Source organism: Takifugu rubripes, chromosome 9 (assembly GCF_901000725.2).
Source record: "Takifugu rubripes chromosome 9, fTakRub1.2, whole genome shotgun sequence".
Lineage (NCBI taxonomy): Eukaryota > Metazoa > Chordata > Actinopteri > Tetraodontiformes > Tetraodontidae > Takifugu > Takifugu rubripes.
This window is the reverse complement of record NC_042293.1, coordinates 128744-197597: the sequence shown is the minus strand read 5'-3', so window position 1 is coordinate 197597 and position 68854 is coordinate 128744. Positions and strand designations below refer to the sequence as shown.

At 46.7% G+C, this 68854-nt stretch overlaps 4 protein-coding genes across 12 annotated transcripts in view; 1 reads left to right on the top strand and 3 right to left on the bottom strand.

Annotated features, from left to right (window-relative positions):
- Positions 1–35319: 35319 nt before the first annotated feature.
- Positions 35320–37604, bottom strand: tmem170a (transmembrane protein 170A). The gene is made up of 3 exons (XM_003976697.3): positions 37365–37604; positions 36793–36963; positions 35320–36622 (listed from the first exon to the last, which is right to left on the bottom strand). The coding sequence occupies exons 1-3, from the start codon at positions 37477–37479 to the stop codon at positions 36492–36494; spliced, it is 417 nt and encodes a 138-aa protein (XP_003976746.1). The 5' UTR covers positions 37480–37604; the 3' UTR covers positions 35320–36491.
- A 721-nt stretch (positions 37605–38325) lies between these two features.
- Positions 38326–52184, bottom strand: ppp6r3 (protein phosphatase 6, regulatory subunit 3). 4 transcript variants are annotated; one of them, XM_029841449.1, is made up of 26 exons: positions 51963–52184; positions 50570–50692; positions 50216–50449; positions 49877–50063; positions 49472–49609; positions 49301–49366; positions 48189–48301; positions 47982–48095; positions 47760–47886; positions 47427–47579; positions 46513–46662; positions 46367–46431; positions 46163–46278; positions 45929–46014; positions 45759–45845; positions 44926–45005; positions 44064–44118; positions 43723–43853; positions 43410–43525; positions 43089–43272; positions 42928–43025; positions 42646–42841; positions 42315–42332; positions 41358–41465; positions 39747–39815; positions 38326–39643 (listed from the first exon to the last, which is right to left on the bottom strand). In XM_029841449.1, the coding sequence occupies exons 3-26, from the start codon at positions 50440–50442 to the stop codon at positions 39592–39594; spliced, it is 2736 nt and encodes a 911-aa protein (XP_029697309.1). In that variant the 5' UTR covers positions 50443–50449; positions 50570–50692; positions 51963–52184; the 3' UTR covers positions 38326–39591. The 4 variants fall into 4 exon arrangements, with proteins under 4 accessions (XP_029697309.1, XP_029697310.1, XP_029697307.1 ...); XM_029841450.1 differs by having other exon boundaries at positions 44926–44972; XM_029841447.1 differs by having other exon boundaries at positions 44926–45023; positions 51963–52183.
- Positions 52185–53302: 1118 nt separating this feature from the next.
- On the top strand, positions 53303–59800 carry ric8a (RIC8 guanine nucleotide exchange factor A). Of its 3 annotated transcripts, none has more exons than XM_029841857.1 (14): positions 53327–53483; positions 54263–54310; positions 54680–54836; positions 55183–55298; positions 55379–55459; positions 55732–55831; positions 55974–56161; positions 56334–56428; positions 56498–56648; positions 57485–57580; positions 57712–57856; positions 58189–58333; positions 58445–58564; positions 59421–59800. In XM_029841857.1, exons 1-14 carry the CDS (start codon positions 53400–53402, stop codon positions 59572–59574), a joined length of 1680 nt encoding a protein of 559 aa, XP_029697717.1. In that variant the 5' UTR covers positions 53327–53399; the 3' UTR covers positions 59575–59800. The 3 variants fall into 3 exon arrangements, with proteins under 3 accessions (XP_029697718.1, XP_029697717.1, XP_029697716.1); XM_029841856.1 differs by having other exon boundaries at positions 53329–53483; positions 54680–54884; XM_029841858.1 differs by lacking the exons at positions 58445–58564; positions 59421–59800 and having other exon boundaries at positions 53303–53483; positions 54680–54884; positions 57712–57953; positions 58189–58283.
- A 2247-nt stretch (positions 59801–62047) lies between these two features.
- Positions 62048–68854, bottom strand: part of carmil2 (capping protein regulator and myosin 1 linker 2) — a 19950-nt gene continuing 13143 nt past the window's right edge. For 2 of the 4 annotated variants that reach the window (XM_029842119.1, XM_029842121.1), the window contains 10 exons: positions 68274–68371; positions 65223–66063; positions 64732–64839; positions 64595–64631; positions 63996–64064; positions 63471–63643; positions 63260–63395; positions 63076–63168; positions 62907–63011; positions 62048–62830 (listed from right to left, as the gene is read on the bottom strand). In XM_029842119.1, the coding sequence (XP_029697979.1) occupies positions 62400–62830; positions 62907–63011; positions 63076–63168; positions 63260–63395; positions 63471–63643; positions 63996–64064; positions 64595–64631; positions 64732–64839; positions 65223–66063; positions 68274–68371 (2091 nt within the window). In that variant the 3' untranslated portion in view covers positions 62048–62399. Of the gene's footprint in view, positions 62831–62906; positions 63012–63075; positions 63169–63259; positions 63396–63470; positions 63644–63995; positions 64065–64594; positions 64632–64731; positions 64840–65222; positions 66064–68273; positions 68372–68854 lie in introns of those variants that run through there. The other 2 variants (XM_029842120.1, XM_029842122.1) reach the window with 2 other exon arrangements.

Genomic DNA, 68854 nt, shown 5'->3' with positions numbered 1-68854 from the left:
TATAGGCGATGCTTTGTTTCCTGGATTTAAAAGTACCTTCAGAAGAAATTTAATGACATAAAATGAGTAGACTGCAGGTTATCACCGTCCAAATATAAACACGAGTAAAGCAGATATCACCTTTCAAAATAATATCTATATTAATTATTAAGTAGTGATGAGACTATTCTTAAAAATAAAATAAAATAAAATAACGCCCGTAGTTGTAGTTCACCACAGGGAGGCGACAAAATGCGACACTACAAAGTAAAACTACTGATCGCCCTTTCAGGCATTCTGATAGATAACACGATTTTACATTCCTTTAAATTACAAAAAATAAAGTTGGCCGAAAATATTTCTTCTCTTTAGGGTTGAAAACGTGTCTTGAAAACCTAAAATGTAAAAAAATAATCTTTTTTTTATGGAACGCCCGTGTCTGTTTCTTTTTAAAGTGATTTGAGCAGCATTTATATTGATTTTGAGTATTTCAGAGACTTAAATGTGGCTGAGATTCAATTAATCTCCATAATCACCCCCTCAGAGTGAAAAGTACCCCTTGAAACCAGGTGCTGGGGCTAAAAACAGCGCTGCCCCAGCTGACCTGGGGGGCAACATCTGGAAATGCAGCTTTACGCTGCCGGACCTCTGGGTTATGTTCCTGAAAAGAACCAAGGGGACAAGTAGTTCTGGAGATAACTGCACGTCTCAAAGGACGCAACAACAACTTTATCTCCTTTGCTCTTCGTCGGGAGGTGCAGCTGCTTTGGACTTGTTCTTTGTTGTTTGGAACTTGCAGATATAGTGTTGGAATTTTCCGTTTTACACATAAAGCCGCACAACAGGTGATCCTTTATGTAGGTGCACAAAACTTTTATTTGGTTTCAAAGCAAATTTTACCCAAAGTTTTAAATCTGTTACTAACAGTAAAAAAAAATGTAGGGAGCTCGGATTAAAGAGGAAGACCAGCTAGAAAGGATAAACAGAAATTCAAGAACTGCTTTCAAGAACTTAAGTTCCTACAAACATCTAAAGCAAGAAGTGATCATATATGTGCTGCTACAGTTTCCTTTGTTGGGTCCAAACGGAAACATCATTTTTGACGGGGACCACAGAATTGGCGGGAAATGTCTCCCTCTAGGGGAAATACAGGTTACTGTCGTTAGCGCATCTGGATTTCAGTTTGGAGTGCGGTGATTCAAAAGCATCTCAGGTGAGTGACTCCATCCACAACTGTGATCCCCGACGTATCCAAGGTTCAGCTCTGGAGGAACGAGAGCATTTTGTTGAACAGCCGATGCTGATGTGGTTCTTACGGTGGCCGTGAGGTGCAAAACACTTTTACAAAGCTGGAACCAAGCCGGATAATTCCAAACAAAGTAAGTGCAGCATTGCCATGGCGATCTGAAGTACGTGAATCAATGTGAAGGGTGCTATTGGTAAACGGCTGCTAACTTTCTATAAACTTGGCGTTGCAGAGAAACTTTGCTCATCATACGAACAATTCCTGGTGTACAGACGTTCCAAGTCTAAGGAGCGTCAGTCTTTTAACTTCGGTCCAAGAGGAAGACACCGGGCTAAAGACTAAAACACGTCCACGAAGGCTGTCTGACTCGGCATGTAGCACTCCTGCTATGACAAATACTTGATAAACTTGTGTTTCCTGTCAGGTTTTTGAACCACAAAACCAAAAACCCACCTGAAGATGAAAGGTCGGTACATTTCTGGCATCCAGTCTTTGCAAAAGAGGGATACGAGCGTGTGAAGCTGCTATCAAAGAAGGGCTCCAATGTTGGACTGTAACGAGCCGTCAAGATGTTTAACATTCAATTTAATACCTAAGGGTTCCATCGCTACCGCAGAAGAATCGTAGCAAAATATTTGCGTAATAATTTGGGACACGGTGATTTAAAATCGCAATATTTAATCATTTCCATGACAAAATATACAGTAAGTCATATAAGCAGCAATTTAACCCACTCTACATTTTTGGCTTTGATGCAAAGCACAGCGTTTATAACACTTAAGGGAGATTATTTTTGCGAGATCAAAACAGATAAAACTCTATTTTGGGTTGTGAGTCACAATAGGTGACTTTGACTCAAAGCCGTTGAGCTTTGATAATCTTATAACAAAAAACTTAATAGTTAAGTATCACATACATTAATCGTTAAGGTTAAGCCACTATTACACGAAGACAACTCATCTCTCTCCAGTTGAGTCAATTTTTGATCCAGAATTAAGAACTGCGCCTCATTCTTCGATCCCTCCAGACGATGGGGTGCTGCTTTAGCGTGAAGAAGACTTCTGGCCAGCGGAGTGACAGCAGCAGCCCGTCACGCTCCCCGCCCTGCGGTAGACGGAGCAAGGTGACGGCGGAGCTCAGGCAGCGCACCTCTGCAAGAACCCAGCATGAGGAAACTGAGGTTTTTAGGAACCCAAAACACGGTGTCGATCCCACCCTTGAATCAGATCCTCGTATGGCGCTGCCCAGACTGATCGCAGGCGGAGAGCAAACCGCTCCAGATGGGTCCAAACCGGTCCGGTCAACTCTCGTTGGGCCACCGTCCGTTGCCTTCGTGGTGAATGAGGCGTCGGGTGACCAGCAGAGGCCAAAGGTCGATCCAGAACCGCAACGCGACGTTAAGGAAGTAGAGGAGGTGCGTGTTGTAAAGAGGGCTCGGTACCAGGCGTTACAGACAAAGACCCACAGCTGCTGCAGCATGTGTTCCTTTGATGACCTTGGCCAAGGGCAGAACCAGTGTGGAGCAACAGATGAGCCTGGTCCATCTGCCCTGCTGCAAACCAGTGTGGTCTCAACACCTCCTAAACCAGATGCTGGTTTATTACAATGCCTCCTCGTGGACCAGATGCTGGTTTTTTACACCTCCTCCTTGACCAGCTGCTGGTTTATTACCATACCTCCTCCTGGACCAGACGATGGTTTATTACCAACACCTCCTGGACCAGACTATAGTCTATTACCACCTCCTCCTGGACCAGACTATGGTTTATTACCACCTCCTCCTGGACCAGACTATTGTTTATTACCAACACTTCCTGGACCAGACTATGGTATATTACTACCTCCTCCTGGACCAGACTATGGTTTATTACCAACACTTCCTGGACCAGACTATTGTTTCTTACCAACACTTCCTGGACCAGACTATGGTTTATTACTACTTCCTCCTGGACCAGACTATGGTTTATTGCCACCTCCCCCTAGACCAGATGCTGATTTATTACAATACCTCCTTGTGGACCAGATGCTGGTTTATTACAATACCTCCTCCTGTACCAGCTGCTGGTTTATTACAATACCTCCTCCTGGACTAGACGATGGTTTATTACCAACACCTCCTGGACCAGACTATAGTTTATTACAAACACTTCCTGGACCAGACTATGATTTATCACCACCTCCTCCTGGACCAGATTATGATTTCCTACCACCTCCTACTGGACCAGATGCTGGAATATTACAATACCTCCTTGTGGACCAGATGCCGGTTTATTACAATACCTCCTTGTGGACCAGCTGCTGGTTTATGACAATACCTCCTTGTGGACCAGACTATGCTTTATTACCACCTCCACCTGGGCCAGACTATGCTTTATTACCACCTCCTCCTGGACCATACTATGATTTATTACCACCTCCGCCTGGACCACACTATGATTTCCAACCACCTCCTCCTGGACCAGAGGCTGATTTCCAACCACCTCCTCCTGGACCAGACTATGGTTTATTACCAACACCTCCTGGACCAGACTATGGTTTATTACCAACACCTCTTGGACCAGATTCTGGTTTATTACAATACCTCCTCGTGGACCAGATGCTGGTTTTTTACACCTCCTCCTGGACCAGGTGCTGGTTTAATATAATACCTCCTCCGGGACCAGAATATGGTTTCTTACCACCTCCTCCGGGACCAGACTATGGTTTCGTACCACCTCCTCCGGGACCAGACTATGGTTTCTTACCACCTCCTCCGGGACCAGACTATGGTTCCATACCAATTCCTCTGGGACCAGACTATGGTTTCTTACCACCTCCTCCTGGACCAGACTCTGATTTATTACCACCTCCTCCTGGACCAGAGTTAGACGTGTGTCATAATGAGACGAGCGATGGTCCCACTCGCTTAACTGACGCACCTGAAGACCTCGGCACTCTGAGAACCGGCCCTCAGGACATGGGTACTCAAACTTTGCCCCCTGGTGCTTGTAGAGATGCTTGCTGTCCATCATACTTGGTTCACTCCAGCCGTCTCGAGCAGCCCGTGATGGCTGAAGGGGGCGACAGCAGGGGAAAGATGAAGGAAGTGGTGTCAGAGCTGCGGGGAGATGTTGCCGACCTCCCCCTCCCTGAGCCCCGTATCAAACTGGGTCCGAGGAGCAGACGGGCCTGTGCCCGGGGCACGCTCTGGGCTGGGTTCCCACAGACATCATGTTCCACATTGTGTCAGCGACCCGGTGCGTCTTCCAGCCCCAACCAGAAACCTGCAGTGTGCAGCAATCCAGATGTTGGTCTGAATAGCTGTCACCTTCCCAACAAGGAGCCCCAGCAGCTGCGGAACCGATTCTCTGGCCATTATTTGCCATGTTGTGGATTTGTAGGACGCCTCCCTGTGTCCCAGCTGGAGAACGCGGGGGTCAATAATTCATCCAGTTTGGTTGTAGGGACGGAAACCAGGTCTGCTGTATTCTGGTGGACTTTAAACACAACTTTAAGACTTCTCTTTTTTTAAAGCATCGAAGAGCCTGTGAGTTGTTGTTCTCTAGTTTGGTTTATTTCTGTTTTTAATTTGACCTCCACGATCACAGGGTGACCTGTGTCTGTTTAAATGTGCTGCAGCACAGACCTAAAGCTCCTCTCTGAAGTGTGTTTCTTTTAACACAGCAGCGTAATTGATGGTTTTAATTCTGCTTTCTTCTATTAAAAAGCACTGAGTAATATGTCTGTTTGCCTTTTTTTTAATCTCATGTTGATACTGAGTTTGTTAGGCTTTTATTTGAGTTAATCAGGAGTGCTTTGGATGTTGATGTACCTCATTCACATTCTGTCCAGTGTGAAATCACAGAATCTGAAAACACTGACTTTGATGAGTGTTTAAACACCATTTTAAACATGAATGTGTGCAGAATGTCCCGGTACAGGTGTGTTACTGATGCATGTATATATGACTGAACAGTACTAAAGTGTATTCTGCAGTTTTTCTCTTGTCGTAGCAGACAGGCTATAGCCTATGCTAAGCTATTTAGTTCCTTACTTTTGGTAACCAATACAATGTCAAACTGAAACAGACTTTCGGCTCTCGGTAGTTTAACCGAAGGGGGGAATGTGGGCGTGGTCAGAAGAGGAAGCCCGCGGGAGCTGATTCAAACCGACCAATAGAAGCTCTCTCTCATCCCTCAACCTAGGCCCCGCCCACATCATGCAGCACAACAGCCAAGGAAACGTTTAAAGTTGCGAGACTTTATAAAGACTTAAAACTTATAAGGTTTATCAGGAAAGCGATCGTGTTTTTACTCATTTTTAAGTTGACAAACTACACTGATGACCATGTTGCCTCGTGCGTATCACGAGCTTTTTGCTTGTGGATTCGCGTGATCGGTGACCCACGCACGCGGAAACGCTACAAACCTTTTTTTTTTTAAACAAATGTTGTTTAGTTAAAAATAAACCGCGCAACAGGTTATCCTTTATATAGGTGCACAAAACTTTTATTTGGTTTCAAAGCAAATTTTACCCCCCAAAAAATGTAGGGAGCTCGGATTAAAGAAGAAGACCAGCTAGAAAGGATAAACAGAAATTCAAGAACTGTTTACAAGAACTTAAGTTCCTACAAACATCTAAATCAAGAAGTGATCATATATGTGCTGCTACAGTTTCCTTTGTTGGGTCCAAACGCAAACATCATTTTTGATGGGGACCACAGAATTGGCGGGAAATGTCTCCCTCTAGGGGAAATACAGGTTACTGTCGTTAGCGCATCTAGATTACAGTTTGGAGTGCGGTGATTCAAAAGCATCTCAGGTGAGTGACTCCATCCACGACTGTGTTCCCCCGACGTCTCCAAGTTTCAGTTCTGGTGGAACGAGAGCATTTTGTTGAACAGCCGATGCTGATGTGGTTCTTACGGTGGTCAAGAGGTGCAAAACACTTTTACAAAGCTGGAAACAAGCCTGATAATTCCAAACAAAGTAAGTGTAGCATCACCATGGCGATCTGAAGTACGTGAATCAATGTGAAGGGTGCTATTGGTAAACGGCTGCTAACTTTCTATAAACTTGGCATTGCAGAGAAACTTTGCTCATCATACGAACAATTCCTGGAGTACAGATGTTCCAAGTCTAAGGAGCGTCAGTCTTTTAACTTCGGTCCAAGAGGAAGACACCGGGCTAAAGACTAAAACACGTCCACGAAGGCTGTCTGACTCGGCATGTAGCACTCCGGCTATGACAAATACTTGATAAACTTGTGTTTCCTGTCAGGTTTTTGAACCACAAAACCAAAAACCCACCTGAAGATGAAAGGTCGGTACATTTTTGGCATCCAGTCTTTGCAAAAGAGGGATACGAGCGTTGTGAAGCTGCTATCAAAGAAGGGCTCCAATGTTGGACTGTAACGAGCCGTCAAGATGTTTAACATTCAATTTAATACCTAAGGGTTCCATCGCCATCGCAGAAGAATCGTAGCAAAATATTTGCGTAATAATTTGGGACACGGTGATTTAAAATCGCAAAATGTAATCATTTCCATGACAAAATATACAGTAAGTCATATATGCAGCAATTTAACCCACTCTACATTTTTGGCTTTGATGCAAAGCACAGCGTTTATAACACTTAAGGAAGATTATTTTTGCGAGATCAAAACAGATAAAACTCTATTTTGGGTTGTGAGTCACAATAGGTGACTTTGACTCAAAGCCGTTGAGCTTTGATAATCTTATAACAAAAAACTTAATAGTTAAGTATCACATACATTAATCGTTAAGGTTAAGCCACTATTACACGAAGACAACTCATCTCTCTCCAGTTGAGTCGATTTTTGATCCAGAATTAAGAACTGCGCCTCATTCTTCGATCCCTCCAGACGATGGGGTGCTGCTTTAGCGTGAAGAAGACTTCTGGCCAGCGGAGTGACAGCAGCAGCCCGTCACGCTCCCCGCCCTGCGGTAGACGGAGCAAGGTGACGGCGGAGCTCAGGCAGCGCACCTCCGCAAGAACCCAGCATGAGGAAACTGAGGTTTTTAGGAACCCAAAACACGGTGTCGATCCCACCCTTGAATCAGATCCTCGTGTGGCACTGCCCAGACTGTTCGCAGGCGGAGAGCAAAACGCTCCAGATGGGTCCAAACCGGTCCGGTCAACGCTCGTTGGGCCACCGTCCGTTGCCTTCATGGTGAATGAGGCATCGGGTGACCAGCAGAGGTCTAAGGTCGATCCAGAACCGAAACGCGACGTTAAGAAAGTAGAGGAGGTGCGTGTTGTAAAGAGGGCTCGGTACCAGGCGTTACAGACAAAGACCCACAGCTGCTGCAGCATGTGTTCCTTTGATGACCTTGGCCAAGGGCAGAACCAGTGTGGAGCAACAGATGAGCCTGGTCCATCCGCTCTGCTGCAAACCAGCGTGGTCTCAACACCTCCTCCTAAACCAGATGCTGGTTTATTACAATGCCTCCTCGTGGACCAAATGCTGGTTTTTTACACCTCCTCCTTGACCAACTGCTGGTTTATTACCATACCTCCTCCTGGACCAGACGATGGTTTATTACCAACACCTCCTGGACCAGACTATAGTTTATTACCACCTCCTCCTGGACCAGACTATAGTTTAATACCAACACCTCCTGGCCCAGACTATAGTATATTACCACCTCCTCCTGGACCAGACTATAGTTTAATACCAACACCTCCTGGACCAGACTATGGTTTATTACTACCTCCTCCTGGACCGGATGCTGATTTATTACAATACCTCCTTGTAGACCAGATGCTGGTTTATTACAATACCTCCTCCTGTACCAGCTGCTGGTTTATTACAATACCTCCTCCTGGACTAGACGATGGTTTAATACCAATACCTCCTGGACCAGACTATAGTTTATTACAAACACTTCCTGGACCGGACTATGATTTATTACCACCTCCGCCTGGACCAGGCTATGATTTATTACCACCTCCGCCTGGACCAGACTATGATTTATTACCACCTCCTCCTGGACCAGATTATGATTTCCTACCACCTCCTCCTGGACCAGATGCTGGTTTTTTACAGTACCTCCTTGTGGACCAGATGCCGGTTTATTACAATACCTCCTTGTGGACCAGATGCCGGTTTATTACAATACCTCCTGGACCAGACTGTGTTTTATTACCACCTGCTCCTGGACCAGACTATGATTTCTTATCAACTCCTCCTGGACCAGACTCTGATTTATTACCACCTCCTCCTGGACCAGAGGCTGGTTTATTACCACCTTCTCCTGGAGCAGAGGCTGGTTTATTACCACCTCCTCCTGGACCAGAGGCTGATTTATTACCACCTCCTCCTGGACCAGAGTTAGACGTGTGTCATAATGAGACAAGCGATGGTCCCACTCGCTTAACTGATGCACCTGAAGACCTCGGCACCTTGAGAACTGGCCGTCAGGACGTCGGTACTCAAACTTTGCCCCCTGGTGCTTGTAGAGATGCTTGCTGTCCATCATACTTGGTTCACTCCAGCCGTCTCGAGCAGCCCGTGATGGCTGAAGGGGGCGACAGCAGGGGAAAGATGAAGGAAGTGGTGTCAGAGCTGCGGGGAGATGTTGCCGACCTCCCCCTCCCTGAGCCCCGTATCAAACTGGGTCCGAGGAGCAGACGGGCCTGTGCCCGGGGCACGCTCTGGGCTGGGTTCCCACAGACATCATGTTCCACATTGTGTCAGCGACCCGGTGCGTCTTCCAGCCCCAACCAGAAACCTGCAGTGTGCAGCAATCCAGATGTTGGTCTGAATAGCTGTCACCTTCCCAACAAGGAGCCCCAGCAGCTGCGGAACCGATTCTCTGGCCATTATTTGCCATGTTGTGGATTTGTAGGACGCCTCCCTGTGTCCCAGCTGGAGAACGCGGGGGTCAATAATTCATCCAGTTTGGTTGTAGGGATGGAAACCAGGTCTACTGTATTCTGGTGGACTTTAAACACAACTTTAAGACTTCTCTTTTTTAAAGCATGGAATAGTCTGTGAGTTGTTGCTCTCTAGTTTGGTTTATTTCTGTTTTTAATTTGACCTCCATGATCACAGGGTGACCTGTGTCTGTTTAAATGTGCTGCAGCACAGACCTAAAGCTCCTCTCTGAAGTGTGTTTCTTTTAACACAGCTGCGTAATTGATGGTTTTAATTCTGCTTTCTTCTATTAAAAAGCACTGAGTAATATGTTTGTTTGCATCTTTTTTTTTAATCTAATGTTAATACTGAGTTTGTTAGGCTTTTATTTGAGTTAATCAGCAGTGCTTTGGATGTTGATGTACCTCATTCACATTCTGTCCAGTGTGAAATCACAGAATCTGAAAACACTGACTTTGATGAGTGTTTAAACACCATTTTAAACATGAATGTGTGCAGAATGTCCCGGTACAGGTGTGTCACTGATGCATGTATATATGACTGAACAGTACGAAAGTGTATTCTGCAGTTTTTCTCTTGTCATAACGTCTTCCAACCAGCAGGGGGCAGAATGTCCGTAAGGTTTATTGCTCTTTTTCGTCGCCACGCACTTGTTTACAATGACGATGATTTCATTCCTGAGGGCCATAATGAATAAGATGAATAATCCTAATGAAATAATGTGCGTTAGCTGGAGAGCTGATGCACACTTTGGTGTCACTGCCACATCAGTATAGTTCAGCCATCACAGATCTGTTTAAAAACCATTTGACCTTTAATTTTACATTATTCTGCCTAAATAATTTCAGCATCCAGGAGAACAGCGACAGAAACCAGATCAGACTTAATGGCTGTAGGTGCTCCGCCAAGCCTCTGAAACTGAAGTGAATGTATATTTAAATAACTTTTACAAACATTTTAAATACTACACCTGTTTCCACCTACTATTAACACTATTAACTATTTATTCTTTTCTGTTAAATGGGGAACTTTCAAAAAGGGTTTTATCCACAGCTATAAAGATAAACTTTAATGGGAAGGTGAACATTGTCTTGAAGGTGTGTGCAAATTATTATATGTGAAATATATAACAAAGTCCATCCATGACTAAATTTATGTCTTCAAGGATTATCCACATTAATCCGGTAAAAACAAGATGGTGGTGTTTGAATCCGTCATACTTCAGGTATCCGCAAGCATGAGATCCACTAACACCACCTTTAAAATGGTGCTCAAGGCAAATGAAAAAGGTGATCCTGCAATAGGGTCTCCCAAGTTTCTTTACACATAAAACAGGTGATCCTTTATGTCGGTGCACAAAACTTTTATTTGGTTTCAAAGCAAATTTTACCCAAAGTTTTAAATCTGTTACTTCAGGGGTGTCCAAACTTTTTTCACCGAGGGCCAAATACATAAAAATATAGGAGGGGCTGGGCCACTTACTAGAAATTAGATATATAGCCTTAACTTTAGTGTATTAAAGTTAGAAAAATCAATTAAAAGTGGTCAAATATGTTATATTGTTGAATATAATTAAAGACAAAACTGCCTTCATCACAGCTTTCCATGAATGGATCTTTATTGAGTTATTCAGAAAAAGCTTTGGTAGCTCATTCCCAGAACAGCAGCCTCAGATTTCTTCTTAGAAGATTTACAATACAGAGAAAAAACAATAAAGGGGAAAATGGAACTGGTAGATTTCAAGCTTGTTATTTAAGTTATTAGGCTTAGGAGCACACCTAATAACATTCACTTGAAATGGTTATCAACATTAACAGACTGAACTGGACATGCGTATAAATTTAGTAAATTATTCTGGTGAGTATCAGCTGGGTATGTAAATCGGGCCATCAAGCTGTGGTCCTGATCTGACGCCACTCGTGCCAAAAATCCGGACAAATGTCACTTGATCAAGGAGCAAATCTGCATCAGATGAGATGAGCTGCTTTTGTGTGTGAAGTGTGTGCGCTGTCCACAGCAGTGTGTACACTGTGTGTTAACCAGAAAAACGCATATTACAAAGCAGGGTTTTCCTTTTTGGTGGAGTAACTGCTCTGATGCCAACAGTAGCTTCCCCTGGTGTTACAACTAAGAAGTCCAATACACTCAAGCAAAAGTTGAAGTACAGCCCATATTCTATTCTATTTATAAAATGTCTTGCCGGCCAATTAAAAATAGACGAAGGGCCACAGTTGGCCCGCGGGCCATAGTTTGGACACCCCTGTGTTACTTGCAGTTAAAAAAAATGTAGGGAGCTTGGATTAAAGAGGAAGATCAGCTAGAAAGGATAAACAGAAATTCAAGAACTGTTTACGAGAACTTAAGTTCCTACAAACATCTAAAGCAAGAAGTGATCATATATGTGCTGCTACAGTTTCCTTTGTTGGGTCCAAACGGAAACATCATTTTTGAAGGGGACCACAGAATTGGTGGGAAATGTCTCCCTCTAGGGGAAATACAGGTTACTGTCGTTAGCGCATCTAGATTACAGTTTGGAGTGCGGTGATGCAAAAGCATCTCAGGTGAGTGAGTCCATCCACAACTGTGATCCCCGACGTCTCCAAGGTTCAGCTCTGGAGGAACGAGAGCATTTTGTTGAACAGCCGATGCTGATGCGGTTCTTACGGTGGCCGAGAGGTGCAAAACACTTTTACAAAGCTGGAACCAAGCCGGATAATTCCAAACAAAGTAAGTGCAGCATTGCCATGGCGATCTGAAGTACGTGAATCAATGTGAAGGGTGCTATTGGTAAACGGCTGCTAACTTTCTATAAACTTGGCGTTGCAGAGAAACTTTGCTCATCATACGAACAATTCCTGGTGTACAGACTTTCCAAGTCTAAGGAGCGTCAGTCTTTTAACTTCGGTCCAAGAGGAAGACACCGGGCTAAAGACTAAAACACGTCCACGAAGGCTGTCTGACTCGGCATGTAGCACTCCTGCTATGACAAATACTTGATAAACTTGTGTTTCCTGTCAGGTTTTTGAACCACAAAACCAAAAACCCACCTGAAGATGAAAGGTCGGTACATTTTTGGCATCCAGTCTTTGCAAAAGAGGGATACGAGCGTTGTGAAGCTGCTATCAAAGAAGGGCTCCAATGTTGGACTGTAACGAGCCGTCAAGATGTTTAACATTCAATTTAATACCTAAGGGTTCCATCGCTACCGCAGAAGAATCGTAGCAAAATATTTGCGTAATAATTTGGGACACGGTGATTTAAAATCGCAATATTTAATCATTTCCATGACAAAATATACAGTAAGTCATATAAGCAGCAATTTAACCCACTCTACATTTTTGGCTTTGATGCAAAGCACAGCGTTTATAACACTTAAGGGAGATTATTTTTGCGAGATCAAAACAGATAAAACTCTATTTTGGGTTGTGAGTCACAATAGGTGACTTTGACTCAAAGCCGTTGAGCTTTGATAATCTTATAACAAAAAACTTAATAGTTAAGTATCACATACATTAATCGTTAAGGTTAAGCCACTATTACACGAAGACAACTCATCTCTCTCCAGTTGAGTCAATTTTTGATCCAGAATTAAGAACTGCGCCTCATTCTTCGATCCCTCCAGACGATGGGGTGCTGCTTTAGCGTGAAGAAGACTTCTGGCCAGCGGAGTGACAGCAGCAGCCCGTCACGCTCCCCGCCCTGCGGTAGACGGAGCAAGGTGACGGCGGAGCTCAGGCAGCGCACCTCCGCAAGAACCCAGCATGAGGAAACTGAGGTTTTTAGGAACCCAAAACACGGTGTCGATCCCACCCTTGAATCAGATCCTCGTGTGGCACTGCCCAGACTGTTCGCAGGCGGAGAGCAAAACGCTCCAGATGGGTCCAAACCGGTCCGGTCAACGCTCGTTGGGCCACCGTCCGTTGCCTTCATGGTGAATGAGGCATCGGGTGACCAGCAGAGGTCTAAGGTCGATCCAGAACCGAAACGCGACGTTAAGAAAGTAGAGGAGGTGCGTGTTGTAAAGAGGGCTCGGTACCAGGCGTTACAGACAAAGACCCACAGCTGCTGCAGCATGTGTTCCTTTGATGACCTTGGCCAAGGGCAGAACCAGTGTGGAGCAACAGATGAGCCTGGTCCATCCGCTCTGCTGCAAACCAGTGTGGTCTCAACACCTCCTAAACCAGATGCTGGTTTATTACAATGCCTCCTCGTGGACCAGATGCTGGTTTTTTACACCTCCTCCTTGACCAGCTGCTGGTTTATTACCATACCTCCTCCTGGACCAGACGATGGTTTATTACCAACACCTCCTGGCCCAGACTATAGTCTATTACCACCTCCTCCTGGACCAGACTATAGTTTAATACCAACACCTCCTGGACCAGACTATGGTTTATTACTACCTCCTCCTGGACCGGATGCTGATTTATTACAATACCTCCTTGTAGACCAGATGCTGGTTTATTACAATACCTCCTCCTGTACCAGCTGCTGGTTTATTACAATACCTCCTCCTGGACTAGACGATGGTTTAATACCAATACCTCCTGGACCAGACTATAGTTTATTACAAACACTTCCTGGACCGGACTATGATTTATTACCACCTCCGCCTGGACCAGGCTATGATTTATTACCACCTCCGCCTGGACCAGACTATGATTTATTACCACCTCCTCCTGGACCAGATTATGATTTCCTACCACCTCCTCCTGGACCAGATGCTGGTTTTTTACAGTACCTCCTTGTGGACCAGATGCCGGTTTATTACAATACCTCCTTGTGGACCAGATGCCGGTTTATTACAATACCTCCTGGACCAGACTGTGTTTTATTACCACCTGCTCCTGGACCAGACTATGATTTCTTATCAACTCCTCCTGGACCAGACTCTGATTTATTACCACCTCCTCCTGGACCAGAGGCTGGTTTATTACCACCTTCTCCTGGAGCAGAGGCTGGTTTATTACCACCTCCTCCTGGACCAGAGGCTGATTTATTACCACCTCCTCCTGGACCAGAGTTAGACGTGTGTCATAATGAGACAAGCGATGGTCCCACTCGCTTAACTGATGCACCTGAAGACCTCGGCACCTTGAGAACTGGCCGTCAGGACGTCGGTACTCAAACTTTGCCCCCTGGTGCTTGTAGAGATGCTTGCTGTCCATCATACTTGGTTCACTCCAGCCGTCTCGAGCAGCCCGTGATGGCTGAAGGGGGCGACAGCAGGGGAAAGATGAAGGAAGTGGTGTCAGAGCTGCGGGGAGATGTTGCCGACCTCCCCCTCCCTGAGCCCCGTATCAAACTGGGTCCGAGGAGCAGACGGGCCTGTGCCCGGGGCACGCTCTGGGCTGGGTTCCCACAGACATCATGTTCCACATTGTGTCAGCGACCCGGTGCGTCTTCCAGCCCCAACCAGAAACCTGCAGTGTGCAGCAATCCAGATGTTGGTCTGAATAGCTGTCACCTTCCCAACAAGGAGCCCCAGCAGCTGCGGAACCGATTCTCTGGCCATTATTTGCCATGTTGTGGATTTGTAGGACGCCTCCCTGTGTCCCAGCTGGAGAACGCGGGGGTCAATAATTCATCCAGTTTGGTTGTAGGGATGGAAACCAGGTCTACTGTATTCTGGTGGACTTTAAACACAACTTTAAGACTTCTCTTTTTTTAAAGCATGGAATAGTCTGTGAGTTGTTGCTCTCTAGTTTGGTTTATTTCTGTTTTTAATTTGACCTCCATGATCACAGGGTGACCTGTGTCTGTTTAAATGTGCTGCAGCACAGACCTAAAGCTCCTCTCTGAAGTGTGTTTCTTTTAACACAGCTGCGTAATTGATGGTTTTAATTCTGCTTTCTTCTATTAAAAAGCACTGAGTAATATGTTTGTTTGCATCTTTTTTTTATCTAATGTTAATACTGAGTTTGTTAGGCTTTTATTTGAGTTAATCAGCAGTGCTTTGGATGTTGATGTACCTCATTCACATTCTGTCCAGTGTGAAATCACAGAATCTGAAAACACTGACTTTGATGAGTGTTTAAACACCATTTTAAACATGAATGTGTGCAGAATGTCCCGGTACAGGTGTGTCACTGATGCATGTATATATGACTGAACAGTACGAAAGTGTATTCTGCAGTTTTTCTCTTGTCATAACGTCTTCCACCCAGCAGGGGGCAGAATGTCCGTAAGGTTTATTGCTCTTTTTCGTCGCCACGCACTTGTTTACAATGAGGATGATTTCATTCCTGAGGGCCATAATGAATAAGATGAATAATCCTAATGAAATAATGTGCGTTAGCTGGAGAGCTGATGCACACTTTGGTGTCACTGCCACATCAGTATAGTTCAGCCATCACAGATCTGTTTAAAAACCATTTGACCTTTAATTTTACATTATTCTGCCTAAATAATTTCAGCATCCAGGAGAACAGCGACAGAAACCAGATCAGACTTAATGGCTGTAGGTGCTCCGCCAAGCCTCTGAAACTGAAGTGAATGTATATTTAAATAACTTTTACAAACATTTTAAATACTACACCTGTTTCCACCTACTATTAACACTATTAACTATTTATTCTTTTCTGTTAAATGGGGAACTTTCAAAAAGGGTTTTATCCACAGCTATAAAGATAAACTTTAATGGGAAGGTGAACATTGTCTTGAAGGTGTGTGCAAATTATTATATGTGAAATATATAACAAAGTCCATCCATGACTAAATTTATGTCTTCAAGGATTATCCACATTAATCCGGTAAAAACAAGATGGTGGTGTTTGAATCCGTCATACTTCAGGTATCCGCAAGCATGAGATCCACTAACACCACCTTTAAAATGGTGCTCAAGGCAAATGAAAAAGGTGATCCTGCAATAGGGTCTCCCAAGTTTCTTTACACATAAAACAGGTGATCCTTTATGTCGGTGCACAAAACTTTTATTTGGTTTCAAAGCAAATTTTACCCAAAGTTTTAAATCTGTTACTTCAGGGGTGTCCAAACTTTTTTCACCGAGGGCCAAATACATAAAAATATAGGAGGGGCTGGGCCACTTACTAGAAATTAGATATATAGCCTTAACTTTAGTGTATTAAAGTTAGAAAAATCAATTAAAAGTGGTCAAATATGTTATATTGTTGAATATAATTAAAGACAAAACTGCCTTCATCACAGCTTTCCATGAATGGATCTTTATTGAGTTATTCAGAAAAAGCTTTGGTAGCTCATTCCCAGAACAGCAGCCTCAGATTTCTTCTTAGAAGATTTACAATACAGAGAAAAAACAATAAAGGGGAAAATGGAACTGGTAGATTTCAAGCTTGTTATTTAAGTTATTAGGCTTAGGAGCACACCTAATAACATTCACTTGAAATGGTTATCAACATTAACAGACTGAACTGGACATGCGTATGAATTTAGTAAATTATTCTGGTGAGTATCAGCTGGGTATGTAAATCGGGCCATCAAGCTGTGGTCCTGATCTGACGCCACTCGTGCCAAAAATCCGGACAAATGTCACTTGATCAAGGAGCAAATCTGCATCAGATGAGATGAGCTGCTTTTGTGTGTGAAGTGTGTGCGCTGTCCACAGCAGTGTGTACACTGTGTGTTAACCAGAAAAACGCATATTACAAAGCAGGGTTTTCCTTTTTGGTGGAGTAACTGCTCTGATGCCAACAGTAGCTTCCCCTGGTGTTACAACTAAGAAGTCCAATACACTCAAGCAAAAGTTGAAGTACAGCCCATATTCTATTCTATTTATAAAATGTCTTGCCGGCCAATTAAAAATAGACGAAGGGCCACAGTTGGCCCGCGGGCCATAGTTTGGACACCCCTGTGTTACTTGCAGTTAAAAAAAATGTAGGGAGCTCGGATTAAAGAGGAAGATCAGCTAGAAAGGATAAACAGAAATTCAAGAACTGTTTACGAGAACTTAAGTTCCTACAAACATCTAAAGCAAGAAGTGATCATATATGTGCTGCTACAGTTTCCTTTGTTGGGTCCAAACGGAAACATCATTTTTGAAGGGGACCACAGAATTGGTGGGAAATGTCTCCCTCTAGGGGAAATACAGGTTACTGTCGTTAGCGCATCTAGATTACAGTTTGGAGTGCGGTGATGCAAAAGCATCTCAGGTGAGTGACTCCATCCACAACTGTGATCCCCGACGTCTCCAAGGTTCAGTTCTGAAAGAACGAGAGCATTTTGTTGAACAGCCGATGCTGATGTGGTTCTTACGGTGGCCAAGAGGTGCAAAACATCAATGTGAAGGGTGCTATTGGTAAACGGCTGCTAACTTTCTAGAAACTTGGCGTTGCAGAGAAACTTTGCTCATCATACGAACAATTCCTGGTGTACAGACGTTCCAAGTCTAAGGAGCGTCAGTCTTTTAACTTCGGTCCAAGAGGAAGACACCGGGCTAAAGACTAAAACACGTCCACGAAGGCTGTCTGACTCGGCATGTAGCACTCCGGCTATGACAAATACTTGATAAACTTGTGTTTCCTGTCAGGTTTTTGAACCACAAAACCAAAAACCCACCTGAAGATGAAAGGTCGGTACATTTTTGGCATCCAGTCTTTGCAAAAGAGGGATACGAGCGTTGTGAAGCTGCTATCAAAGAAGGGCTCCAATGTTGGACTGTAACGAGCCGTCAAGATGTTTAACATTCAATTTAATACCTAAGGGTTCCATCGCTACCGCAGAAGAATCGTAGCAAAATATTTGCGTAATAATTTGGGACACGGTGATTTAAAATCGCAATATTTAATCATTTCCATGACAAAATATACAGTAAGTCATATAAGCAGCAATTTAACCCACTCTACATTTTTGGCTTTGATGCAAAGCACAGCGTTTATAACACTTAAGGGAGATTATTTTTGCGAGATCAAAACAGATAAAACTCCATTTTGGGTTGTGAGTCACAATAGGTGACTTTGACTCAAAGCCGTTGAGCTTTGATAATCTTATAACAAAAAACTTAATAGTTAAGTATCACATACATTAATCGTTAAGGTTAAGCCACTATTACACGAAGACAACTCATCTCTCTCCAGTTGAGTCGATTTTTGATCCAGAATTAAGAACTGCGCCTCATTCTTCGATCCCTCCAGACGATGGGGTGCTGCTTTAGCGTGAAGAAGACTTCTGGCCAGCGGAGTGACAGCAGCAGCCCGTCACGCTCCCCGCCCTGCGGTAGACGGAGCAAGGTGACGGCGGAGCTCAGGCAGCGCACCTCCGCAAGAACCCAGCATGAGGAAACTGAGGTTTTTAGGAACCCAAAACACGGTGTCGATCCCACCCTTGAGTCAGATCCTCGTGTGGCGCTGCCCAGACTGATCGCAGGCGGAGAGCAAACCGCTCCAGATGGGTCCAAACCGGTCCGGTCAACGCTCGTTGGGCCACCGTCCGTTGCCTTCGTGGTGAATGAGGCATCGGGTGACCAGCAGAGGTCTAAGGTCGATCCAGAACCGAAACGCGACGTTAAGAAAGTAGAGGAGGTGCGTGTTGTAAAGAGGGCTCGGTACCAGGCGTTACAGACAAAGACCCACAGCTGCTGCAGCATGTGTTCCTTTGATGACCTTGGCCAAGGGCAGAACCAGTGTGGAGCAACAGATGAGCCTGGTCCATCCGCTCTGCTGCAAACCAGCGTGGTCTCAACACCTCCTCCTAAACCAGATGCTGGTTTATTACAATGCCTCCTCGTGGACCAAATGCTGGTTTTTTACACCTCCTCCTTGACCAACTGCTGGTTTATTACCATACCTCCTCCTGGACCAGACGATGGTTTATTACCAACACCTCCTGGACCAGACTATAGTTTATTACCACCTCCTCCTGGACCAGACTATAGTTTAATACCAACACCTCCTGGACCAGACTATAGTATATTACCACCTCCTCCTGGACCAGACTATAGTTTAATACCAACACCTCCTGGACCAGACTATGGTTTATTACTACCTCCTCCTGGACCGGATGCTGATTTATTACAATACCTCCTTGTAGACCAGATGCTGGTTTATTACAATACCTCCTCCTGTACCAGCTGCTGGTTTATTACAATACCTCCTCCTGGACTAGACGATGGTTTAATACCAATATCTCCTGGACCAGACTATAGTTTATTACAAACACTTCCTGGACCGGACTATGATTTATTACCACCTCTGCCTGGACCAGGCTATGATTTATTACCACCTCCGCCTGGACCAGACTATGATTTATTACCACCTCCTCCTGGACCAGATTATGATTTCCTACCACCTCCTCCTGGACCAGATGCTGGTTTTTTACAGTACCTCCTTGTGGACCAGATGCCGGTTTATTACAATACCTCCTTGTGGACCAGATGCCGGTTTATTACAATACCTCCTGGACCAGACTATGTTTTATTACCACCTGCTCCTGGACCAGACTATGATTTCTTATCAACTCCTCCTGGACCAGACTCTGATTTATTACCACCTCCTCCTGGACCAGAGGCTGGTTTATTACCACCTTCTCCTGGAGCAGAGGCTGGTTTATTACCACCTCCTCCTGGACCAGAGGCTGATTTATTACCACCTCCTCCTGGACCAGAGTTAGACGTGTGTCATAATGAGACAAGCGATGGTCCCACTCGCTTAACTGATGCACCTGAAGACCTCGGCACCTTGAGAACTGGCCGTCAGGACGTCGGTACTCAAACTTTGCCCCCTGGTGCTTGTAGAGATGCTTGCTGTCCATCATACTTGGTTCACTCCAGCCGTCTCGAGCAGCCCGTGATGGCTGAAGGGGGCGACAGCAGGGGAAAGATGAAGGAAGTGGTGTCAGAGCTGCGGGGAGATGTTGCCGACCTCCCCCTCCCTGAGCCCCGTATCAAACTGGGTCCGAGGAGCAGACGGGCCTGTGCCCGGGGCACGCTCTGGGCTGGGTTCCCACAGACATCATGTTCCACATTGTGTCAGCGACCCGGTGCGTCTTCCAGCCCCAACCAGAAACCTGCAGTGTGCAGCAATCCAGATGTTGGTCTGAATAGCTGTCACCTTCCCAACAAGGAGCCCCAGCAGCTGCGGAACCGATTCTCTGGCCATTATTTGCCATGTTGTGGATTTGTAGGACGCCTCCCTGTGTCCCAGCTGGAGAACGCGGGGGTCAATAATTCATCCAGTTTGGTTGTAGGGACGGAAACCAGGTCTGCTGTATTCTGGTGGACTTTAAACACAACTTTAAGACTTCTCTTTTTTTAAAGCATCGAAGAGCCTGTGAGTTGTTGTTCTCTAGTTTGGTTTATTTCTGTTTTTAATTTGACCTCCACGATCACAGGGTGACCTGTGTCTGTTTAAATGTGCTGCAGCACAGACCTAAAGCTCCTCTCTGAAGTGTGTTTCTTTTAACACAGCAGCGTAATTGATGGTTTTAATTCTGCTTTCTTCTATTAAAAAGCACTGAGTAATATGTCTGTTTGCCTTTTTTTTAATCTCATGTTGATACTGAGTTTGTTAGGCTTTTATTTGAGTTAATCAGGAGTGCTTTGGATGTTGATGTACCTCATTCACATTCTGTCCAGTGTGAAATCACAGAATCTGAAAACACTGACTTTGATGAGTGTTTAAACACCATTTTAAACATGAATGTGTGCAGAATGTCCCAGTACAGGTGTGTTACTGATGCATGTATATATGACTGAACAGTACTAAAGTGTATTCTGCAGTTTTTCTCTTGTCGTAGCAGACAGGCTATAGCCTATGCTAAGCTATTTAGTCCCTTACTTTTGGTAACCAATACAATGTCAAACTGAAACAGACTTTCGGCTCTCGGTAGTTTAACCGAAGGGGGGAATGTGGGCGTGGTCAGAAGAGGAAGCCCGCGGGAGCTGATTCAAACCGACCAATAGAAGCTCTCTCTCATCCCTCAACCTAGGCCCCGCCCACATCATGCAGCACAACAGCCAAGGAAACGTTTAAAGTTGCGAGACTTTATAAAGACTTAAAACTTATAAGGTTTATCAGGAAAGCGATCGTGTTTTTACTCATTTTTAAGTTGACAAACTACACTGATGACCATGTTGCCTCGTGCGTATCACGAGCTTTTTGCTTGTGGATTCGCGTGATCGGTGACCCACGCACGCGGAAACGCTACAAACCTTTTTTTTTTTAAACAAATGTTGTTTAGTTAAAAATAAACCGCGCAACAGGTTATCCTTTATATAGGTGCACAAAACTTTTATTTGGTTTCAAAGCAAATTTTACCCCCCAAAAAAATGTAGGGAGCTCGGATTAAAGAAGAAGACCAGCTAGAAAGGATAAACAGAAATTCAAGAACTGTTTACAAGAACTTAAGTTCCTACAAACATCTAAATCAAGAAGTGATCATAGATGTGCTGCTACAGTTTCCTTTGTTGGGTCCAAACGCAAACATCATTTTTGATGGGGACCACAGAATTGGCGGGAAATGTCTCCCTCTAGGGGAAATACAGGTTACTGTCGTTAGCGCATCTAGATTACAGTTTGGAGTGCGGTGATTCAAAAGCATCTCAGGTGAGTGACTCCATCCACGACTGTGTTCCCCGACGTCTCCAAGTTTCAGTTCTGGTGGAACGAGAGCATTTTGTTGAACAGCCGATGCTGATGTGGTTCTTACGGTGGTCAAGAGGTGCAAAACACTTTTACAAAGCTGGAAACAAGCCTGATAATTCCAAACAAAGTAAGTGTAGCATCACCATGGCGATCTGAAGTACGTGAATCAATGTGAAGGGTGCTATTGGTAAACGGCTGCTAACTTTCTATAAACTTGGCATTGCAGAGAAACTTTGCTCATCATACGAACAATTCCTGGAGTACAGACGTTCCAAGTCTAAGGAGCGTCAGTCTTTTAACTTCGGTCCAAGAGGAAGACACCGGGCTAAAGACTAAAACACGTCCACGAAGGCTGTCTGACTCGGCATGTAGCACTCCTGCTATGACAAATACTTGATAAACTTGTGTTTCCTGTCAGGTTTTTGAACCACAAAACCAAAAACCCACCTGAAGATGAAAGGTCGGTACATTTTTGGCATCCAGTCTTTGCAAAAGAGGGATACGAGCGTTGTGAAGCTGCTATCAAAGAAGGGCTCCAATGTTGGACTGTAACGAGCCGTCAAGATGTTTAACATTCAATTTAATACCTAAGGGTTCCATCGCCATCGCAGAAGAATCGTAGCAAAATATTTGCGTAATAATTTGGGACACGGTGATTTAAAATCGCAAAATGTAATCATTTCCATGACAAAATATACAGTAAGTCATATAAGCAGCAATTTAACCCACTCTACATTTTTGGCTTTGATGCAAAGCACAGCGTTTATAACACTTAAGGGAGATTATTTTTGCGAGATCAAAACAGATAAAACTCCATTTTGGGTTGTGAGTCACAATAGGTGACTTTGACTCAAAGCCGTTGAGCTTTGATAATCTTATAACAAAAAACTTAATAGTTAAGTATCACATACATTAATCGTTAAGGTTAAGCCACTATTACACGAAGACAACTCATCTCTCTCCAGTTGAGTCGATTTTTGATCCAGAATTAAGAACTGCGCCTCATTCTTCGATCCCTCCAGACGATGGGGTGCTGCTTTAGCGTGAAGAAGACTTCTGGCCAGCGGAGTGACAGCAGCAGCCCGTCACGCTCCCCGCCCTGCGGTAGACGGAGCAAGGTGACGGCGGAGCTCAGGCAGCGCACCTCCGCAAGAACCCAGCATGAGGAAACTGAGGTTTTTAGGAACCCAAAACACGGTGTCGATCCCACCCTTGAGTCAGATCCTCGTGTGGCGCTGCCCAGACTGATCGCAGGCGGAGAGCAAAACGCTCCAGATGGGTCCAAACCGGTCCGGTCAACGCTCGTTGGGCCACCGTCCGTTGCCTTCATGGTGAATGAGGCATCGGGTGACCAGCAGAGGTCTAAGGTCGATCCAGAACCGAAACGCGACGTTAAGAAAGTAGAGGAGGTGCGTGTTGTAAAGAGGGCTCGGTACCAGGCGTTACAGACAAAGACCCACAGCTGCTGCAGCATGTGTTCCTTTGATGACCTTGGCCAAGGGCAGAACCAGTGTGGAGCAACAGATGAGCCTGGTCCATCCGCTCTGCTGCAAACCAGCGTGGTCTCAACACCTCCTCCTAAACCAGATGCTGGTTTATTACAATGCCTCCTCGTGGACCAAATGCTGGTTTTTTACACCTCCTCCTTGACCAACTGCTGGTTTATTACCATACCTCCTCCTGGACCAGACGATGGTTTATTACCAACACCTCCTGGACCAGACTATAGTTTATTACCACCTCCTCCTGGACCAGACTATAGTTTAATACCAACACCTCCTGGACCAGACTATAGTATATTACCACCTCCTCCTGGACCAGACTATAGTTTAATACCAACACCTCCTGGACCAGACTATGGTTTATTACTACCTCCTCCTGGACCGGATGCTGATTTATTACAATACCTCCTTGTAGACCAGATGCTGGTTTATTACAATACCTCCTCCTGTACCAGCTGCTGGTTTATTACAATACCTCCTCCTGGACTAGACGATGGTTTAATACCAATACCTCCTGGACCAGACTATAGTTTATTACAAACACTTCCTGGACCGGACTATGATTTATTACCACCTCCGCCTGGACCAGGCTATGATTTATTACCACCTCCGCATGGACCAGACTATGATTTATTACCACCTCCTCCTGGACCAGATTATGATTTCCTACCACCTCCTCCTGGACCAGATGCTGGTTTTTTACAGTACCTCCTTATGGACCAGATGCCGGTTTATTACAATACCTCCTTGTGGACCAGATGCCGGTTTATTACAATACCTCCTGGACCAGACTATGTTTTATTACCACCTGCTCCTGGACCAGACTATGATTTCTTATCAACTCCTCCTGGACCAGACTCTGATTTATTACCACCTCCTCCTGGACCAGAGGCTGGTTTATTACCACCTTCTCCTGGAGCAGAGGCTGGTTTATTACCACCTCCTCCTGGACCAGAGGCTGATTTATTACCACCTCCTCCTGGACCAGAGTTAGACGTGTGTCATAATGAGACAAGCGATGGTCCCACTCGCTTAACTGATGCACCTGAAGACCTCGGCACCTTGAGAACTGGCCGTCAGGACGTCGGTACTCAAACTTTGCCCCCTGGTGCTTGTAGAGATGCTTGCAGTCCATCATACTTGGTTCACTCCAGCCGTCTCGAGCAGCCCGTGATGGCTGAAGGGGGCGACAGCAGGGGAAAGATGAAGGAAGTGGTGTCAGAGCTGCGGGGAGATGTTGCCGACCTCCCCCTCCCTGAGCCCCGTATCAAACTGGGTCCGAGGAGCAGACGGGCCTGTGCCCGGGGCACGCTCTGGGCTGGGTTCCCACAGACATCATGTTCCACATTGTGTCAGCGACCCGGTGCGTCTTCCAGCCCCAACCAGAAACCTGCAGTGTGCAGCAATCCAGATGTTGGTCTGAATAGCTGTCACCTTCCCAACAAGGAGCCCCAGCAGCTGCGGAACCGATTCTCTGGTCATTATTTGCCATGTTGTGGATTTGTAGGGCGCCTCCCTGTGTCCCAGCTGGAGAACGCGGGGGTCAATAATTCATCCAGTTTGGTTGTAGGGACGGAAACCAGGTCTACTGTATTCTGGTGGACTTTAAACACAACTTTAAGACTTCTCTTTTTTTAAAGCATGGAATAGTCTGTGAGTTGTTGCTCTCTAGTTTGGTTTATTTCTGTTTTTAATTTGACCTCCATGATCACAGGGTGACCTGTGTCTGTTTAAATGTGCTGCAGCACAGACCTAAAGCTCCTCTCTGAAGTGCGTTTCTTTTAACACAGCTGCGTAATTGATGGTTTTAATTCTGCTTTCTTCTATTAAAAAGCACTGAGTAATATGTTTGTTTGCATCTTTTTTTTATCTAATGTTAATACTGAGTTTGTTAGGCTTTTATTTGAGTTAATCAGCAGTGCTTTGGATGTTGATGTACCTCATTCACATTCTGTCCAGTGTGAAATCACAGAATCTGAAAACACTGACTTTGATGAGTGTTTAAACACCATTTTAAACATGAATGTGTGCAGAATGTCCCGGTACAGGTGTGTCACTGATGCATGTATATATGACTGAACAGTACGAAAGTGTATTCTGCAGTTTTTCTCTTGTCATAACGTCTTCCACCCAGCAGGGGGCAGAATGTCCGTAAGGTTTATTGCTCTTTTTCGTCCCCACGCACTTGTTTACAATGAGGATGATTTCATTCCTGAGGGCCATAATGAATAAGATGAATAATCCTAATGAAATAATGTGCGTTAGCTGGAGAGCTGATGCACACTTTGGTGTCACTGCCACATCAGTATAGTTCAGCCATCACAGATCTGTTTAAAAACCATTTGACCTTTAATTTTACATTATTCTGCCTAAATAATTTCAGCATCCAGGAGAACAGCGACAGAAACCAGATCAGACTTAATGGCTGTAGGTGCTCCGCCAAGCCTCTGAAACTGAAGTGAATGTATATTTAAATAACTTTTACAAACATTTTAAATACTACACCTGTTTCCACCTACTATTAACACTATTAACTATTTATTCTTTTCTGTTAAATGGGGAACTTTCAAAAAGGGTTTTATCCACAGCTATAAAGATAAACTTTAATGGGAAGGTGAACATTGTCTTGAAGGTGTGTGCAAATTATTATATGTGAAATATATAACAAAGTCCATCCATGACTAAACTTATGTCTTCAAGGATTATCCACATTAATCCGGTAAAAACAAGATGGTGGTGTTTGAATCCGTCATACTTCAGGTATCCGCAAGCATGAGATCCACTAACACCACCTTTAAAATGGTGCTCAAGGCAAATGAAAAAGGTGATCCTGCAATAGGGTCTCCCAAGTTTCTTTACACATAAAACAGGTGATCCTTTATGTCGGTGCACAAAACTTTTATTTGGTTTCAAAGCAAATTTTACCCAAAGTTTTAAATCTGTTACTTCAGGGGTGTCCAAACTTTTTTCACCGAGGGCCAAATACATAAAAATATAGGAGGGGCTGGGCCACTTACTAGAAATTAGATATATAGCCTTAACTTTAGTGTATTAAAGTTAGAAAAATCAATTAAAAGTGGTCAAATATGTTATATTGTTGAATATAATTAAAGACAAAACTGCCTTCATCACAGCTTTCCATAAATGGATCTTTATTGAGTTATTCAGAAAAAGCTTTGGTAGCTCATTCCCAGAACAGCAGCCTCAGATTTCTTCTTAGAAGATTTACAATACAGAGAAAAAACAATAAAGGGGAAAATGGAACTGGTAGATTTCAAGCTTGTTATTTAAGTTATTAGGCTTAGGAGCACACCTAATAACATTCACTTGAAATGGTTATCAACATTAACAGACTGAACTGGACATGCGTATAAATTTAGTAAATTATTCTGGTGAGTATCAGCTGGGTATGTAAATCGGGCCATCAAGCTGTGGTCCTGATCTGACGCCACTCGTGCCAAAAATCCGGACAAATGTCACTTGATCAAGGAGCAAATCTGCATCAGATGAGATGAGCTGCTTTTGTGTGTGAAGTGTGTGCGCTCTCCACAGCAGTGTGTACACTGTGTGTTAACCAGAAAAACGCTTATTACAAAGCAGGGTTTTCCTTTTTGGTGGAGTAACTGCTCTGATGCCAACAGTAGCTTCCCCTGGTGTTACAACTAAGAAGTCCAATACACTCAAGCAAAAGTTGAAGTACAGCCCATATTCTATTCTATTTATAAAATGTCTTGCCGGCCAATTAAAAATAGACGAAGGGCCACAGTTGGCCCGCGGGCCATAGTTTGGACACCCCTGTGTTACTTGCAGTTAAAAAAAATGTAGGGAGCTCGGATTAAAGAGGAAGATCAGCTAGAAAGGATAAACAGAAATTCAAGAACTGTTTACGAGAACTTAAGTTCCTACAAACATCTAAAGCAAGAAGTGATCATATATGTGCTGCTACAGTTTCCTTTGTTGGGTCCAAACGGAAACATCATTTTTGAAGGGGACCACAGAATTGGTGGGAAATGTCTCCCTCTAGGGGAAATACAGGTTACTGTCGTTAGCGCATCTAGATTACAGTTTGGAGTGCGGTGATGCAAAAGCATCTCAGGTGAGTGACTCCATCCACAACTGTGATCCCCGACGTCTCCAAGGTTCAGTTCTGAAAGAACGAGAGCATTTTGTTGAACAGCCGATGCTGATGTGGTTCTTACGGTGGCCGAGAGGTGCAAAACATCAATGTGAAGGGTGCTATTGGTAAACGGCTGCTAACTTTCTATAAACTTGGCGTTGCAGAGAAACTTTGCTCATCATACGAACAATTCCTGGTGTACAGACGTTCCAAGTCTAAGGAGCGTCAGTCTTTTAACTTCAGTCCAAGAGGAAGACACCGGGCTAAAGACTAAAACACGTCCACGAAGGCTGTCTGACTCGGCATGTAGCACTCCTGCTATGACAAATACTTGATAAACTTGTGTTTCCTGTCAGGTTTTTGAACCACAAAACCAAAAACCCACCTGAAGATGAAAGGTCGGTACATTTTTGGCATCCAGTCTTTGCAAAAGAGGGATACGAGCGTTGTGAAGCTGCTATCAAAGAAGGGCTCCAATGTTGGACTGTAACGAGCCGTCAAGATGTTTAACATTCAATTTAATACCTAAGGGTTCCATCGCCATCGCAGAAGAATCGTAGCAAAATATTTGCGTAATAATTTGGGACACGGTGATTTAAAATCGCAAAATGTAATCATTTCCATGACAAAATATACAGTAAGTCATATAAGCAGCAATTTAACCCACTCTACATTTTTGGCTTTGATGCAAAGCACAGCGTTTATAACACTTAAGGGAGATTATTTTTGCGAGATCAAAACAGATAAAACTCCATTTTGGGTTGTGAGTCACAATAGGTGACTTTGACTCAAAGCCGTTGAGCTTTGATAATCTTATAACAAAAAACTTAATAGTTAAGTATCACATACATTAATCGTTAAGGTTAAGCCACTATTACACGAAGACAACTCATCTCTCTCCAGTTGAGTCGATTTTTGATCCAGAATTAAGAACTGCGCCTCATTCTTCGATCCCTCCAGACGATGGGGTGCTGCTTTAGCGTGAAGAAGACTTCTGGCCAGCGGAGTGACAGCAGCAGCCCGTCACGCTCCCCGCCCTGCGGTAGACGGAGCAAGGTGACGGCGGAGCTCAGGCAGCGCACCTCCGCAAGAACCCAGCATGAGGAAACTGAGGTTTTTAGGAACCCAAAACACGGTGTCGATCCCACCCTTGAGTCAGATCCTCGTGTGGCGCTGCCCAGACTGATAGCAGGCGGAGAGCAAACCGCTCCAGATGGGTCCAAACCGGTCCGGTCAACGCTCGTTGGGCCACCGTCCGTTGCCTTCATGGTGAATGAGGCATCGGGTGACCAGCAGAGGCCTAAGGTCGATCCAGAACCGAAACGCGACGTTAAGAAAGTAGAGGAGGTGCGTGTTGTAAAGAGGGCTCGGTACCAGGCGTTACAGACAAAGACCCACAGCTGCTGCAGCATGTGTTCCTTTCATGACCTTGGCCAAGGGCAGAACCAGTGGGGAGCAACAGATGAGCCTGGTCCATCTGCCCTGCTGCAAACCAGCGTGGTCTCAACACCTCCTCCTAAACCAGATGCTGGTTTATTACAATGCCTCCTCGTGGACCAGATGCTGGTTTTTTACACCTCCTCCTTGACCAGCTTCTGGTTTATTACCATACCTCCTCCTGGACCAGACGATGGTTTATTACCAACACCTCCTGGACCAGACTATAGTCTATTACCACCTCCTCCTGGACCAGACTATGCTTTATTAACACCTCCTCATGGACCAGACTATGATTTATTACCACCTCCGTCTGGACCAGACTATGGTTTATTACCACCTCCTCCTGGACCAGACTATAGTTTATTACCACCTCCTCCTGGACCACACTATTGTTTATTACCAACACTTTCTGGACTAGACTATAGTTTATTACCAACACTTCCTGGACCAGACTATGGTTTATTACCAACACTTCCTGGACCAGACTATGGTTTATTACTACCTCCTCCTGGACCAGACTATGGTTTATTACTACCTCCTCCTGGACCAGATGCTGATTTATTACAATACCTCCTTGTGGACCAGATGCTGGTTTATTACAATACCTCCTCCTGTACCAGCTGCTGGTTTAATACAATACCTCCTCCTGGACTAGACGATGGTTTATTACCAACACCTCCTGGACCAGACTATAGTTTATTACAAACACTTCCTGGACCAGACTATGATTTATTACCACCTCCGCCTGGACCAGACTGTGATTTATTTACACCTCCTGGACCAGGCTATGATTTATTACTACCTCCTCCTGGACCAGACTATAGTTTATTACCACCTCCTCCTGGACCAGACTATAGTTTAATACCAACACCTCCTGGACCAGACTATGATTTATTACCACCTCCTCCTGGACCAGACTATGGTTTATTACCACCTCCTCCTGGACCAGACTATTATTTATTACCAACACTTCCTGGACCAGACTATGGTTTATTACTACCTCCTCCTGGACCAGACTATAGTTTATTACCAACACTTACTGGACCAGACTATGGTTTATTACTACCTCCTCCTGGACCAGATGGTGATTTATTACAATACCTCCTTGTGGACCAGATGCTGGTTTATTACAATACCTCCTCCTGTACCAGCTGCTGGTTTATTACAATACCTCCTCCTGGACTAGACGATGGTTTATTACCAACACCTCCTGGACCAGACTATAGTTTATTAAAAACACTTCCTGGACCAGACTATGATTTATTACCACCTCCTCCTGGACCAGACTGTGATTTATTTACACCTCCTCCTGGACCAGATTATGATTTCCTACCACCTCCTCCTGGACCAGATGCTGGTTTTTTACAGTACCTCCTTGTGGACCAGATGCCGGTTTATTACAATACCTCCTCGTGGACCAGATGCCGGTTTATTACAATACCTCCTGGACCAGACTATGTTTTATTACCACCTGCTCCTGGACCAGACTATGATTTCTTATCAACTCCTCCTGGACCAGACTCTGATTTATTACCACCTCCTCCTGGACCAGAGGCTGGTTTATTACCACCTTCTCCTGGAGCAGAGGCTGGTTTATTACCACCTCCTCCTGGACCAGAGGCTGATTTATTACCACCTCCTGGACCAGAGTTAGACGTGTGTCATAATGAGACGAGCGATGGTCCCACTCGCTTAACCTGAAGACCTCGGCACCCTGAGAACTGGCCGTCAGGACGTCGGTACTCAAACTTTGCCCCCTGATACTTGTAGAGATGCTTGCAGTCCATCATACTTGGTTCACTCCAGCCGTCTCGAGCAGCCCGTGATGGCTGAAGGGGCGACAGCAGGGGAAAGATGAAGGAAGTGGTGTCAGAGCTGCGGGGAGATGTTGCCGACCTCCCCCTCCCTGAGCCCCGTATCAAACTGGGTCCGAGGAGCAGACGGGCCTGTGCCCGGGGCACGCTCTGGGCTGGGTTCCCACAGACATCATGTTCCACATTGTGTCAGCGACCCGGTGCGTCTTCCAGCCCCAACCAGAAACCTGCAGTGTGCAGCAATCCAGATGTTGGTCTGAATAGCTGTAACCTTCCCAACAAGGAGCCCCAGCAGCTGCGGAACCGATTCTCTGGTCATTATTTGCCATGTTGTGGATTTGTAGGACGCCTCCCTGTGTCCCAGCTGGAGAACGCGGCGGTCAATAATTCATCCAGTTTGGTTGTACGGACGGAAACCAGGTCTGCTGTATTCTGGTGGACTTTAAACACAACAAGACTTCTTTTTTTTAAATGCATGGAATAGTCTGTGAGTTGTTGCTCTCTAGTTCGGTTTATTTCTGTTTTTAATTTGACCTCCATGATCACAGGGTGACCTGTGTCTGTTTAAATGTGCTGCAGCACAGACCTAAAGCTCCTCTCTGAAGTGTGTTTCTTTTAACACAGCTGCGTAATTGATGGTTTTAATTCTGCTTTCTTCTATTAAAAAGCACTGAGTAATATGTCTGTTTACATCTTTTTTTTTATCTAATGTTAATACTGAGTTTGTCAGGCTTTTATTTGAGTTAATCAGCAGTGCTTTGGATGTTGATGTACCTCATTCAGTGTTTAAACACCATTTTAAACATGAATGTGTGCAGAATGTCCCGGTACAAGTGTGTCACTGATGCATGTATATATGACTGAACAGTACTAAAGTGTATTCTGCAGTTTTTCTCTTGTCGTAGCAGACAGGCTATAGCCTATGCTAAGCTATTTAGTTCCTTTTCCTTACTTTGGGGAACCAATACAACGTCAAACTGTAACAGACTTTCGGCTCTCGGTAGTTTAACCGAAGGGGGGAATGTGGGCGTGGTCAGAAGAGGAAGCCCGCGGGAGCTGATTCAAACCGACCAATAGAAGCTCTCTCCCATCCCTCAACCTAGGCCCCGCCCACATCATGCATCACAACAGCCAAGGAAACGTTTAAAGTTGCGAGACTTTATAAGGACTTTAAACGTATAAGGTTTATAAGGAAAGCGATCGTGTTTTTACTCATTTTTAAGTTGACAAACTACACTGATGACCGTGTTGCCTCGTGCGTATCACGAGCTTTTTGCTTGTAGATTCGCGTGATCGGTGACCCACGCATGCGGAAACGCTACAAACTTTTTTTTTAAACAAATGTCGTTTAGTTAAAAATGGATAAAGCAATATCTACAACTGTGGTTTAATTATTTACAAACACATTTATTGTAAAAACCAGCACGCAGATTACAAATTCGTGATATGTATTTGTGGACAGCAAAACTCGTGTGTAAATCTATGAAGAGCTGTAATCAGCTCTGAACATTTACAGTTATTGTTGAGACAAATTTAACCCAACACACATGTGGGGTTGCTAATGTGTGCTTTCAATTTTAGGAGTTGCTAATGTGTTCCCAGTCGGTCGTCCCACATCCGCCTGCTTTGTAGTTATTGACTTATTTGACATTGAAAACAGAATTATCGGTAGTCTTTTTTAAAATTTATTTATGTCTCCATATCCATGTTTTTGGAAGCATCCAGAACTTTGATGCAAAGCACAGCGGCTTTAAACACTTAAGGGAGATTATTTTTGCGAGATCAAAACAGATAAAAGGCCATTTGGGGTTGTGAGTCACAATAGGTGACTTTGACTCAAAGCCGTTGAACTTTGATCATCTTCAAGCAAAACTCTTGATAGTAAAGTATCACATACATTAATCGTTGAAGGTTAAGCCACTGTTACATGAAGACAACTCATCTCTCTCCAGTTGCATAGATTATTGATCCAGAATTAAGAACTGCGCCTCATTCTTCGATCCCTCCAGACGATGGGGTGCTGCTTTAGCGTGAAGAAGACTTCTGGCCAGCGGAGTGACAGCAGCAGCCCGTCACGCTCCCCGCCCTGCGGTAGACGGAGCAAGGTGACGGCGGAGCTCAGGCAGCGCACCTCCGCAAGAACCCAGCATGAGGAAACTGAGGTTTTTAGGAACCCAAAACACGGTGTCGATCCCACCCTTGAGTCAGATCCTCGTGTGGCGCTGCCCAGACTGATCGCAGGCGGAGAGCAAAACGCTCCAGATGGGTCCAAACTGGTCCGGTCAACTCTCGTTGGGCCACCGTCCGTTGCCTTCGTGGTGAATGAGGCGTCGGGTGACCAGCAGAGGCCGAAGGTCGATCCAGAACCGCAACGCGACGTTAAGGACGGCGAGGAGGTGCGTGTTGTAAAGAGGGCTCGGTACCAGGCGTTACAGACAAAGACCCACAGCTGCTGCAGCATGTGTTCCTTTGATGACCTTGGCCAAGGGCAGAACCAGTGTGGAGCAACAGATGAGCCTGGTCCATCCGCTCTGCTGCAAACCAGCGTGGTCTCAACACCTCCTCCTAAACCAGATGCTGGTTTATTACAATGCCTCCTCGTGGACCAGATGCTGGTTTTTTACACCTCCTCCTTGACCAGCTGCTGGTTTATTACCATACCTCCTCCTGGACCAGACGATGGTTTATTACCAACACCTCCTGGACCAGACTTTGATTTCCTACCACCTCCTCCTGGACCAGACTATGGATTATTACCAACACCTCCTGGACCAGATGCTCGTCTATTACAATACCTCCTCGTGGACCAGATGCTGGTTTTTTACACCTCCTCCTGGACCAGGTGCTGGTTTAATATAATACCTCCTCCCGGACCAGACTATGATTTCTTATCACCTCCTCCTGGACCAGACTATGGATTATTACCACCTCCGCCTGGACCAGACTTTGATTTCCTACCACCTCCTCCTGGACCAGACTCTGATTTATTACCACCTCCTCCTGGACCAGAGGCTGGTTTATTACCACCTTCTCCTGGAGCAGAGGCTGGTTTATTACCACCTCCTCCTGGACCAGAGGCTGGTTTATTACCACCTTCTCCTGGAGCAGAGGCTGGTTTATTACCACCTCCTCCTGGACCAGAGGCTGATTTATTACCACCTCCTCCTGGACCAGAGTTAGACGTGTGTCATAATGAGACAAGCGATGGTCCCACTCGCTTAACTGACGCACCTGAAGACCTCGGCACCCTGAGAACTGGCCGTCAGGACGTCGGTACTCAAACTTTGCCCCCTGGTGCTTGTAGAGATGCTTGCAGTCCATCATACTTGGTTCACTCCAGCCGTCTCGAGCAGCCCGTGATGGCTGAAGGGGGCGACAGCAGGGGAAAGATGAAGGAAGTGGTGTCAGAGCTGCGGGGAGATGTTGCCGACCTCCCCCTCCCTGAGCCCCGTATCAAACTGGGTCCGATTAGCAGACGGGCCTGGGCCCGGGGCACGCTCTGGGCTGGGTTTCCAAAGACATCATGTTCCACATTGTGTCAGCGACCCGGTGCGTCTTCCAGCCCCAACCAGAAACCTGCAGTGTGCAGCAATCCAGATGTTGGTCTGAATAGCTGTCACCTTCCCAACAAGGAGCCCCAGCAGCTGCGGAACCGATTCTCTGGCCATTATTTGCCATGTTGTGGATTTGTAGGACGCCTCCCTGTGTCCCAGCTGGAGAACGCGGCGGTCAATAATTCATCCAGTTTGGTTGTAGGGACGGAAACCAGGTCTACTGTATTCTGGTGGACTTTAAACACAACTTTAAGACTTCTCTTTTTTTAAAGCATTGAAGAGCCTGTGAGTTGTTGTTCTCTAGTTTGGTTTATTTCTGTTTTTAATTTGACCTCCATGATCACAGGGTGACCTGTGTCTGTTTAAATGTGCTGCAGCACAGACCTAAAGCTCCTCTCTGAAGTGTGTTTCTTTTAACACAGCTGCGTAATTGATGGTTTTAATTCTGCTTTCTTCTATTAAAAAGCACTGAGTAATATGTCTGTTTGCCTTTTTTTTAATCTCATGTTGATACTGAGTTTGTTAGGCTTTTATTTGAGTTAATCAGGAGTGCTTTGGATGTTGATGTACCTCATTCACATTCTGTCCAGTGTGAAATCACAGAATCTGAAAACACTGACTTTGATGAGTGTTTAAACACCATTTTAAACATGAATGTGTGCAGAATGTCCCGGTACAGGTGTGTCACTGATGCATGTATATATGACTGAACAGTATTAAAGTGTATTCTGCAGTTTTTCTCTTGTCATAGCAGACAGGCTATAGCCTATGCTAAGCTATTTAGTTCCTTTTCCTTACTTTGGGGAACCAATACAATGTCAAACTGTAACAGACTTTCGGCTCTCGGTAGTTTAACCGAAGGGGGGAATGTGGGCGTGGCCAGAGGAGGAAGCCCGCGGAAGCTGATTCAAACCGACCAATAGAAGCTCTCTCTCATCCCTCAACCCAGGCCCCGCCCACATCATGCATCACAACAGCCAAGGAAACGTTTAAAGTTGCGAGACTTTATAAGGACTTTAAACGTATAAGGTTTATAAGGAAAGCGATCGTGTTTTTACTCATTTTTAAGTTGACAAACTACACTGATGACCGTGTTGCCTCGTGCGTATCACGAGCTTTTTGCTTGTGGATTCGCGTGATCGGTGACCCACGCACGCGGAAACGCTACAAAACATTTTTTATAACAAATGTCGTTTAGTTAAAAATGGATAAAGCAATATCTACAACTGTGGTTTAATTATTTACAAACACATTTATTGTAAAAACCAGCACGCAGATTACAAATTCGTTATTTGTATTTGTGGACAGCAAAACTCGTGTGTAAATCTATGAAGAGCTGTAATCAGCTCTGAACATTTACAGTTATTGTTGAGACAAATTTAACCCAACACACATGTGGGGTTGCTAATTTGTGCTTTCAATTTTATTAGTTGCTAATGTGTTCCCAGTCGGTCGTCCCACATCCGCCTGCTTTGTAGTTATTAACTTATTTGACATCCATCCATCAGAATTAGTCTTTTTTAAAATTTATTTATGTCTCCATATTCATATTTTTGGAAGCATCCAGAATTGATTGGACATTTGAACTTGATCAAAATGTGGAAATCCGGAAAACGACAACGTGTCCGTGGTTACAGACGCCAGTTTAGACAGAAGTTAAACACAAAGTACCCGACTGTCTCCACATTTATATTCCAACAGAATTACTGAACCACCCGAAGGCCCAAAACAAAGGAATCATGAATGACGAGTCCAGAAAGGTGTCGTGATGTTTCCCCTTCAGATTCAGACCAAGAACAAAACCCAGCGGGGCGGCCATGGAGATAAACAGCCAGTCAGATGAGAGAAGTTAAGGCCTCAGGAAACATCTTTGATATTGTCTCAGCGGCATCAGCAGTGCAGCAGCCCAGTTTGTTGATTTGAGGGAGTTGATCTCCATCCGTCCTCCTCCACCCCTGAGAGAAGCTAGGCTCTGCCTGCCTGGATCCTCTGCACAGAGATCACCCTGGACGCGCGGTCTCGTCCGCGCTTCTGCACGTGACGAGCGTCCGTGTGCTGGTGTGGTTCTGCCAGTTTGTAATTCTTTGTGCGCTGCAGCCAACAAAGGCCGCTCATGGAGGTTCGTTCCTGTGACGTCTCACAGCTTCTGTGGAGCTGAAGACTTGTGCTTGGAGACTCAGAGCTTCGGTCTGTCCAGGAAGGGACAGAAACCCGTAGGAGCAAACACGACCCTGGCAAACAATCGCCACGGTCGTCACACTTCTGGGATGATTTCAAAGCAACGTTGAACAACAGAGACCACTGACGAGAGCAGGTCCATCAGGAGTAAATCATCTCCAGGTCAGGAAAAGGTGCGCTGGTGCAGGAGAGGCAGCATCATGGTGAACGTGGAGCCTCTTCCCTGCTAAAGTGTAGCAAGAACCCTGAGGAAGGAGATGACAAGAACACAAAAGGACTGTCCCACTCCAAAAACAAGAGCCTCCAAGGATATCATCCTCTTCCCTGCAGCCTTGTACACTCCTGCGATGGCAGCACCTTCACACACAGCAAAACACAAGAAATGATGAGGAAAACTGACTCTCTCTTACTAACTTGCTCTTAGATCTTGCTCTAAATCAAGAGACCTGATTTAGGTTCCTTCCTATGACAGAAATATTTAACAGGACTATGTCATCAAGGAGTCCATGTGTGTCAGAGGCTCTTACTGGTGAGGACTCCCCCACAGAGCGGCCCCACAATGCCCATTAGGAAAATGGCAATGGGCATGAAGCGGGCTATCTTGTGCTGGCGCAGTGTGGCGAGGGCCAGAAGAGCTGCAGGCAGGTGGAAGACCAGGGAGGAGACCACGGCCCAGAGGAACACGCCATACCACATCTCTGGAACACCAAAGGTCAGATTCACATGGAGAGCCAACATCCAGATGTAATACACACATACATACAGCATAAATACTTCCTTGCCAAGAGGATACAATGTGTTGTCTCTTAAAGTGGATTCTACACTTTAATACTTATTGAAATTAAAGCAGTTTGTGGGCAGCTGCTTACCTGCAACTTTGTGGTATAAATAGGGGTAAAGTTAGCAACAACAACCATCCTTCTCTTTCGATCTTAAATACACCGCAGACACTTAACCAGCATCTCACTACGTGATCTTTACATTACTTCGCATTCCACAGTTCCTTTATTACATGTCAGAGCAAAATGATTTAAATCTGTTTTCCAACTATGCGGCTTAAGAGTCACGTAGCCAACAAGCTACCAAACATTAGCATTACCTGAGAAATCACTGAGAGACGTGTCGTTTCCTCGGAATGTGCCATTTTTCCTTGGCACCAGGTTCAAACCGAGAATTTGCTGGACAAATCCGATGTCGTTGTATCTGTCCTGCATGTTTACTTTGGATTTTGAGGCCGTACATGAACGAAAAGTGGCCTTAAAGTGAAGAGCGTTTAAAGGCTCTGAGACTGTTTCTTCTTCTGCGGCTGTAAAGCAGCATCGTGGCTCACTGTCGCCCCCTGCTGGCGGAAGTGGGAAGAACCAGTGGTAGATGGTGGTTGCAGTACAGGCGGAACATAGTTTGAAAATAGTTTGTTGCTTTGAATCATCATCGCTCCCTTTATTCTATACTTTACCTTAAAGTAAAATTACCGGTGAACACACAGCTTGTTTGTACAGACACACACAAACACACAGTCAATTAATGTGTTTAGTTACTCACATCATTACAGTTGGAGTAGGTCAGGTTCCTGCCCCTGGATTTGACTTCATTTATGTCACAATGCTCCTTATTCTGGCAGCAATTGATTCAAATGTTGCTGCCAGGCACAAAGGGAGGAGACCACATCACACTGGTGATGCTGCCTTTCACTGGCTGCAATTTTAGGATTTTACTACTTGTTCTCAGAGCGCTTAATAGTCAAGCCCAGACTTGTGTGAGGTGCCATCTCTGATTCTGAGATTCTCCAGCAGGTTTAATCTCAGGCGCTTCTGTGGACCCTCCGTGGAGATCGGAGGCAGGATGACTGTGGCCTCTTTCCAGTCTCCAACTAAAACTCACTTTAATCATCCTGCAGCCTCTTAACTGTCTGAAATGTTATTGCTCCGATATTTTATCCCACTGTTTTCATTCTGTACTTTTAACTTGGTTTTCAAAGGCGCTACATAAATTTATTTGGATCTGTTAATCTGCTCGACAAAAACACATTTAAATAAATCATCTGCAAAGACAACCAAGAGTCAAAATTGATGAAATTTAATTTAGAACTGGACACGGGTGAATTAACGTGGCTCAAATCATCTGGAAAGTAAGCGTTCGACCTCTAGACAACCTTCGAGTTACAAATGCACCTCCTCCTTTGCAGCTGGTCAACAACACAATTCTGAGGCCAGAAATCCAGATGTGAAACAAACGACTGGAACTTGTACCGGCAGTCGCAGCTGCAGCGGGAAGGATGAAAGACACACGTGACGACAATTCAACAGCAGACGCGACGCCGGGAGATATTCAGCAGGTGATGAGGTGGAGAAACGACCAGACCAAAGAGGCGTGAAGACGGCCAGAGGCACCAAAATGGCTGCCGCCATCACCTCGTTCTGTCCGTCTGGGTGGGTTTTTGCCAACAAACAAGGGGCTGAACATTTGTTCCGACAGACAACTGCAAGAAACCCAGCTCGTGTTGTGGAGCCCGGGGCAACACTGGAGCTCTTTATGTGCAAACTGGAATCTGGAAATGTGTAATCGGATTATCTGGACTGGAAAAGGCTCTTACCTGTGTGGGGGCGTCGGGCTGAACAGCTGAAGGAAACAAGTGTGCACTCAGAAGTTTGGATCTCAGCTGTTCCATTTTTAAAATAAAAAAAAAAAAAAAGAGTTCTGACCGAGCGCTGAAGACTTGATCTCTGTGAGGAGATCAGGTGTGGTCAGGTGAGTGAGGGTGTTTCATGTGCTGGCTGGTTGCCGCCGAGCTACCTGACAAACACCAGAATCAAGAAAACTGATCCACCGATGTGGCAACAGCGTAAAAAGGGAACATTTACAAAGAAACCCGACAGCAAAATGGGTCCCGACCTGAACTCTTAAGTGTGTGGTGTCGCACAGCCGAGACCTAAAACAGCAACAGTTGCATGAACGTCTGAGGAACCAGTCAACGCTTCCCGTGGTCACTAATTTATCTTTCTGCATCTGCTTCTTGGTTTTTTTTTTATAAAATATTTTATTCATACAATCATTTCTGTAACTATAGCAACATTACGATTTAATTCTGAGTGGCAGGTTATCAGTCGCACGTCACCTCATAAGAACATTATATAAACAAATGTTGAAAAAATGAATCTGTATATATTTGAAGTTCATCTCGGTCTCTACACCCGTCTGCCTGTCTGACTGTCTGTGGTAAGCTGATGGAGTACTGCTGGTCCTGGTGGGGGTTCTGGTGCTGCTCTGAACAGCGTGTTCCACTCATCAGCCAACAGGTCGACCCGCTGGCTGCCATCGCCGCTCCCTCATGCTGGTCCGTTCACAGCTGGCTCTGCCGACACCACGCTCTGGTCCAGTCTGAGGACAGGAGATGGGACAACGGTAGTGAGTACCAGCTGGGCTGGGCCGGGCCGGGCCGGGCCGGGCCGGACTGCAGCCTGGTAGCGCCGCTCAGACTCACTTTGGCTGCTCTGTGGCTTCTTCCACTCCGGGACCATTGGGGAGCTCCGCAGAGGGACGACACTTGTCACTGAAAGGAGACCAACGAGGTCACGCTGTCACATGCAGCTGAGCACATTCAGATGTTGCCATGGTTGCACATCACGAGGCAGAGGTGAAAGTGCCCGGGGTTTATGGTCTGTCCACGCCTCTCGCAGCGCCCAGCAACAGGAGCTGAAACGCTCGACTCTCCACAGAACTAGAGACTGGCCAAGAGAGTTCGGAGCAATCGCCTGGAAAAAAGCTCATCGCCTAAGGAGCGATCAATACACGGGGGGGGAGTGATCGATACGGGGGGTGAGTGATCGATACGGGGGGGGTGAGCGATCGATACACGGGGGGGGGGGGGGAGTGATCGATACACGGGGGGGGAGTGATCGATACACGGGGGGGGGAGTGATCGATACGGGGGGGGTGAGTGATCGATACGGGGGGGGGCAGTGATCGATACGGGGGGGGGTGAGTGATCGATACGGGGGGGGTGAGTGATCGATACACAGGGGTGATCGATACACGGGGAGTGATCGATACACGGGGGGGGGGGTGATCGATACACGGGGGCGATCGATACACGGGGGGGGGGGGGTGATCGATACACGGGGAACGATCGATACACGGGGGCGATCGATACACGGGGGGGAGTGATCGATACACGGGGGTGATCGATACACGGGGGCGATCGATACACGGGGGGGGTGATCGATACACGGGGCGGGTGATCGATACACGGGGGCGATCGATACACGGGGGGGGGGCGATCGACACACGGGGGGGGGGGGATCGATACACAGGGGCGATCGATACACGGGGGGGGGGGGGAGTGATCGATACACGGGAGCGATCGATACACGGGAGCGATCAATACACGGGGGGGAGTGATCGATACACGGGAGTGATCGATACACGGGGGGGAGTGATCGATACACGGGAGCGATCGATACACGGGGGTGATCGATACACGGGGGGGGGGGGGAGTGATCGATACACGGGAGCGATCAATACACGGGAGCGATCGATACACGGGAGCGATCGATACACGGGGGGGAGCGATCGATACACGGGAGCGATCGATACACGGGGGCGATCGATACACGGGGGGGAGTGATCGATACACGGGGGGGGGGGGGGGAGTGATCGATACACGGGGGCGATCGATACACGGGGGCGATCGGTGGATGGGTATCAGCATGGCAATAAACAGACGTCAGCCTATCACCCGTCCCGTCTCTTGATTGATCTCCAGGGCAACCAGTCACATGACATCTGAATTTTGTTGACACTTTGGTCGCTGCACCAGCAGCAAAGCTAACAACTCGTCAGCTTGTTACCGCTAATTTTTCGCCGTCATTTTTGGCTCTTAAACTCAAGAGAAGCTCTAAAAATGAGTAAGAAGAATAAAGCAACAATAGAGCAACGTATGCGCTTATGCAACGTACGTCAACATAAATTATCAGAACCCTCGATAGTTTTCTAAATAAATATAACAGGTCGACCATTTTGGGCCTAAAGAGCGTGTGCGGAGGGCGGCGTGTTGCCTAGGCGACGTGTGACGTGTTGTGTTCGGCGGTCTGACCCTTTTCTAGAGCAGCAGGTCACGGCTGGGCTGCTGAACCCCGGCGTCTCCGCGTCCACGCCCTCCCCTCCTGAGTAGTCCTCTGAAGCAGCGCTCTTGTCTTCATCACTGGAAGACACACACACACACACATTAATGCACGTCAGAGAGGGGAGAAGCCACACACACACACACACACACACACACGCACGCACACACACACGCACACACACACACACAACGGTGAGATGTGAAGAGTGAAACATGCTGAACAACTGGAAACTGTAAAAACAAGGATGAGTGTGTTGAGGGACGAACTATGCAGAAGAAGCAAATTAAGGAGATTAACGGTCTGAATGCTCGACGGGCCCAGTCTGAACCAAAGCTAGCAGCAGCCGTCCAGCTAGCTTGGACTCGTAGACGCACCGGTCGTTTTGCCCCCCCCCCCCAGAACCTCAGGGAAGGCTTTAATGCAGCAAAGCATCGGACCTGTAACCCGATTTAGGAGCCTCGAGGTGAGAGAAAATCTGGTTTTGGTCGCTTGTACTGTTGCAACAGTCAGAAACAATCAGATGTGGGCGTTACGGAGACAACACAGGGGACGTTAGTGGCAGGGTGAATGTGACCTTTGACCTTAGAGGCTGGTCAGAGCACATAGGTCGTGCACTCCATCCATCCCAGGCTCCAAACATGGACATTAAGGGTGTGTGATGTTAGTAGATGAATCCATTAACTACTCAAGTCGTGTTATTTTTTGTGTTTTTTTTAAAAATGGATTCATCGGAACTGATTTTCTATCAACTCATCAAACAAATAAACTTAAAATAAGACACCTTTGGTAGAAACATGCAGAATGGATTCAATGAAATAAACAGGAGCTGAAAGCAAAGACCAAAACTGGGAAAGAAAAGTTGGTGTCTGAGGTGGCGACAAGACTACGTTACGGCTGCAGGCTGGTCTCTGATTGGCTGTACATACCGATAAGATTTCAACACTCTGAAGAAGACCACACCCACAACGCACAGCAAGAGAGAGAGGAGGGGAAGCTCAGTGTCGCAGTGGTTATTCAGTCACACAAACACAGTAATCAGCATCGAGCATCGACACGCCGACAGACGGGCGCCGCCAGACGGGCGCCGCCAGACGGGCGCCGCCCGCCGTCTGGGCCGACCCTGAAGGGAGCCGGCCGGTTCCTTTATGGATCTACGGTCACCTCAAGCTCAGCCCACTACTCAAGGTGCCGCCCGCACCCACTACCACCGCCGGTTCGTGGCTGGGCGCCGTTTTTGAGGAGGCGTGTTTGGCGAACCTCTTGAAGACGGCGGTCTCGGTCTTGGCGTCGACGGTCAAGCTGACCGTTTCCTTCATGGAGCCGTTGGTGACGGTCTCTGTGATGCTGCGCTGCTCGCAACAGGCTGCGTCCTCCTCCGGTTTGGAGGCCGCGGCGTCGCTGTGAGCGTCCGAGGGGGGGGGCGACGCACCGGTCTGCAGCCAGCCGTCGCAGTCTGGGCGGCACGAAAGAGGGACAAAGGTCAACATGGCTCCGAGGACTAAAAGAAGCCCCGCCCCCACAGTACAACAGAAACGTCACCTTCATGCTGCATTGAGGCGTTGACTCCCAGAGGGTCCACCGTCTCTGCACTGGTTTCCATAGCGACCGGAGAATTGCACCTCAGAGGGTCTTTGGGGCTGGAGGGGGAGGAAACGCGGGTTAGAACCGTCCCAGACGGCGTCGCCGAGACGTGGATCTACCTGACGGGGGTGAAGCTGGAGAAGTCCGCCCAGCCCGTCTCAGAGTTGGAGTTGGCAGCAGCAGAGGAGCTCCAGCCCGATTCAGCAGGAGGAGGGGATGGAGGAGACGGCGCCGCCGCGCTGGCCGCCGTGGACGTACCGGTGTCCATGGGGATGTCATCAAAATTAGCTGTCCACACGGGCCCTTGGGGAGGGAAAAACATCCCGTTAAACCTCTGGAAAACCTCTCAGAGGCGCCTGTATGGAGCAGGAAGCCCCAACCGTGGTTCTTCTGGACCTCAGGCTCTACTTAAGAGTCAAAAAGAGAGGACAGTGTCCAACCTGTGTCCACTTCCATTCTGTCGTCAGTGTTGGGGTTGGCAGCTTCAAATGGGTCCCTCTTCACATCCTCTTCCTCAGAGTCTGTGCTCTCCTCACTGTCTGTGCTGCCTGAGCTCCTGCGAGAGAACCAGAGGAGGCACCGTTCATACGGGGGGGGGGGGGACCCAAGTTCTGAAGCGCTCGCTACCCAAACGGACCCCGAGAGCACGGCGCCGGGCCGTTTCCTCCACATCAGCCACGCTGCTCTGACTTCAGAACGGGTCCCCGTTCATGGACACACAAAAGGCAAAGGCGAGCGTGTGCGTGGGCTCACCTGGGACGTCTCTGTGACTCGGGGGCAAAGGTCACATCTTTCTCATCCCAGATATCCTCCTCATCGGATCCAGCATCCTCAAACTGACGGATTTTCTCCTTACAGCGCGCCTCAAACAGAGCTATATTTGCCTGTGAAGACAAAACACAGGCTATTAAAGGCTAAAACGGCGAGATTAACACTCCAAACACAGTGTTTCACGTTGTTTGTTAGCATACTGGCGCTCTGGGACGCTACGCTAACTGTTGCTAACTCAATTCATTTTGACTCACTACATTTGTCTCATACTTTCACCTCTGCTCAAAATATCTGAAAAAAAAGGGAAGAATTTAAGTACTTACACTTTCATTTGTATTGAGAGAAAAATTGATGTCTGAAATTCTATCAAAGGGAATACTGCAATGTTAAAGAGAACAGAGTTTAGTTGGTCAGTCAGGATCATCGGACACAGCAGCACAAAGACACGCGCTCCCACGTGCACTGGAGCGAGGCTCCGCAACACAACAGGCTCCACTGCACAAAGTCACAAGGAAAAACGATTCAAGACAAACGTTGTTGTTCACCAACAGCCCAAAGAGTTTCAAATGATCCAGATGTTACGTGTTACTGCCACACATCACAGCTCAATGTTGCCAAACGGGATTGGCCAATTGTGAGGCAACGCTCGCTTCCTGTCAGGTTACCAGCAGCTCGCACTCAAACGTGACCGGCGTTAACGTGCACGTCTGCAACTTTTCCATTTTAACTTTGCACAGCTGAGATCTGAGTGGCGCTGCGGTGGGAGAGCTCAGCATCTGGGGAGGAGAAGCCTCTCCCGCCTCTTTACGTCTGGGTCTTTAGACTTTTGGGTTCTCACTCTGCATCAAGGCTTTGAACGCCACGACAACAATCACCTAATCACTCCAGTTTGCTTTAACTGTATATTTCTATACATATATAGGTGTGTGAGCATATATATACACACATACAGTATATACACACGTATATTTAGAGCATATCTATACACACGTTGGCAAATGGTTCAAGTTGATTATACATCCTGCAGAGGCTCCCTTTTCTCATATTTATCCCAAGATAATTTAGTGGTTACATGAAATACAATTGAAAATAAAAGAATGTAGACATTTTCTTCTGTGCAGCGACACATTGAAACGTGCTAATCGACTACATTTGAAAGCAAATCAAGTCGGGTTGAGTACTCACTCCACAACATCGTCCTGATCAGCAAACTCTTCATCGTTGAAGCCGAACTGCTCAATAAAATTGGACGTCATTTGTTGCATCTGATAATCAGAAAAGGCCTGGCAAAACCCAGGACCAACGATAATGATATAGTCTTGGATCTGCACAAAACTGCGTCATTGTGTGCCGTACAATCAAGCGCTTGAAACGTACTTCACATTGTTAAAACAGACAACTTATCAACTCAACAGAAACGTGCAAGGGGCTCGATGCTTTAGCATTAGTTTCATCTCAGCACGACGATGCTTAAAGTGACATTAGTGGTTAAGGCCGCCGTAAATAACGTGGTAATTGGTCACAGCTCCACGGCTGAACTGATGGAAAATACTTCCCCTTTGGACAAAATCAACTTTAATGGTTAAATCACGTTCCACCGTGATTAAAAGATCAATTACTGATCTTTCGAGCAAGAATTTCAGACAGCTTTGAGATTAAAATGGCGTTTACGACGCTGATTCCAAACACAATGGTTCCCTGTGAATGCAGCTGCCTGTTCCGATGCTGGAAGGTCGTCTCCTATGGGCAGAGACACCGGCGAGAGCCGAGGTAATGCTCAGCGCCGCTCAGTTAAATGTCTGATCTTGCACGGAGGCGTGGCTAACCGGACGCTAACATCAAGCTACCAGAGCAAGTGTCATACTTTACAACAACAGGTCACTTCAGGATAAAGAAGAGCGGAGCTGTCGCCACGTTCTGGTCTGATTACGCTACCGATGTGGACCTTTGTTTGGAATCAGGGTTGTACGGGTGAATGAAAAGGATGTTGCTCTGTTGGGGGGGTAACGTGTCCTTACTTGTTGCAGAGAGGAGTCCTGATGGAAGCCACTGTCCTTGAAGTCCACCTCGTCATCACTGGCAGATTGGATGTGGTGAGTGTTCACCTACAGCAAATATCATCAATGTTTTACCAAAGAGGTGAAGAGCAGCGCAGAGGTGCGGGAGCTGGTCCGACAGCGTCACTCACCAAGTCCACCGTGTTCCTCTTGTTCGTATCAGCCAGCTGCCCTGAAATAAAAGCCTCCCAGTTCTCTCGATCTGCAGCAGCAAGGTCTGCGAGACACAAGCAGACACGCGTTCACTGACCATGTGCTGTTCTGCCCATTTTAATAAAGACGTTTAGCGAACCGAAGCCTGTTTCGGCCCGTAAAGACGTACGTCGGACCACACACGCGTATGATACGCTGACATGAGGATTTACCAGAGACGGCCCGTTGTATCTGCGTTCCGTTCGGACCCTTGTCACAGTTATGAACTATAGAGTTGGCTATCCTGGTCAGGTGACCCATGTAGCCTCGTCGCCGACCACCTTCTGCCCTACACACACACACACACACACACACACAAGGGTTGTCAGGACGGAGCAGCACGGTACAACAGTCACTTCCAACAGATCCAATCTTACTGTTCTCTCTCATTGGAGCTCCAGGCTTCCACGATTCTCTGTATGAACTGGCACTTCTGAAACAGCTGGTGGGAGAGAGGGCAACCAATTCAGTCTTTGTGTCCTCCAGCAAAGCACATGGATCAGGGTGGGTGGGAGAGTCTTACATGAGTGATGAGGATGCTCTCTCTTGAATGGTCCTGCTCGTTGTCTGACTGGATGTCAGTGGGAGCGGGAGGCATAGCCAGAATCATGGCTGTGCAAATCTCCACCTGAATGTGAAGGAAGTTGTTCCAGATGTATCTGAAATACATATCCTGGGAAAGAAAGCAAAACAGGAGGACACATTAGCAAACCAAGCCAGATAAATGGACATCAGTCAGTACTTTTGAGGCCTGATATCAGTTAATACACCCATTGTTTGTAATTACAAGCCTTTGTATATATCCCTCGTGATCAGGGAGGAGGGGTGGAGAGTTCATTTCAGAGCTCTCACTATCAGTAAAGCACGCCGTCGTTAGGCTGTAACACCAAAACGAACCCATCAGACACACAGGAAGATGGCGCAGCGAGCGTTTAGGGGACATTCTAAGCTTGGCGAGTCACGTGACCAAGATGTGTGTAAATCCATGCAGAAGTTGGTCCGGTAGAAGAGTGAGTGTGTGGACACAGGTGTAAACCGCAGGATGTAATGAGTCATTAGAGCCGTTTGGAATATTAAATGAGCGTCTTCAACACGGGCCTGGACTGCATGAAGCTCAGGTAACACCATGAAATTCCAAAAGACACTCGTGGTGGTGTGTGTGTGTTCTTAAGCAGCTGCCAGCAGGTAAATCCAACTGGACTCGTCAGTGTTGTAACACGTCCGAGAGGATCAGTTCAACCGGCAGAGCAGGACCGGTTGGCCGGGGGGGGGGGGGGGGGCGGTCCAGCGTGAACGTACACGCGGAGATCTGCTGAACCATTAATAAGCAGTAACGAGATGCTCATACGGGCACGAGAGGGGTGTCATTGGGATGTAATCCTATGACTGGGATTCAAATTCATTAGTTAGAGTTAATTAAGAGATGGGAGGACTTACTAGTATGACTCCCAGTGTGTTGAGGTTAATGAGTTCTGAGTTGATGCTGTGTGTGTTGCTCTGCAACAGGCTGGCGACCAGTCTGACCACATTCAGCCTGGTGTTTCCCACGGGGGGGTCCAGCACCCCCCAGGTGGTCTTTATGACATTTCTCTGTGGGCGGAGAGTAAAGATGAGAAATACAGGTTTCCTACTTAAGATCCAACAGTCTTGGGATTCTTCAACTAATCTAAGGAGTCTGATTAGGAGAGTAGAAGGAAGCTTTGTCAAAACTGGGTTTTTAAACCATCTGGAAGTGCTGCAGCCTCGAATCCCTCATTTCTAACAGCGAACCTTTGGGGGGTCCAGGAGCAGCTGGTGAAAGTCTTTGAGTCGGGGTCTCACAGCCTCCAGGATGCTGTGGTTGACTGAGAAGGAGGGATGAGATATTCCAGGAGGACATTCCATGTGACCCTCAAACCTACGACACAGCAAGAATCCCGTCACGTTTATGAGCCGTGTCCAGATGTTTCAGGTCAGTTCTCACTGACCAACACCTATAAAATAGGTTCTTACGCTGGTCTCCTGGTCTCAAACAAGGTGAGGAGGATCTGGATGACACTGACGATGGCAGACTCGTTCTTCTCTTTATCAAAGATGTTAGACAGAAGCTGCTCCACCGTTTCCTGCCTATTGAGGAGAAGAAGCGTAGTAAAGTCCTCAGAATAAGCAGGTGGCCCCGGAGGTCAGGGGACTGAGCAGGTCTGTGACACACATGCTTACTTTTCAAGTGTGGCTAGAAGTGGGTCAGGCTCTGAGCAGCCCTGGACCTGGAACATCTGGTCTCTGCTCAGTCGGATGATCTCACAGAGAGACTGAGAGGCATTGGAGTGTCTCTGTGGGAGGAGATGGACACAAAGGAAGGACGAGAAGAGACAAACATTAGTCTGATGTGCTGTGTTCAACATAACTCAGAATGAACCTGAGTGACAACTGGGAGAACCGTCACGTGATCACTTAGTAAAGAATTCCAGTTTTCCTGGGCGCCCACATTCCACATGATCTCTCCGGGACACCATCAAAGCTCAGAGACAGTATTCTGTCAGCAGCGTGGACACAGTGGCGCCCGGCAGGACCACCGCTGGGAGGCGTAACACTCGTTGACCTCTGGCCTTCAGGGAGACCCAGCAGGGGTCAGGAACAGGTTCAAGGGTCAGGAACAGGCTCAAGGGTCAGGAACAGGCTCAAGGGTCAGGAACAGGCTCAAGATCCAAGAACAGGCTCAAGATCCAGGAACAGGCTCAAGATCCAGGAACAGGCTCAAGATCCAGGAACAGGCTCAAGATTCAGGAACAGCTTCAGGATTCAGGAACAGGCTCAAGGGTCAGGAACAGGCTCAAGATCCAGGAACAGGCTCAAGATCCAGGAACAGGCTCAAGATTCAGGAACAGCTTCAGGATTCAGGAACAGGCTCAAGATTCAGGAACAGGCTCAAGATCCAGGAACAGGCTCAGGATCCAAGAAGAGGTTCCTCCCCAGATACATCACAGCCTCGTGCTCGTGAACTCACCTCTGGCTGTGTCGCTACTGGAGTCGAGTGTTTTATCTCGTACGGAACGTCCGTGTTATTTATAGATAATATGAATATATACAAGATGAATATATAGTCAAGATGCCCGCTATCCCTCGGCGTCGTCTTCTTTGTTCCAGTGTGTGACTCTAGCGAAGGTGTATAGGAGCACAGCGACGTGCTGGGACATTATCTGGGTGTGATGGACACGTGTCCACCTGTCCAGTATTAGTCTGCCCGTCACATAAAGGGGACGCTGGTCCTGACGTGGTCGCATACGGTGGTTCACCTGTGGAGGAATGAGACACTCAAAAAAGACACTCACGTCCTCATCCTGAGAAGGTTGTACCATGTCCACCAGCCTCTGGATCACCTTCTCCTCATTCAGCCACTGGCAAGAGAGGAGAGTAAGTCAAAGGGAGTGATGAGGACAGAAGGGAGAGACGGAGAGCAGGGTCATGTTACACAGCGTTACATTGTTCTATCAGAGACTCACGCTGAGCACATCCTGCCGGAGCTGCTGGGGCTCGATGCAGGTGAGCATCCGCAGAAGTAAGTCCATGATAGCGGATGTCCCGATGTGTTTGATCATCAAGTCAACAAAGTCCTCCTGTTTCCGTAGAAACTCCACTATCTGTGGACGAGCAGCAAGGATCAGCAGACGTGTCCTGGTCCTCCCAATCCCCCGTTAATCACATCACAACAACCAAAAAGTCTCAGTCTTATGGTCGATACTCATAAGTTCCTCATAAGATCTCTAACTTCTGGCTCTTCAGATGCAGTTTGGGTGCATGAAGCACCACAAATGTCCCCAAACAACCACCCAGTTTTAGATTGTCACCAAATATTTGAAAACAGCCGCTGCACGACCGTCAACCCCACACAACTGTGACCAACCTACCCTTTCAGGTTTACGTCCAATAAGGATGGAGAGGACCTTGGAGAAGAAGCTGGCCAGGAGGGGATTGAGAGGGGGCTCGTTTTGGAGGAAGCCGTACAGCTTCATCAGCAGTTTTTCATCCTCTCCGAGTCTCTCGTTGATCTGGTTGATGTCTGATGTGAGGAGCTCGCATGATATGTTGGAATATCTGCAAGAGGAGCAGCAATTCCTCAAGAGTCTCAAATCCTGTACATTTTACACATTAGCTAACATCTGCGGCTGCCCCCCCCTCGCTGGAACGATAATGGTACAGCCCGTGGTGCCATTCTCCATCCACGGTGATTGCGAAACGCTTCTTACTTGTATTTGACCTTCTCTTCGACGTCGGTGTTGGGCTCCTGCGTGATGAAGGTAACCAGGTCCTCCATGCACTGTGGTCTCAGCAGGAAGTCCACCAGTTTGTGGTTCTGGGCCTTGCACTCCTGCAGGACGTCGTCTTCGTCCATCACCTCCAACAGCGTCACATCCTCTTTCTCCAACAGAGTGTCGATGTGCGACGTGGTGTGGAGGTCAAATTTCCAAAACATGTTGACTCTGAACGTGCAGACAGGAGCAACGACTGGATGTTAGAGAAGAGCAGCACCCCCCAACCCCCCCCCCCCCCCCCCCCCCCCCCCCCCCTCCCCCAGACGTGCGCAGGTTTCCCCCTCCTACCTCCAGGTGTGTTCTGGTCCGGAGGACAGAGCTCAGCTTAAAAACAGATCGGCTCTTGTCTTTGGGAGTTGTGGCCCATTCCAAGCTACAGTGTCAGTGGACAGACAGACAAACAGCCCACGGCTGTGAGGTGGACAGACAGACAGACAGACAGAACAGAATCAGAGACCACTGGGAATCATCAACCGTCACATCCCTACGTCTCAGGTTTTGGCCGTGAACAAGAACAGCTTAGTCAGGAGAACACGGTGCAAATACAGCATGAATGCATGTTGACCTCTGACCTCTTCGCTGCGTCCAAGCCTGCATTGTGAGTGTGTGAGTGTGTTGTTTATTACCTGCAGCTGACCGCTCGCAGCGCCCCCACAGGCGCGCCGCGGCATTACAGCCAAAGCCAATGGGGGAAATAATCAATTAATATCCGATTAGCTTCAAATACGAGATCGAAAGATTCTAATTTAATCACGATACTATACTGGAATGTCCGCGTGCGTGTGATATCAGGTGTATTACGTTCAGAATGCCAGTGCAATCATGCATTCTCTCCCCCATAATAAGCATTTATTGTGGCTGTTCGACAGTGATTTCAAGGCTCGGTTGCACAACGTTGCTGCCGGCTCTTTTCTTCCGTTTGCAGTGGGAATGTTGGGTCGGGTCAGGCTGCGGAACCATCGGGATGTGCCCGGAGGGGACCCAAAACCCCGGACCGGTTCCTGGACCACCAAGAACCAGAACTAAAAACACTCGACCTGCTCGCTGCGAGCAAGAGGGCACGTCTCGAAGCACCACTGGAACCGGCCCTACTTTACCATTTGGCTAGAGTTTAGAATTGTGTGCCAACAAACAGAACCGGACCCAAACGCAACTGAATGAAACGGCAGTAAATCTAACAAGACTTCAAATGTTGGCCTCGTATGAAGCAGCTGTAGAACAAACTTAAAGCTGCCGCATCGATCGACTGGGGCCGATATAGGGCGTTTAATATAGTTCACAATTCCAATTACTCCAAATAAAGACACTTTTAATCGAGGAAAAATCTTCAAATTTAAGCTAAAGACACACACCGGCTATGGGAGACTGGTTGCCGTTAGCCAGTTAGCTTCGTTGGAGCTAACCTGAGCGAGAGCTAACCTGGCCAGCAAAATAAAAACACTTCTGCGGGGTATCCACAACAAGGTACCAACCCCCCGGGCCACCGCAAAAGAAAGAATGGTAATCTGGCCGAGACTGCGGGTTACAATTTCTAATCCTCAGATTTTAGCTATGCTGTGCGACAGCATCACGTTAGCCTGGCCATATATGCTTATTTCTAGCCAGCTAACATTAGCATGCTAGCTAAGCACTGGTAGCTAAGAGTGTTTAGCCAAGTGCATGATCAGGAAAGTGGACTCACCAATAGACAATGATAAACAGTAAATCTCCGGCATGTAGGTTTTCATTAGTCCCAGACTTTGATAAAACGACTAAAGGGGCGCCACGGAACTCGGACAGGGGAAATAAAGGATTTAAAAGTGATACTGTCAGGCGCGAAAAGGTAGCTAAACGCAAGACACTTTCCAAGATGGCGGTTCCGTCAACTTCAGTGGCCCCCTCCCCCACCGCGGCTACATCGCCCATCACTCCAGCGGACGGAGCTAATCTATTGGCTGAGATCACATCCGTCCACCTCGGCCTGGGCGGCTAGCTTCATTGGCTAGCCAGCGAGCTACTTCCGGGCCTCGTCTCTCCCCAGTGTCCGAGATGAACCAAGTTAATACTGCGTGTGTTAAATGTATGTTGAGCTAAATACAGCCCCGAAGGTCCAAAAAAAAATGTGAAATAAATATATTATATATTATGTCCCTGATTTGGACCAGATGTTTTAGTGGGTTGCAATTTTAAGGGGAACATTTTGACCACGATTGTGAGGGAGATAATGAAATTAATCATCAATCAATTACTATACTGGCTTAGTCTAGAGGTTATATAAAGATAATATTCATGTATATTCTGTCTATATTAATACTGTACATTCATTATAAAGTAAATATAGAAGTAAGAAGAGGTGTTGTTAATTCTTACTCTTTTTGTTGAATGTGTATAACTACTTTTTCCACATATGAATGGTATTTTTTCCATATTTACTCATTTTTTTATTTATGTTTCAAATTGAATAATTATCATTTATATTTGTGTCTGTTTGAAACAAAAATATTTTTCCACATTGGAATTTTAAAGGGAGCTGAAACGCTGTATGCTCCTCACCGCCAACGCCTAGCCCCTCCCCCCAGCACTCACACACACACACACACACACACACTGTGGTCCCACAGGGATGGAGATGGTCCCCAACAGTACTCAGATCAGCTGCAGCGTTGAAACGACGCCAACAACCAGGCCACTTCAGCAACTGGTCTTAACCACACCTAGAGGCCTAAATGAGTTCATCTGTGGTCATGTGATCAATTGTCATGATTGAATAGGTGAACCTAATAAAGTGGCCAGTGAGTTTACACACACATACACAAGCACACATACAGACACATAGGATTTTTCTCTTCTTTTTTCTTGTTTAAGCAGACAAAGAGTTCCTCTCAAGCCAAATCAATGGATGAGGAACTGAGCAACTTTCAGTGTGCCGTTAATCAGAGTTTGGACACTTTGTCTGAGTCTCTCTGCTGAGCTGACCCCGGTCCGTCTCCCTGATAAATCCTCAGTGTTAATCGCCTCTGACTGCAGGGGGAGGATTTAAGTGCTCTTTGGTGGGAGGAGGTGGGAAAGCACAGCCAATATAACCGGTGGTGCGGAGGTGAAGAAAGCAGCGAGCCGCAGCTCTACTGACAACGTGGACATGGATGTAAAACGGGTGATAGAGAAGATGGAGACAGGAGAACAGGACACGGTTCTGATGGCTCTGCAGAGCTACAACAAGGAGGTAAAGCTGTGCTGCGGATGCTGTGTTACTGGTGTAACAGCTCAAGCAGAGCTGAGGTCAGATTAGCTCCAGTTACTAGCTCGCAGGACAGTTTCCTCTGCACCAGGTGGGTCAACACACATGAGCTAGCTTCGAGGTTTTATAGATCCAAAACAAACAGATCACCAAAGAGAATATTGGAGACAGAAACCACGGCGGCGTTACTGGAGATGATCTTCGGGTAAATGGGATTTGCCTCTCAGCTACACAAATAGTCTTCTTCAGCCTCGTCTGTGGGAAAAGGATGAAGAGCTTAGTCCTTTAGGACACGCAGCAGGAGAAATTTTGGAAATGCTGTGATTTCAATTCCACGGGTGCTGTTGAAGCTATGTTGCTGCTGTTGCTGTAAGAGTGGAAGCTTCAACTCTTTTAAAGTGTGGAGCATCGTTTCATTTTAAGATCTTCACAGAGAACTGGAAGGAACACTGAGCTTGTCAAGGTCTGGGAATCAAACACCTCATGAGGACAACCGAAGCCTGTGTGAAGCAATCCCCAACAAGGGTGTCATTCAATCAGCCACTTCCTGCTGGGTCAGGGGTCAGAGAAAGGTCATGAGCCAAAGCATCGGAGGGAATAATGTCCCAGGGCCCCTCCGAATAAACCTGAGCCACCTGCTGTCACCTGTGGGTGAAGCTAACTGAGCTGATCTGGTAGCCCGAGACCACAACCGCTACGGTCGTAACTGCTGTAAAGTCTTGCCAAACTAACCCTGCTGTCCCTTGTTTGTTCTTTCTCTTCAGATGAGCCAGATTTTTACCTTCATCACAGAAGATGAGCAGGACAGACAGGTACTCCCGGGTTTGCTTCATTTTTGACAGCGTAAACTGACAAACGCTCTCCAAGACGCTGCATATGGCAGCTCAGCCTTGAAACACGACGACGCATTCGGTGTCCTCACACCGGTGGACAAAATTTAAAAGATGATGCTAAATAACACCAAATCCTCACCGACAACGTCGGCAAACACCCCAAAAGAAGCAAAAGCCTGAAAAAAAGGGAGTGAAGGATGGGGGCTCTACTCTATACAGTGCCAGTACATCATATATAATGTAATAACAATGAACGGTCCCTTTATTACACATCAAGTACCACTACTACACAGTTTATAGTGTCCCTCTATGCAGTTCCTGTTCATGTACCTGTTCCTGGTGTTGCAGTACCTGGGGGAGTTGGTACTGGCGTTTCTCAACAAGGACGTCCAGCCCTGCTGTCAGCTCACCTGTCTGGAAACCGTCCGAATCCTGACCCGAGACAAGAACTGTCTGAGTCCCTTCGTGTCCCGCTCCGCTCTGTCCACTCTGGCTCGTTACGCAGGTATTCTGACACCTGCCACCACCTGCCAAACGCCGACGGGGACCCGCGGTAAGAGTTGCCATGGCGTCGCCGTGCAACAGTCAGCGTTGTTGGGTTTGGTCTACATCGATAGTGTGTCCTGTTTTTATACTAAAGTGTAGAAAATAAAGTGAAATAACACATTCTCTCTTTAATCTACGCACAATTTAAAACCACATCTGAAACAACAAAGTCATATATTCACGACACATGTGTCTACGTGCATGCGTGTATATGTTGGCGTGTATATATATAAATTGGACATTAATGTCCCTGAATTTAATTGAAATTAAACTCCTTGACAAAGCCAAATCCTCCTTCCTTCCAGAGGAAAGAGAAGCGGCTGAAGGAGCAGAGGAGCTGGAGGAACATCCTGACCAGGACGCGGTCATGGAGGGTCTGAAGTCCATCTGTAATGTGTTGCTACACAGTGAAACGGGACTGGTGGGTCGTCTGTGTCTCGCTCTAAAGAACGATGCCGTGAATGCTGCAGATCTGAACTGTTCCATCTGTGGTGATGACAGGCGGAGGCAGCCGATCTGCAGCTGATTGAAGGTGTGACCTCACGGCTGAAACAAAGTCACCAGTGTTCCAGGAACCATGAGGTATGAGCCATGTGGTCACATGACCACGGATGCCACGTGTGATTTGCCTGTATTCACACATACACAGATTGAAGTGTGCAGCCAGTTGATCAAAGACTTGATCTGACCTCTAATGATAAGGTCAGAAGATCTGATTGACTGCTGGATCCTGGACATCACATGAGATATCGAACAGCCTTTATGGGGGATCTTTGATCACGTCTTGTTTTCATCAGTGTTTTGTTTCTTTGGGATCTGCACTAACTTCCTGCGGACTTCTTTTCTGGGTTCAGATCCTTTTTTTTGACCTGCGACTCACCTTCCTTCTGACGGCACAGAGAGTCGAGATCCGGAAACAGCTGGCTCAGGAACTTCACGGCATCAGTCTCCTCGGTAACCAAGGTTCCATGTAGGCCAAGTCGGTCCCACCAGATAGAAATGATCTGCTCAGTTTGTAACAGGAAGTCTACCCCAAGCACACAATTGGATCACAGACAAATGAAGCAAACGTCCTCTGGTCCCGTCCGTGTCCCAGGAAACCAGCTGGAAGCAGTTCTGGGTCTGTGCTGGCCTGATACCTTGGAAGCAGCCAGGTCTGGATTTGAGGGGGTCCCACTTGAAGAGCTGCCCCCACTCAGTCGGCAACAGACTGAATTAGCCATGGAAGTTCTGAAAATCCTCTTCAACATCACGTTTGACAAAGGCCGACGCAGCGTTGATGAGGTACAGAAAAGTTTCGTCAGATTTAGCGCGTCGATACCGACATTCCGTGATTCCTGTGGTTTTATTTGAAGTGATGGAAATAGCAGCCTTTTGGTTTTTGCTGTGGAAGCAGTTTCTGTTCCTAACAGACCCCTGAAAGTCCAAAAAGTGTGTTTTTCCATGTTGTCTGAAGGAGGAGGCAGCAGAGTTCAGAAGACTGGCAGCCATTCTGAGACACTGTCTCATGATCCACACGGATGGTGACGAGGGCACCCAGGAGTTCCACAGGTAGAACACACTCCTCCAGGAGCTCTCCTCAGCATGGCCTGTCTGATCCCAATCCCGTCTTTCCTTCAGCCACGTGGTCAACCTGCTTGGTAACCTGCCTCTTCCCTGCCTGGATGTGCTCTTGATACCTAAAGTGCAACAAGGCTCCACTGAGTACTTGGGCGTGAACATGGATGCGGTCGACATGCTGCTGAACTTCATGGAGAAGAGACTCGACAGAGTAAGACAAGACTGCGTTCCTCTTCAGCAACTCTGCATTTATGTTGAAGAAAGTGAACGAGGCTCCGACACTTCCCGTCCAGCCTGAAGGATTTGGCAGCATGACTGGTGAACGTGTCCGGGAGTTTGTTAGAATTACATAAAAAAATTTTAAAGACTATTTTGTGTAAAATATCACATTTACACTGAAATCGTGGGATTAAACTTCCTAAAAGCTCAAACAACTAGAGCTTGAGGTCATATTGAGTTGGAACGGGAAGGAAAACTGGAGTCACACAGATTAACACGGCAGGAAGCGCTAGCTAATCGTGAGATGGAGGAGATGGTAAAACAACACACCAGGCTGGACAGACGTTGCAAAGTTGCCCAGATCCTGAAGTTATAAGCAAGATCTGGGACATAGAAATAAAAATAAATCATGCATTTTTCATATTTGGAGAAACCGTTGTGAAAAAAAGGACGGTTGATTCACAACCAGAAGTAATGTTCGTATCCACGGAAACACAGAGGCCAAGAGCCAAGTTTGTTCAAGACCTGCTCAGACGGACGAGAGGTTCGGAGAAAGTGGCGAACAAAGTCTGATAAGGTGGATAACAAAGATAACAGCACTTATCAAAAAGCCACAATAAATGAACAAAGTTGGATGGGAACGTTTTAAAATACTACCAGATGTATTTCAATGCTTTTTTTGTTGTTGAGCTTCTTGTTTTGTTTCTATTTGTTCTTTTTATGTTGTTGTCTCATAAACAAGAGATTTTGAATAATTGTAAAGTAGTTTTTACCTCCGCCCTTTTGACATTAATATTTTAATGTTACTACTTTGGGTGTGTGTCTCAGGGGCAGAAGCTGAAGGAGACCCTCCTCCCTTCACTCAATCTGCTGATCGAAAGTTCTCGCATCCATAGAGAGACCAGAAAATTCCTCAGGTCAAAGGTCATTACTAGAATTAGTCACAATTAATTTAATCTCCCAGCAACGCACTGTGATCCCTGTGTTTTTTAACAGTGTGTGTGTGTGTGTGTGTGTGTGTGTGTGTGTGTGTGCGTGTGTGTGCTTGCTTGCAGGTGCTTCCTCCACTCCGTGATGTGAAGAATCGGCCTGAGGTCGGCGACGCCCTGAGAAACAAACTCGTCCGTCTAATGACGCATGTTGACACTGACGTCAAAGACGCAGCGGCTGAATTCCTGTTTGTTCTCTGCAAAGAAAACGGTCGGACATTAAAGCAGCTGTTCGTGGCTCGTTGTTCGTGCCTGTTGTTTCCTCCACAACAAGCTAATGTGAAAACAGTGAAGATTTAAACAAACTGGTATTTCTTTTTGTTTTAAAGACACTGGAGCTTATATTTACACTAATTAGGGCTAATACAGCTCCTTACACGTTTTAATGGTTTTGCTCTTTTAGTCAAGCTAATTCTGTTTCACACTCGCATAAATGGTTTTTGTAAGTGATGGTTGTGATACAACAATCAAAGGTTCTAGTGTTGATCCAGGTTAAATGACCCGTTGGAGTGTAATATGACCAGTAAGGTGTTCTTTGTCCAGTTTCCAGGTTCATTAAGTACACTGGGTACGGTAATGCTGCAGGTCTGCTGGTCACTAGAGGACTCCTCGCAGGGGGAAGAGGGTCCGGGTTCTACTCAGATGATGAAGACTCAGACACAGAAGAGTACAGAGAGGCCAAGACCCAGTAAGGACCGCCACGTTAGCCCAGAAACCAAAATAAATATAGATAATTACAGCATAGATCTGAAACGGTTAGTACCACTGAGGTTGGTGTTTCTGTCCTCCTTCTCTTCAGAATAAATCCAGTAACAGGAGTGGTAGAAGAGGAGCAACCAGATCCAATGGAGGGAATGACGGAGGAGCAGAAGGAATACGAAGCCATTAAACTGATCAAAATGTTTGAGAAATTGTCAAGGTTAGTAAGGACACAAGCAGTAACAAACCCAAGGTTGGATTACCAGTCATAACCAGCACCAATAAACAGGAAACTGAACTGTTAAACCAGTTTCAGTGCTATCGGTGTCAACATCCAGTCTGGGCAACACAATGAACCAGAACCTCAGTAAAAGGCAACACATCAGGACAGGGTCGTCCTTGGATTCCTGCCCAGTTAACATCAACCCCGTTTAGTTCAGAGAGAGGGTTGGTTAGCATGGGAACATATCCACTAGCTAGGAAACGCCAACAGGTGACCAGTGGCCAAGCAAAACCTTTCACCAGTAGCGATAGCAGCACACAAAACGACAGCGGTGTCGGACGATGAAGATCAACTGGAGAGTTCAAGAGCAACCAACCGAGGAGTCAAGGTGTGAGCTCCAGTTATAAGGAGCAGATCATCAGGAGAGCACAGGTGTGTCTCCAACTGAAGCCAAGAAATTGTGTTGGCCTCCACCCAACTCTGGTGCCCCCAGTAGATAAAAGCTTTACCAGGCTTCCACAGCAGGTTCAGGCTCCAGCATTCATCCTTTGTGACTCTATGAGTGATTAACCTTTGGCCTTTGTCATGGCCTAGGAGCCAGACAAAGCGACCAGCTAGCAGATGGAAGCAGCAGGAGCGTGGTGGTGTAAGCAGACCTGCTGTGGCACAGCTGGAACTAGGTGTCCAGAGCTGGAGATGGAAATCAGCACCAATATATTAGTAACACTAACACAAGTTTGGTGATTCTGAGCTGAGGTGTGTGTGGAGGTGCCTGGTCCCACCAAGATTCACAGTTTGAAAAACAGGTTGATAATCGATGAATCCGTTCACGTTGTTTTACTCAATGGTGCAGGACCAGTGTGATCCAACCCATGCAGCTGGGAACAGATGGGAAGATGAGAGCCATGAAAGGTGAAGACCTGCATAATCTGGCCCAGAATCCTGCGCAGCTGTCTGCTAATTCAGGGAGTGAAGATGAGCCAGACGAAGCTGAACAGCCTCATTAACCATTGGACGTCCTCACCACCCTGCTGGCTTGGTGTTCCAACAGTTTAATGAACTTACATATACATATGTCTATATATATATGCTTTATTCTGTTTCTAGAACTCAATCTTATATTGTTTGTAAAGGTTTCCATTTGCTCTTCTTCGAATTAGCTGATGAGCAAATCTCTTTCTCATCAGGACCCACTAAGACAATTCCTTCTGAACATAGAATAAATTTGTTCAAAACAGAGCTGTTTGTCATTTTTAAGGGGGGTTTTAGGCAGTAGTTGCTCCTTTGGCAGGAACTACAGCCACCACTCCTGGGGGTGAGAGTTACGTTCACCCAGACATTTGGGATCTTTCTTTATTTTTAACCCTGTCCACCACTCTTAACCCTGCAATGGGATGCCTCGGAGACGGGACCCAAAGGTAAACCTGAAGCCTTTGGGAGCAGAGCTCCTACTCCCACAGATAGAGAAGGAATGTAGCGGTTAGAGGGTAAAAGTTCCACCGGTAGGGAAGTGACAGTGAGAGCGACCACAAGCCACTTGAGACAATTGTGAGGAAGCCACATCTCAGTGACCCAAAGGGATTACAGATGTTACTCAGGCTGCAGGGATGTGACACGTGTGCCAGGCCAGGATATTCTTTTAGCTAACACAGCGATCATCTGTTCTCCTGGAATAATAAGGACTGTGGAACCTTCTGGGAAGTCCATTTGCTACCAGAAACCAAGAGAACCACAGTGGTTCACAAAATAAAAGCACACTGTGCTTGCAAAGGAACTGCAGATGTGCCCATTTCTGACAATCGTCATGGTAGGAGATCGAAAAATTCAGACAAAAGTGGGGATTTGAACTGCGAACGTCCCGAGCTGGACACCCACAAAGTGGGTCGAGACAGCAAAATGCCTCAGGCAGAACGCTGTAGCTCCAGGACAGGATCCTGACTGATGCTTTTGTGTGGGAGGACCTGGATCCTTCCTACAGAAGAGACTCTGCTGGAGCTTAAGGTGTTTCGGTGTTTTGTGTCTCCATTAGGAAACAGGAGAGACTCTAAATCCTCCCGGCTGAAGCTTCTGTCTGGAGCTGCTGTCTTAAACTGGTGGCGGGTTTCACTTGTGGTTCAGCCAGCTTGATCATTAGGTTCTTGGTCACATCTTGGACCCTTTCCTGCTCAGTCCTGCTTGTGCTGGACTCAATCACCCAAAACGATCAACAAAAATGGTCCCAGGATCAAGTGTCACCGCTGGGGGTCCGATCCAAGTCAGTCAGGCGGCTGTTTTTTTTGTTTTTGCTTGTTTTGTTTAATTGAGGACATAAAATAACAGAAGAGATTAAACCTGGTTGAAGAGGGGACACGTCCCAAGTGAGACAATACATCAATGTGAAGAAGAAACGTCAAAACTCCAACAACAGAGAACAAATGTCAGCGGAGCTTCTCAGGAATTCCTGTTTTAATCATCACAAGTCTAGAGGTCGGATACAGGTTTAATAGGTTTGTAATGTTTCTTTATGACTTTCATATGTAGTTTTGTGTGTGCAAAGCAGAGGTGCGAGTCAAACAAGGAGAGAGACCAACTCTTTTACAAAACACACACACACACACACACACACACACACACGCGGATACAAAGATAGTTGTAAATAACCGCCCTGAGTTCCAGAGACTACGACTGTATCTAATATTTGATCAGTGATCATATTGATCATATTGATCCTCCTGTGAGAGGACAGATGTGATCAACTAACATGACAGCTGCATCCAGATGTGCACACAAATACTTCAAAACATGCATTAAGAGTGACATGAGCAAAAATATCTGCAAAAGTTCAAATACTTGAATTAGACTGTGTATCAAAGTCAGTGTGGCTTAAAAATACATATAAACGATTATTTCTATTTGCTTTCGACATCTAAATTATTGATTGATACATGCTGAGCAAAAATAAACTGCCATCCAAATTAAAATGACGACCTCGGCGCTTCACTACCGGTTGCCATGGACACGTGTTGTCAGCGACGTCGTCTGCATAGATCAAATATGTTTATTCTCGGGTGGCTGTGAGAGCGAGGATCTGATTCTGGCTCTCGTCATGTGACACCAAACATGTGACACCAGTTTGGCGTGATGACTCAGGTGACCCTGGAGCTGAAGACGGTTTTTGGTCCTGGTTTGGTTTCATGGGGTTGTGCGCATTTGTTGTGTTACATCTTCACAAGTGGTAGTCAGACATGTGACTTTTAACTCAAGTATGTAAATGTGAACTCCAGCCAGTAGTGGGGAGAAATCCCCGGGGTTACTTTAACAATCAGTACGTTTACGTGACACGCCTTAATCCTACCGTAACTGGACAACTGCAGTGCATCACGTTAGTCTAACTAACTAACTAACTAACCGTATGTGCCTGAGCTACCCATGGTTGCCATGGTGACGCTCCACAAGCTCCGCCCAGAACAAAAACATCCAAGAAAGCTCGGCGTATCTGACCTGGACAATAAGTAATGTCCATCCGTTGTAGATGAACATTAGCTTCTTTATTATGTGATGTAGGATGTCAACTGGAAAGAGGACTGGATTAAAGCACTGGAAAAAATGCATCTGTCCTCCTAGTGTTGAGGAGCAGGAGGAGGAGGAGGAGCAGGAGGAGGAGAAGATGCTCCTATTATCTGTGTAACGTTTGAGCATAGCTGGATTAATGTGTCCACGTAAACGTACCGAGTGTCTGATACCCAGCAATCTCTCCCCAACTCTGAGTATCCAGGAGTGACAACATCATCAGAATAACAGGGGCTCTGTCTCCGGTCTCCGTGATGTCCCAGACCTGCTCCTGGTCTCTCTTTCAGACAGGGAGGACAGCTGCTTCGGACTTTGTTTTGTGTCCTTTGGAACCTGTCTCTGTCCCCTCCTGTGTGCTGTTCCTCACATCCGGTTTAGAGGCAACAGTTCTGTGGACATGATCTGCCTGGATGGCTTCAGGTGGCTCTTGTGACTCTGGGACTCTACTTGAGGTCTTTTCTGGACCCGGTGTGGGTGCCACCATTTTTGCTATAGTTTGCGAGTGAGGTTTTTTTTCCAGGGTGGGGTCCAACACTGCAGGAGCTAATCGTTGAGCTTTAGAGGAAAACCATCTGGAGCTTGAGCATTCTTCCTCTCCTGGATGGACGTGTCTGGAGTCACCGCTTCCTCTTGTGCCGCTCAGACCTCCTCCCTCAGCCATCAGCTCCGCCTGAAGGACATATTCCAGTTCTTCAGCGTTCCCTCTGTCACCGGCTGTGTGGGTGGAAACCAGGACCTGAAGCTCAAATTACAACGACCAAGCATCAAGGACTTATGGCTTTATATTCACCTGGTTGGTGTTGCTGGCTACGAGATGGAACCTGAGAGCAGGTCAGCTGATCCACTCCAGAGACCTGAAGGTGCACAGGTGACCTCCGCAAGACCGCCTTCAGCTCTGGAACGTCAAAGTTTAGCATCAACACACAAACAGGGGCAAGAGTTTAGGACTCTTCTGTCACCTTCCGTCATGGCCAAAGTGTCCTCATGGACCGACACCACCCTGCGCTGTGGGAGGGGCTTCATCAGATGGCATGGCTTAGGAAGACTCCCTGCTAACACACACACATGGACATAGACCTTCACACACCCACAAACATACAGGGTGAATATTGGTGGCTGAAACAGAAGCAGGACTAGACTCACCATCTCCGGTAGATTGGGATTTCTCACAGCGAGAAGGTTTGCAGGGGCTCCTCCGTGGAAGTGGGGCTTGGGGAAACCGCTCTTTTCCAGGGGAACCGGCTCTGGCTACACCTGCTGAACTCTCCTGGTGTCCATTCTGGAGATGAAGATGGCAACGATATTGTTGTGAAATCAATGCGTATTTTACTAAAAGCAGCAATGGGGGAATCACCTCTGCTGTACGAGCATGTGGTCTGAGCTGCACTCTCTCTGCCGAGCTGATGGACGGAGGAGAGGAGAACGCATGCACGGCCGCTCCTCCTACTTTTTGAGGTGGAAGGAGCCCAGCAGGACGTTTGGGGATGACTGGCTTAAGCTGGGTTCTCAGAAGAGCATCAGCTTCTCCTGAACAGCAGAAATATCCTGGATCAGTACTCATGTAGGCCTAAAGAGCAGCGAGAACCCTCGACTGTGAGGAGGAGGATGGGTCGGACTGAAATATGCTGTCAGAGGGTTCGACATCATTATTACAATAAACTTGAACCTAATCTGCATTCTGAAGTTTTCTCTGGGAACACTTTAGTTAGCAAAAGCACAAGTGTTACTGTTTTAATGTTTACGTGGTTGCAAACGGAGTTAAAAGTGTTGAACCGAACCTCCACAGGAGGATTTTATGGACTGGTTCCCACTGAAAACTGCTCATCAGTCTCTGCAGCTACTAACGGCAACATTAACAGCAACAGGGGATGTTTGGTACCCGAGGAAGTGGACATGGTTCTGGGCTTCACGTGCGTCAGAGGGGGTTCAGGTCTGTCCAAGCGAGCACCTGGATGAAGAGAGAACATGGCAGCTGTAGAATCCACGTTTCCAGAACTGAACAAACGTTTTAGGCAGCGGTCAAAATGCTTCCTATAAGCGCTTGTTTATTTTTCTCAGTGTCCATCAAAACGGCATCAATTCCTGCCAAATACGCCTGCAGTCGGGAACACTGGGGTCGGCAAACCTCAGGGAAACGAGGCCAAACGACCCAACCATGCACGACGCCAAAGAAAGGGGGCTGAGATATCTATAATAATAGTTGAAATAATGAGTGACTGCAGGCAACAGGCAGGGTTTAGGTTTAGCCTTATTTATTGCGTATTAGGGTCATTTGTTGATATAAATGGAATTTGAAAGTGCGGCGGGATTCACTGTACTTGAAACCGAAAGTTGAAACTCATTTTCTCTTTTTTCCTCAGTCAACAATCAATCACTTCCATCACTGAATGTCCCACATTCCCACTTTTCTTGTGACAATGTCGGACTTTTGAGAATAAAGCACATCACACAAGGATGTGGAGATGGTTGGTGACCGACCTTCTGAGCTGGTCTTCCTCAACTCCTCTTCTGTTCTCTGTAAAACACACAATTCTTAGTGACCTGTGATAGAGGATTTGGTGTGGTTGATAAACCTAGACTAGATCTTTCCTGTTGCTCTGGTGCCGTGACATTACCTGAGTCTTCCTGGTGCCTGCAGGGGCACTTTTGTCCACTCCGCCTTTGTGTGGAATCACTGTGTTCAGCCTGTGTTCAAAGCTGCCGGCACCCTCAGATGATCGTTTCTGAAAACAGGAGCCATTTCAAGTCTTTCATTAAACGCTTGTGTTGGTTCTTTTTGAGCAAACTCACACATTTATCATGAATCACTCACTTTAGTTGTTGGTTTCAAATACATTTGGACTGCCACAGTTTGACTACTTACTCATCGTATTTGGGGATAAACTGTTCAGTGACAAACGTTGGGCATGAACTCTCACACTGAGGTTGAGGTAAGCACCAACCTGACCAGCCAGCAGGGGGCGATCAACGCTGCCCTGGTGTAGCCTGATCAGTTAACCAGGGTGTTCCAGGGTCATGCCCAGTGTGCACCAGTGGGTCTGGCTCTGGTTAACATGGCGCTAACTTAACTTTAGGCAGGGCCTGTGTTTAGATTTAATGTCCTTACCTTACTGTCCATTTGACCCGTGTCTTCAGGATCTGATCCACTCAAAAGAATGAGACTCTGGCTCTTCCCCTCCCTCAGTAACCTCTTGGTCATCTTTACTCTTCTTTCCTCAGAGAAAAAGCCTGCCTGGCGTTCCTTCATCAGTGTTTCCTCCCTCCACCGGTCGCTCTCAGTGGAGTCGACCGCAGGACGGTCAGATTGAGTTGGCGAGTTAAAAAGAGACTTTTCCTCCTGCTTGGAGGCACGGGTGGCATAAGAAGGTGTGGCCTCAATGGGATGCATCGTGGTGGTTAGCATGTTGGCAGGTGCTGTTGTCCCCGTCGTATCGCTGGCAAGAGGGCGGCTGGTGGCATCGGATCCTTCTGTGGTGGTGGCATCGGTAGAAATGTTAGCATCCTCCACTGACTTTGCCCATGTCCCCTTCTCTCTCTCTCTTTCCCTGTCTCTCTCCCTTTCTTTGGCCTCACGGAGGGGTCGAATAAGATCTACAATGGAGGGTCTTTTGACCTTCACCCCCTCTCCTCCATCTACAGTTCCCGATTTGGGGGCTCGGCTGCCACGCGCCCTCTTGAAGGCAAAGAAGTCACCAAATTTTTTCTTGATGTTTTTGGTGGGAGGTGTGGTGGTGGTGATGGTAATAACAGGGGTGGGGTTAGGGGAAGAGGAGGTGTGTGGGGCTTTGGTGGATGTGTCAGTAGATGGGATGGACGGAGAGGTGACAGGGACCATGTCAGAGGAGGAGATATCAGACAAGGATGAAATGAGGGTGAGGTCTGAAGGAGTGGGGCTTGGCTCTGAGGGAGTGGCTTGGGCAGGGTTTGACTCCTCCCATCGACCTTTTCTGCAGCAGGAAGACAGCAGAAAGAGCAACAGACAAGAAGAGACACTCAGTACGATGGCTACTGCTACAGGATTCAACACACATGCTCAGCTCACAACGGACATGCGACACACAACACGCCTGCGTCGCTCACTCATCTCGCTTTAGACAGGGTAACTTTAATGACCATTTTAGTGCATCTCCCAAATTTGACCGTTTCATTTCACGAAGCGAGCTGTTTCATCCTGTTCACAGCTTGTCCATCCATATCAGCCGAGCGACATATCAGATCTGACAGGACACGGTGCCCAGGACTCTCTCGAGAGCTTCCACTGTCTTGTCAATCATAATTTCAGCCAAAACGGATCAGCGCTTCACCAATAGAGGGCGGGTTTTTGGATTCACAGATCAGAGACACTTCCTGCGTGTTTGCTGCTCTGCTCTGGTTTTCCACCCACCACTTCCCACCCCGCTGAGGCTCGGCCTGTTTGCCCACCTGCCCTTGTCCCGATGGCTTCATCTCCACCTGTCTGTCTGTCTGTCTGAAGGTGGGAAGTCGCTGCACTGATTTGGCCGTCAAAGTTGGGACAGAACCCGTCTGGTAGCTGAGTCAAAAATGCTTATGGAGTCATAATCAGGCAATGAATGAATATATAAAAGAGCAGTGAGATATTTCTAATTTTCCCATTCACTGCTCACCTTAAATTCAGCCTCGGTTGTTCTAACCTGGAGGAGACGTGCACAGTTCCTGAGGAGTGTCAGCACAGATGAGCCCCCTCTGTGGTGACTCAGCTCAGAACTATAGTCATATAGATACAATACTATAGCTATAACTGTAGTTATAGCAACATGTTCCTCAGGAGGCTGAATTGGATGGATGGATGGACGGACGGACGGACGGACGGACGGACGGATGATTGACTGCTACATAACGGGGTCTGGCCTGAGTGCTTTTTTAATCAAAGTCACCATTTGCTGTATTTCTGGGGGTCCATCTAAACCTGGACCTGGTCCTGGTCTCAGGTTTAGATGGACCAGGTCGTCCACCTGCTCTTTGTTAAAGATCCTCTCATCACAGGACAGAGACAGTAAATTAAATGGACGAGTCGACAACACAACGTTTGGGATTAACCTCAGGGAAAAGTCTCCCATCCATGTTGAAAACTGGGTGGAACAGGAAGTGGGACCCTTGGACCCAATGTAGTAGTAGTAGAAGTAGTAGCAGTAGCAGTAGCAGCAGCAGAAATGGTAGTAGCAGTAGCAGTGGCAGCAGTAGCAGCAATAGCAGTAGCAGCAGCAGTAGTAGTAGTAGCAGCAGCAGTAGCAGCAATAGCAGTAGCAGCAGCAGTAGTAGCAGTAGCAGCAGTAGTAGCAGTAGCAGTGGCAGCAGTAGCAGCAGCAGTAGTAGCAGTAGCAGCAGTAGCAGTAGTAGTAGCAGTAGCAGTGGCAGCAGTAGCAGCAATAGCAGTAGCAGCAGCAGTAGTAGTAGTAGCAGCAGCAGTAGCAGCAATAGCAGTAGCAGCAGCAGCAATGGTAGTAGTAGAAGCAGCAGTAGCATTAGTAGTAGTAGTAGTAGTAGTATTCGTAGTAGCAGCAGCAGTAGTAGCAGCAGCAGTAGCAGTAGTAGTAGTAGCAGCAGCAGTAGTAGCAGTAGCATTAGTAGTAGTAGCAGCAGCAGTAATAGTAGTAGTAGAAGCAGCAGTAGCATTAGTAGTAGTAGTAGTAGTAGTATTCGTAGTAGCAGCAGCAGTAGTAGCAGCAGCAGTAGCAGTAGTAGTAGTAGCAGCAGCAGTAGTAGCAGTAGCATTAGTAGTAGTAGTAGCAGCAGCAATAGTAGCAGTAGCAGCAGTAGCAGTAGTAGCAGCAGTAGTAGCAGTAGTAGCAGTAGTAGTAGTACTAGTAGCAGCAGCAGCAGTAGTGGTAGTAGCAGCAGTAGTAGCAGTAGTAGTAGTACTAGTAGCAGCAGTAGTAGCAGTAGTAGTAGTACTAGTAGCAGCAGTAGCAGCAGCAGCAGTAGTAGCAGTAGTAGTAGTACTAGTAGCAGCAGCAGCAGTAGTAGCAGTAGCAGCAGCAGCAGTAGTGGTAGTAGCAGCAGTAGTAGCAGTAGTAGTAGTACTAGTAGCAGCAGCAGTAGTAGCAGCAGCAGCAGTAGTAGCAGCAGTAGCAGTAGTAGCAGCAGTAGCAGTAGTAGCAGCAGCAGCAGTAGTAGTAGTAGTAGCAGCAGTACTCACAGTGCATAGTCAGGTAGGATCTTCTTGGTGAAGAACTCCTCCACTCCTTCGTCCACCCTGCACATGCCCTCACTGACGTCCACCTTTGAATCAGGCTCCTGAAACAAGGACACAGATCAGCTTTGATCTCCTCCTGAGGGCAGCAGGTGTTGGAGTTCATGAAGCGAGTGACGACATCACAGAGAAGTAAGTCAATTCATTTAATGTTTCATCCCTTTTATTTTCAGATTATTCAGTCTGAATGAACTCTAAAGTGCAGATGTGGATCTATAAGCTGATGTGAGCTGAAGCTTCTGAGTGATAAAACATCAAAGGTTTCTGACTGAGCGTTGAGGTTCAGAGTCCTGGTGAGTTTTAGCACCGGATCATCTCACAAACACAACACAAACTCATTTTAATGATCCTTCCGAGCCACGATGGCGCAAATCTGGTGGCATGGAGCCAAAAACGGCTTTCCTCTTCCATCATGTCACCAGTAAAGGTTAAAAAGTCTTTTTTTATCCACACAATTAAACAGGAAGAGAGAGAAAAAGAACAAATTAGGGTGAAGAAGGAATAACTGAGTTTGTTGAATATATGAA

Excerpts from the sequence above, each read along its gene's own strand:
- tmem170a (XM_003976697.3), bottom strand. The coding sequence starts at position 37,479 with ATGCAGGACAGATACAACGACATCGGATTTGTCCAGCAAATTCTCGGT. Across the intron at positions 36,964-37,364 it reads GTCTCTCAGTGATTTCTCAG|AGATGTGGTATGGCGTGTTC; the intron begins GTAATGCTAATG and ends TTGGTGTTCCAG. Across the intron at positions 36,623-36,792 it reads CTGTGGGGGAGTCCTCACCA|GTGCTGCCATCGCAGGAGTG; the intron begins GTAAGAGCCTCT and ends CTGTGTGTGAAG.
- ppp6r3 (XM_029841447.1), bottom strand. The coding sequence starts at position 50,442 with ATGTTTTGGAAATTTGACCTCCACACCACGTCGCACATCGACACTCTG. Across the intron at positions 50,064-50,215 it reads GAAGAGAAGGTCAAATACAA|ATATTCCAACATATCATGCG; the intron begins GTAAGAAGCGTT and ends CTCCTCTTGCAG. Across the intron at positions 45,024-45,758 it reads AGGACTCCTCTCTGCAACAA|GCCTTTTCTGATTATCAGAT; the intron begins GTAAGGACACGT and ends GGGTTTTGCCAG.
- ric8a (XM_029841856.1), top strand. The coding sequence starts at position 53,400 with ATGGATGTAAAACGGGTGATAGAGAAGATGGAGACAGGAGAACAGGAC. Across the intron at positions 57,857-58,188 it reads TGTTCTCTGCAAAGAAAACG|TTTCCAGGTTCATTAAGTAC; the intron begins GTCGGACATTAA and ends TTCTTTGTCCAG. Across the intron at positions 58,565-59,420 it reads ATGTTTGAGAAATTGTCAAG|GACCAGTGTGATCCAACCCA; the intron begins GTTAGTAAGGAC and ends TCAATGGTGCAG.